At 46.7% G+C, this 51,795-nt stretch overlaps 1 protein-coding gene across 4 annotated transcripts; it reads left to right on the top strand.

The window, feature by feature from the left end:
- Positions 1-13,072: 13,072 nt before the first annotated feature.
- Tmcc2 (transmembrane and coiled-coil domain family 2) lies at positions 13,073-51,486 on the top strand. 4 transcript variants are annotated; one of them, XM_021636405.2, is made up of 5 exons: positions 13,073-13,279; positions 23,063-23,587; positions 46,705-47,645; positions 49,007-49,142; positions 50,061-51,486. In XM_021636405.2, exons 1-5 carry the CDS (start codon positions 13,073-13,075, stop codon positions 50,370-50,372), a joined length of 2,121 nt encoding a protein of 706 aa, XP_021492080.1. In that variant the 3' UTR covers positions 50,373-51,486. The 4 variants fall into 4 exon arrangements, with proteins under 4 accessions (XP_021492080.1, XP_021492081.1, XP_021492082.1 ...); XM_021636406.2 differs by lacking the exon at positions 13,073-13,279 and adding an exon at positions 13,888-14,299; XM_021636407.2 differs by lacking the exon at positions 13,073-13,279 and adding an exon at positions 15,361-15,407.
- The last annotated feature ends 309 nt before the right edge of the window (positions 51,487-51,795 follow it).

The following is a 51,795-nucleotide window of genomic DNA, read 5'->3' as shown; positions in this document are numbered from 1 at the left end:
TCAACAGAGCTAGCATTGTCAACTGAAACCTTTGAAACACTTACGATTTCAGAAATAAGTCTTCCCTTGACTATGTTTGGCACAGCTGAAAATATCAACAAAATTAGTACCAGAGAAGTGGGGTCATTACTGTGACTAAATTTGAACATTATAGAAGTAACTTGTGGGTGGAGCTTGGAAGAGTTTGGGAAGTAGCCTAAGGAAAGTCTAAAATTCTTAATCTCAGTATGGTAGTTCAAATGAGAATGGCCCCCATAGGCTCATATATTTGAATGTTCAGTTCCCATTTGATGGATTGTTTGGGAAGGATAAAGAGGTGTGGTCTTGGTCGAGGAAGTGTGCCACTGAAGGTGGGCTTTGAGATTTCAAAAGTTCAACTAGTCAGTCTCTCTCTCTCTCTTTCTCTCTCTCTCTCTGTCTGCTACTGCCTGCAAATCAGGATATAAGCATTCAGTTACTGCTCCAGCACAATGCCTACCTCCCTGTCACCATGATGATCATGGACTCCCCCTCTGAAACTGTAAACAAGCCCCCCAATCAAATGCTTCCTTTTACAACTTGCCTTGGTCATGGTGTCTCTTCCCAGCAATAGAACAGTAACAATGATACTCAGCTTAACGAAGATTCTGATAGGAACTCCACAAACTGGTAGAAATTTGGACAACAAAGCCTTGCTTATGGGGTTTCATGTAGAGATGAGGACTAGAGGCAATTAACAGTTGCATTCTAGAAAATAACTTATTTGAGGTGATGGGCTAGCTAACCTAGCAGAGAAAATTACAAGGCAGCCCAGCATTTAGACAGCAGCATTGTTTTGATGGTTTCTTTTTGATGATTTAGAGAATCAGAGCAGTGAACAGTGCAGCAAGTTGGAGATGTGATTTAGTTGAAGAGCTGCTTGTGTAGCATGCATGAGGCTTGGGGTTCATTCCTCAGTATGTCATTAAAAAAAACAGCATGGAAGTACTACAGCTACACAGCAGCTTCAAAGACAGAGGATTCATGTGATCATATTAAAAAAAAAGAAAGAAAGAAAGAAAGAAAAAACATAGAAACTTAGAGTTTGGCCATAAAGCCTACATAAAGTTAAGGAATGCATGATTTCTGAAAAAAATTTTAAAAAAATGGTGCCATCAGAAGAAAAGCCACATCAAGAAAGATGCCATGAAGGCATCTCAGGAATTAGCCTGCCCATTATAAAATGGGCAGAAAAAAAAATTATTTAAAACACTTTCTTGGGATGATAGTGCCTCCAGAGCATTCAGCACCAACAGGCCGACCTTGAATGCTGCTGCTTCAGTTCTTTTCATGATGCTCAGCTGGCCAGGCTCTCAAAGGCAAATGCAGCTATGAGATAAGGAGCCCAACTGCAGTTTGATTCAGCAACAGGCTGAGGCATCATCTACATGATGCTGGTTTTGCAGGCATGCAGAATGCAATTATAAGGTCAGGGAGGCTTCTGTGATCCTATAATGGCTTCCTTTCTTTTCAAAGGACGGCTTGAGAGGCTGGCAATAGTGAAAAGGTCAGGATCCCTGCAGGCAGCCCAGAGTGGGTATCGAGAGTGAAGTCTAAGTTGCAAGGGAGTTGGAGATGCCAGAAACATGGGGTGTTCACTATGAAGCTGGAGGCAGCAAGAGGAGCTGACTGGAGAGGTAGCTCAGTTAGAAAAGTACCTGCCCCACATGCATAAAGCCCTAAGTGAGACCTCTGAGAGTGTCAATCAAAATGAATCCTATCCTCCCTTAAAGGATAAAACTGAAGAGAGATTGCTTTAACAGTATTCAACCTTACTGGGTTATTGGGAGGATGGAGTGAGTCATAATATATGACATTGTTTAAAAATAAAGATCCTGTAAAATAATTAGAAGAAAACAATGGAATCAGAGACTGACTTGTCTCATCATCTTAAGTAAATCAGTTGGCTTCTCAGAGCTTTAGGTTTTATTGTTTAGATGGACCAGTGATATAAAGGCAAAATTAAGCTTTCCCAGTGAGAAATCACTCCAAGAACTTCATAGATTAATAAGGAGAACTCTTTAATAAAAACACACATCCTGATCCTGGCTAATGCCTGTGGGATTCTGGTCATGAACAGAAATCTTCCACAGCTTCTATAAATTGAGCTGTAACGTTATGATCTTACACATGCTTTCATCTGTAGGCAGCCTTTTAGGTTTCTGTCCCAAGTTAGATTTTCTGAGCAGTTGGGTGGGTTTTACAGAAACAGACATTGCAGTTTGAGTTATCTTTAGATTATCCTTGCTGGGCTGAGAAACACTGACGCAGCTTTCACTCTTTTTTTTTGGGGGGGGAGCTGTTTTGAGGCAGGGTTTCACTGTACAGCCTTGGCTGTCCTAGACTTGCCTTTGGCCTTGAACTCACAGAGATCCACCTGCATCTACCTCCCTAAGTGCTGGGATTACAGGCATGTACCATCACGCCGCCTATGATGAAGCTTTCTAAAGAAATCTATCCTCTATGTCCAAGTCCTAGGATGGAAGGTGAGGGCCACCACCACCGGCTAAAATGTGTAGCCCAAACTCGTGATCCTCCCAGTACTCTCAAGGCAGAGGCAGGCAATTCTCTGTGAGTTCAAGGCCAGCCTGGTCTATAGAGCAAGTTCCAGGATAGCCAAGGCTACACAGAGAAACCCTGTCTCAAAAAAAATCAAGAAAAGGAAGAGAAACATATCCTCATTGAATCTAAATTCTAATTATCTTAGAAGTACAACTCTCCCTTTCCTTATCTCTTATCTAAGAAGTTCGGTTAGTATGCTGTATGTCAGAGGCAATGCTTCTTAGGCAAATTCTGCTTCTGTGTGACTTAATATTTTCTAAGCAAACTTATTGGTAAATTCTCTAAGACACTTGTTTGTCATTTTAATTCTTTTCTGCAGTAGTACTTAATCCATAGCATTGTTAAGGTTAAATATCATAATGTGCAAAGCAGTTACCTCTTTCCTGTCACATGTCGTGTAGCTCATCCAGGATTATATTTTTCCCAGAGGATAGTATTTCTAAGAATATTTTATTGTTGCTTATGAAATTGTCTACATGAATATTTATTAGGTTGAGGATTAAAGATCTATAAAATTGAACTGCTAGATGCATCCTACTTAATTATACATCAAGTATCATCCCAATGCTGAATATTTCATCACTGGCTTCTCTGGCTGTGAGACTGCAGGGCCCAGGAAAGGGAAGCAATCAATTAAAGAGAATCTGGTACAGTCCCAAACAGAGATCATTTTTATTTGACTGCCAAGTGGAAGAACAAGGTTTTCCAAAAGTTTTTTTTTTTTCTTTTGTTTTGGTTTGTTTAGAATAACTGACCCAAATTGTTTAGAAGCCCTGAATGTAGCCTAGCCATGATTCCATCAGCAGCATCAGTAGACTAGCATTGCTTTTCCCAGTTCCACATGATTATATACTGGCCCTGAAGAGATGGCTCAAGTGGTTCCCAGAATCCATATTGCATGGCTCACAACTGCCTATAACTCCAAATCCAGGAGTCCCATCGCCCTTTGGCCTCTGAAGGCATCTGCATGTGACTGGCACATATAAACTCATATAAATGCATGTACATTTACATAAATTTTAAAAATAAATAAACATAAATGGTTATACCCTTTCTTTACAATGTTACCTAACAGTTCAGTAGAATCCAGCAGTGTTTGTTTGAATGAGGAATGTCTCCCATAGGCTTGTGCTTTTGAACACTTGACTCACACAGTTGGTAGTGCTGTTAGGGGATGTTATAAAGTCTTCAGGAGAAGGGTTTTGCTGGAAGAATCACATCACGGAGGCAGGCTTTGAAGGTCTACAGCACTCATCATCTCCTGCTTGATCCCTCTCTGCTTCTCATGTGTACATGAAGATATGATCTACTCTTTCTACCTGTTGCTATGCCTTTCCACCAAAATGGGCTCTATCCCTCTGGAACCACAAGCTAAAATAAACTATTTCTTCTTGCTTTTGATTGTGGTATTTTATCACAGCAACAAAAAAGTAGCCAATACACCATCTTTATATTATTTCTCTACCTACGTAGAATCACCTTACAGAGTATATAGGTCATATACTCTTTAGGTCACTCCTGTATTGAGAAAGATGGATAAATGAAAACCTAAAAAAAACCCTTCCTTCTTTCTAGAATTCTTTTTTTTTAATAGAGCCTTATTGTATTGCCTAAGCTGGCCTCAAATTCACATTTCTCCTGCCTCAGCTTCCTTGAATGTGTGCATTACTGTGCCAGATTTAGTGGCATTCTGTTCAAACTCAATATTATCATGATGAAGGTTTTCTAGAAGGTCCTGAAGCCTGATTCTCAAAGCCTGACTTTCAACTAGCTATCTAACCAATCTATACTTGAGAAACATATTGCTTGACACAAACAACACAGTCAATATGAATTGATTCAATGTTTTGTTTCATCTCTCTGCCTGCCCCCATTCCTCATAACCTTAGTCCTATGAGGAGATGTTTTGATGGAAAAGAGAGTTTGGGTTCTGAAGCAAAGAGAGATGAGAAGCATGTGGTCATGAGGACAGTCTCAACCCTAAACCTCAAAGTGACAATCTTCACTAAAGCCTGAACATGCCACTTAAATCCATGCTCACCTCTACCTATCTCAGGGTCCTATCAGCCTCCCAGAGCACTGAGCTAGCATAGTCTTAGAACAGGGCTTATGATCCCTACAGGTAAGTTCCAGATCTTATGAGCACACTTTTAAACAAGCTGTGTCAAGATGCCTAAGGATAAGGGAATAAAGGAGGGAAATGGTATTACATTTAAGACAATAGAGAAAAAACACTGCAAGTAAGTTTTCAACAGTCCCATAGTTGAACATACACCATGACTATTTCTTAGTACTCCCTACTGTTATCCATGGTTTACCAAATTTTATCTATGTGGTTGATGTCATTAATTCTTACAATGATCCTGGATAGTTTTAGGCTATTTGAGAAAATTAAGATTTATGTTAAATGATTGGTATAAACACACATAGTTAATAATAATGTTTGTCTGGTTCTCTAAACACACATAGCTAATAATAATGTTTGTCTGGTTCCAAAGCCCTTCTACCTGCTCAACACAATGTTTTATTTTAATGCTGTCACTCTATATTACTTAAAAGTTGCTCTGTAATTTTAATTTTATCTATTTTTATGCCTGCCTTTTTGTTTGTTTGTTTCAGTGTTTGTTTGTTTGTTGTTTTGTTTTAGAGACAGGATCTCACTATGTAGCTCTGGCTGTCCCAGAACTCACTATATAGACCAGGCTGGCCTCAAACTCACAGAGACCTGCCTGCCTCTGCCTCCCAAGTGCTAGTGTTAAAAGTGTGTGTCACTATGCTCACCATATGCCTGCCTATTTGTATGGGCACCATGTGTGTCCCTGAGGCTCATGGAGGCCAGAAGAGGTTGGATCCCCTTCGACTGAAGTTACAGGTGACTATGAGCTGTGGTGTGGATGCTGAAACTTGAACTTGGATCCTCTGCAAGAGGAGCATGCACTGGACCATTTGCCAGCCCCTAAAGATAGCACTCCTTCCCGCCTGCATGCAGCTTTCTCTTTTAACAGCAGGAAACCATACTGTCACACCATTGCCATTGCTACTTATCTCTCTGTTCCTGAACATTTAGATTGTTTCAGTTTTTTTTTTATTACAGTAAATAATGCCACTATGAATAGTTCTGTTGTTGTTCCCATAGCTTATTTTATTCTTTTGCATTATTTCCTGGAGATAAATTCTTTGGAGGTATCATTAGGTGAAGGGTTGCAAGGATCACCATGGCTCTAGCTATAATTATCAACCCATTCTCCACACAGGCCATACTGTGTCATTGCATCTTGAAAAAGAGTACTATCTTTCCTTACCAGCCCCTCTTGAGAGATGTAAGGCAAGCTAGGGTGGAGTCCCTCTGCTGCCTGGGTATGCCCTGGGGCTTTATAAAGCTCTCTGAAGATGGTTTGTGACACAAGCATGCATACTTCAGAATAAGCTCTCACATGGGATGAATCCCAAGAGATTCTGTGATTGTCTTTTTGAAGTCATAAGATCAACAGAAGTTATTCAGTGTTCCCCTTCCAAGAAACTGGCATTTTCTTCTTGCATCAGATAGCATTTCTCCACTTGCATGTCAGAAAAGAGTGTGGTGTCTCTTAGAAATAAAAGCTAGACTTTAGTGCATGCTTTGCCATTCCAAACTGGGTACCAAGGGGTTGGGATAAACTATACCAAAGCAAAGGAAGTCCTGGCAGAGATAGAAATGGCTTCAGGATCTGTAGGGAGATATAAAAATGGCGGAAGGTACTTTTAAAATGGGTGGAGAATGCATATTAGTATCAAATAAGACAAGGGTCCCATTTGAAGTTATGAAAAGGTTTAGACCTGAATCACACAGCACATAGCAGTCTTATGGCAGACATTATACGCCACACATGGCAACCATCCTACAGTCTAGGTGACAGTGCAGTTGGCATTGTGGGAAATTCTGAACAATGAAAGTAAGTAGGACTGGTTTGGCCTTGGACAGCATTTGGTCCTCCTTAGGCTTCAGCTTCTGTGAAATGAAAGCTACACTACTTCCCTACAACTGTTGCTTTACAGACAAAACAACAGTGTGCGCTAGGCATCCTGGCACATAAATTAAGTGGTGGCTTAATTCACAAATGAGTCACTGAATGACCAGCCAGTCTTCCCCTAGCCCAGTGCTTCTTAAACTTCAGTGTGAGTATCACTTGGGTTACTTCTCCAAAAAGCAGATTTTCAGATTCTATCTCCAGAAATTCCAGCTCTGTGGAATAAAAGGATAAAGCCTCAGAATCTACATTAGTAACTAAATTCCAACCATGTTTATGCTACTAGTTCATAGACAATAGTTTGAGCAACATTGTCTTATTAAAACAAAGAAAAAAGTTTTCTATCACAAATAGGCTACAAAAACTTGATGGTATCCAAGAGATCTAAATAGTGAGTGGTTTTATTTTCAAGACACAGCAGGTATTTCTTACCTAATGGAATTAGGAGTGTCCTCCAAGACATCTTATCTGTTAGCCCTTGTGATGGGTGAACGTGTCCTTGATCTGTCACAGCAATCAGTCTCTCTTCTAAACTGTGGTACTCCTATTCAGCACGATGACATTGTATCATTAATCTTATGTTATTGCAATTTGATTTGTGCCCCATTTCCCACAACTGGACTTTTTATCTTTTATTGTTTTATCCTCCACAAGCATCATGGAAATCCTTTGTAGTGATATGCACTTCAAATACTTATTTTAATGATTATAGCTATACACATTGAGCTGTTGACCAACACTCATTGGCAAATCCTTTGCTGTAAAAGTGGCTCAGACATAGTCATGCTGGGTTGAGGCCTAGGCTTTGGAAAAGGTGAGTATGGGTTGTAACCTCACAGGCTGCTTCATCCTGTAGAGCAGAAAGGTTTTCTTACCTCACAGGGCTGTCAGGAGGATTAAATCAGAAAATTTTTATGGGGTTTCTAGCAAAACACCTAACACTGTACTTACACTTAGGTGACAGATACTGGCTCTTGCTAGAACTCCTAAAAGGACCAACAAGTATGCAGAGCTGTTTTCAACATTCTGTACTCAAGCACACAGGTGTGGAACATGCATGGTCAGAGCACAGCTTGCAGGAGTTTGTTCTTCCTTCTACTACGCGAGTGACGGGAATTGAACTCAGGTCATCAGGCTTGGCAACAACTGTCCTTACCCACTGAGCCCTCTTGCTCATTTAGCTTGCTTCATTCAGGTTTACTGACAAAAGCCATGTGACCAGCACAGGCATTTCACAGGCACTGTTCATTTGATTCTACCTTGCTTTTGGAAACAGGATCTCTCACTGAACCTGGAGCTCACTGACTTGGCTAGGCCTGCTGGCTAGCAAGCTGCAGGGCTCCTCCTGTCTCTGCCTCCTCCGCATGTGCTATCATATCTGGCTTTTTATGTGGTTGCCCTCAAGCTTGTGTGGCAAGCACATGAACTGTCTCCTCAGCCCCTTTTTCTTTTGTTATGAGGTCTGGAATTTTAAGCTTTAGGAAGGTGGTTGTCCAGAAATGTGTGTGGATTTTCTTTTGAGATGAGAAAGCCATTTTACCATTCCAGCTTCCACAGAGCACTACAACCAAGATTTATGCTTCACAGGCCTTCTCTGGTCATGTGATTATCATGACTTTTCTACCATTCTTGATGAGCATCCAGCTTCCAAAATAAAGAATATGAAACCCATCCGAATGAGACACATAAACTTTCAGCTTTGTACTGTAGATAGGAAATCCTCCAGCTGTAGGAGTGAGGCAGACACTGGGATCTCAAGGCCACTGTGGATGCCTAGTCCTTTGGAATATAGTCAGTTTACTATAAGAGGGTCTGTGCCATGGAGGAAAATACACAATATGTATAAACTATATATACAGTTTCTGTAGGAATTTCAGCTAAAAGCAAGAAAACAGAGACAGTTCTTGGTGTCTAAGAATAAAGTGGCTTGTGATTAAAACATGAGAGGTTTATTTGATAGATTATAGAGGAATTGTTGTAAATGTACACAGACGTAGAGAATATGACTACGTAATAACATGAATAATGTGAGAAATGCAGTAACATATAAAAGGCTATGGGTAAATTTTAAGGAACCCAGAAAAAAAATGTAAAATTCAATTTAAGCTCAGCGCTTTCTGCAATTGTGGAGTGATAGAACCTTCCCAGCACCCCCTGACTCTCACAAAAGCCAATGAGAACCTTAGGCTTAGGTGGTGGGATTGTGACATCATCAACACGCCATCCAATCTCTTTGATGATTATTTGCATAGTTTACCTCTCCTAATCCAAAAGAACTTGATTTCTTTTTCATGATAGCACTGAGTGGAAGTGTTAATCTCCAACAGAAAAGGAAGAAGAAAGCTGCACTAACAAAGAAATATTTGTAATGCCACTGGCATCAAAATACAGTGAGTAAAATTATAAATAGTCCTGATTGTCCTTGTCCATTCTAAGTTTTCTACTCTACTTGATATGCTAAATCTTAAAATAGCTCTCCAACAACTTGACAACTCCTTATCCATGTTTATATTTTAAACATGGATGTATATTTTAAACATGGATGTTGTTTAAAATATGTTGTTTTAAAATCTATTCCTAGGGAGGAGGAGTTCTAGGTATCGTTGGCTACAATAGTGAGTTTGGAGGCCAGTCAACTACATGAGACTCAGTCTCAAAAAAAAAAAGAAAGAAAGAAAAAAAAGGTTTAGAAAATATTTCTTCTAACTCATAACAGAGTAAAAGATAAAGATAATACCTAACAGTGTTCTGAGATGATCTACAAATCTCTCATTGTTAAAAGAGAAATCTTTTATTTCTCAGATGTAATTGCTTTAATAGAAAAAAGAAAAGCTCATCCACTCTAGACCTATCTGTCCATCTTGACACTTTAGCCCTTATAGAGGAAGTTTCACCAAATTGACCTGGGTATTGACAAGGGTATAGAATTGTGTAACACTCCTCTTTGTCTTTATTTTATATATATTTACTGGGTTAGCAAATATAATACTAGTGAGGACTGACTTTGTTCTTTATTCTAATTGAGATTTCTATTCAAAGAGTATGTTTAGTAGGTCAGCTCTGCCTTTCTCCTACAACATAGGAGCATGGACATATCACTTGCTTCAGTTAGGTTTACTGACATCGGCCATGTGTTCATAGACTCTGTTCACATAACTCTTCATAATAGCAATGTGTACAGTCATACAATCACAGCCATTACTTACAGTTGAGAACATGGGTTAAAGAGGTTCATTGATTTGTTTGCCCAAAACAGAATCAGAATTCTCATATAAAATTTTTGACACAAAACTAGCATTCTTCCCACTACACCATATTTACTTATAATAACTAGATGTGTCAAAACAGAATGGAAAATCCTATTCCCATATGCCAAACATAGCCTCTTGCCTTTGTTTGCCATATCTTAAATATAAATATATAGTTTGTGCTTGTATTTTCTGAAAAAAAGATCATCCTATGATGATCTTTCCAATACTTTAAGCAGAATTTCAATCAGCCAAAGTACTTTCAAGTTGTCTGTAGCTCAAGTACTTACTTGTTTACTATGGCCAATGAAAATCTGCTGCTGGCTTCAAACCAGCAGTTGCAGGTCATTCAGATCACTCCCAAACTTCCTTATATGTGGCATATTTGTCTGTAGTATGTCCCTTTGTAAAATTCAGAAATGGCCGGGATCTATGAATTCCATGGATGACATTTGTGATGAAAGTCATTGCCTTTAACCCTGTGCCAAGCAGTGTTTAAATATCACACATACATACACATATACATACATACATATAAACTCCAAAAGGTAGCTAGCCATTATCCCAGTTTCCAAATAGCTAAGAAACGCAGGCATGGTTTAGGGATGGAGGTGCGGTGTAGTTGTAGAGCACACACTTAGCATGTGCCAGTCTCTGAGTTCAGTCCCCAAGGGCGAACTCTGAAAAGAAGGAAAACAAAGAGGATTTTGTGAGACACACAAAGACTTCCTGTTGATGTGGTTCACACTGTGGACATCATGTGCATGTATGTGATACTATAAATCCAATTTAAGACAGATGCTTATAATCTTGAACCTTGGGAGGCTTAGCCAGGGGGATTACAGGATACTAGCCTGAGCTGTATACAGTGAAGTGCTCCCTCAAACAAACAAATAAAATGAAACTTGGTAGCAAAATGAAGCATAAATCAAAATCATGATGTTCAATTCCTGGAGGGTCTCTCCATTTTTGTTATGTATTTATGTACTTTGTTTTTACATATACGAGTATTTGGCCTGCATGTACAGCTGTGCACTGTGTGTGTCTGGAGAAAGTGTTGTAGATAGTTGTTAGCAGCTGCTTGGGTACAGAGAATCAAACCCAGGGTCTCTGGAAGAGCCCAGTACTCTTAACTGCTGGGCTGTACCCCAGCTGATTCTTGAAGGAGTCTTGAAGAAACCCTCTGCTTTTCTCCAGCTTGGAGCCGGGTGGCCCTGTGTGCTCCATGCTCCTTGCCACCAAGGCTTGCCCCGGGGTTAGGAGACTGCGTTTCTCCCAGCTCAGGCAGAGAGCAGCATGTTTTTCTCCTTTATACCTTGGGAGTCTGCCCCCAGCGGCTGTCTAGTCCTACCCACGATCTGCTCTGGCATTCTGCCATTCCTCACCATTGCAAAGAGGCTTATAGCTTTGCATTCCCAAATTGTGCCTGATACTGTGTAGTGGGGGGAGGGATGGTGTTCTTGCATTCCCAGCCCATTTTAAATTCCTACCTTCTAAAAATGGAGCAGCTTAGTTTAGAAAGTGGTTCCCTGACTGTAGTAAATTCTTAACAACTTTGTCTCTTTTAGGATACACATCAAAATAAGGGATTGGAACGGAAAAAAAGGCTTAACAGAGTTAGGAAATTCACAGACTAGTGGGACTGAAGTGAGGCTAGAATGGCCTGGTGAGTGTGAAAGAGATTTTGGTAAACTGTAAAATCCTTCAGAGAAAGCTCCGTGGTGACTCACAAAAAGAGGATCAGCCTCTTACAGGAGCCCAGGCCAACGTTTCTCATATTTCAGCACACATCAGCGTTAACCAAAGGGCTTGTGAAACAAATCTCTGGGTCCATAACTTTTGATTTAACAGTATCCAGGAATTTGTATTTCTGTCTGGTTCCCGGATGGTGCTGGTCCTGCAGGTACCAGTCTATGCCTTGAGAACTACTGACTGCTGAAGAAGGGAATCCATCAATGCCACAGGGGCAATCGGAATTAACACTACAGTAGAATACTACTACCCTCCATTTCTTGGTAACCCCAACATCTGCTTTCATCTTGCAAATTGTTCAGCTCCAGTACTGGGCAAAAATAGCACTCCTCTTGTGTTCTGCAGTATGTATCATTAATAGCTACCATCAATACCCATTCCTGTTTAAAAGCTGCTTTTGTATAGCAGGAGACTCTCGCGTGTTATGGGGCACCTAATTTCTGAACGGAAAGCCTATGTTCTTATGAGATGTGTATTTAAAACAGAGAAAGGGGCGATGTGGTAGAACACTACCTCTCCTTTGCATTTAAAAGTAGCTATGAAGGTAGGCATAGGTTTGTGACTCGGACCACGAATTCTAGAAGCGACCAGCCTGTCCCTAACTGAAGGAATGCACGTAACATAAGGTGCAAAGTTAGGGGAGTGATGATAAACACCTTACTGTTTACTTACCGCCCAAACATTGCGAGTGGGAAGGGTGATCGTGAAGGCTTAGCTGGGAGAGGTCGCCCCGCAGCCCGCCCTCAGAGCTCCAACATAGCCCGATGTCGCCCTCCAGACCCTCCCGGGGGACGCGCGGTGCAACCAAGCCTACAGCGGTAGCCGCGCGCCGCGGCGCAGCCCTCCGGCCTTCCTATTGGCGGGCGGCGCCATCTGCGCTCGCCTCGCCCTGGCGCCGGCGGGCGGAGGCCCGGGCGGGGTAGGCCGCGCTCGCGGCGGGCTGTGGCTGCAGCCTTGCGCTGCTGCTGGCAAAAAGCGGGGCGCAGGGCGGGAGGAGGCAGACCCATGCCGGGCGGCGGCGGGCAGCGGGGCCCGGTGCCCAGGGCGGCCCTACGGGACCTGCCCGGCCGGCTCCCGCGCGCCCTGCCTGGCCCAGCAGTCCGGCCTGCGAGCGGGGATGCGCGGTGTGGTCCAGCTCCCCGCCGTCCTTCGGGGCCCTGAGGCAGAAAGTTTGGGGGTCGGGAGCTGCCCACCTCCCGCGCCAGTGACTGCCCAAGGTACGCTGCAGTCCGGCTTCGCCCGCGACCTGTCTCCGCTCCCCAGGTCGGAATGAACTATCCCAAGGCTCCCCCTCTTCGCCCCTCCCTCATCGTCCTCTAAAAAGCTATTTTCTTAAATTCAAGAAAGAACTCGTGATCTGCCTACTCCCCTCGTCCATAATTTAAACCCCAGGTCTTTTGAGTGCAAGAGGGGGTGCGGTCTTCCCTCCCCTCCCCAACACAGCACGCTAGAAGGACAGATTCCCCTTGCCGACCCACTTACACCATGAAGAGGTGCAAATCGGACGAGCTGCAGCAACAGCAGGGCGAGGAGGATGGGGCTGGGATGGAAGACGCGGCTTGCCTTCTGCCGGGCGCGGACCTCCGGCCTGGGGAGGCCTCGGGTGCCAACTCCGCTGGCGGGCCAACTTCAGATGCTGGCACTGCGGTAGCACCCACCCTGGGTCTCCGAAGCAAGCCTCCTGATTTAAAGGTGAGCACAGACCAGCCCCAGGCAAGCACAGCCTGCCGCGTTGCTTCTCCCACCCTCGCAGAAGTGTCTTAACAGAATAAAAGTGATGAGGAAGCTCACAGAGGTCAGTGAGGATGTTCGGCTAGGACCGGAGAGGGGAAGTTAGGTACCATTTGTTCCTGTCTATCAGCTTCACTTCAGGCCTCTGTGTTCCCATTATTCAGCAAACGTTCTAACGACTCACTCATCCGAGATTGTTTGAAGAATGTGTGTTGAAATGCTGTTTGCAGACAAAGGGCTGGAGAGATCTAAGATGCTAACTTAAAAAGTTCACAGTACTCTGGCTTCTGTAGGAGGATGGGGAAGAAGATTGCAGCATGGGAAGCCATGCCAATTAGCCTCCGCCAGGTGGGATTTTTCAATCACCTTCCTGAACGAATCTCAGTTTGTCCATCTATGAAAGGGGGGTTTAGCTGTCTTGCCGTTAGGTGGAGCCAGAGGTTAAGCTAGTGCTTAGAGATCCCTGCCTGCTTCCTGAACCAACCCCCAGGGTGGAGAACTGACAGGTGGTAGGGCAGAGCTGGTTGGGGCCTCCGTTCAAGTTGCACACACGCTGAGCCAGCAGCTAGAACAAGAATTGGAAAGGGCGGTTCACACGGAGCTGTTTATTTTCCAGCCCGAGGTCTTCCAGACAATTGATGATCTGTATTGAAAAGATCTCTGTGTCATTTATAGCAGCCAGCAGAGATAAATAATGCCTCTTTGCTGGACTTACCACCGGGACTGCCAGCTCGGGCTCCTCAGGCCAGCTCACAACTGGGCTGAGAGAGATGTCAGCCCCAGGAAGGAACTTGGATGCCTTGGGGATTGATGCCTTGGAAATTTTCTCCGGAGAGGGTGCAGGGTCTGGGATAGGGGAGGAGAAAGGACTTCCGTTAGGTTAAAGCCTGTGTACATATGGCTGTGGGCACCGACAAGCTCACTAGAATAAGCCAATGACATTTCTCCTTTGGCCCGAGCAGCTCAGAGTCAGGAAGCCAGGTGAGTGCATGTGCTCCTTTGTGTGTTTGTGTGTGTCCCTTGGGGAAGAGACAGCCCCCTTACTCCTTGTGTGAACTTTTAAATTTTGTGGAAGTTTTGAAAATAGGACCTCTTTTCACCTTCTGTCTAATGATGGCTCTGTTGGACACCTAGGCTCTCTCCACAAAGCTAATGATTTCATCAGGCCCCAAAAAGTGTCACTCCCTCCCCCCAAGTGACACGTTTTCTGTTTTAAGTAAGATGGCAAGTACAAAGAAGTCCCTTTAGTGCTTCTGAGAGGAACAGGGAGTGATCCTTTGGCCTCTCTCCACTGGTGGCAGTATGGGGCTATAGTTTCTCTATGAATATAAAGCTTCCCAAAGCTCCTTGTTTGTACCCTCCTATGTCATCTTTTTTGATGACACTTATTTTGATCAGGAGAAGGTAGAGCAACAGCTCTGCACTTGACTACGGTATGTTAATAGCTGAACTGCCCAGAAGAAGAATTGAGGACCCTTATTTACACGCGCGCGCGCGCGCGCGCGCTCACGCGCGCACACACACACACACACACACACACACCTCTCCATAGCCCAGCAGTGTGAACCCAAACAAGAACACAGCTCATGAAAGCACAGGGAGGCACACAAGGCACTTGCCTGTTTATCTTTGTCTGTTTCATCACAACATGTTTACTACAGGACAGAGACTTGCCTAACAGATACGACTTGGGGGCCACCAATGGCATGTCACTTAAGTTTTCTGAGGACAGGGACAAGGAATATTGGAGTGTGGCCAAACTTGTTTTCCAGCGCTGGACAAATTTTCCACAGCTGACAGTTTAATTGAAAAATTTCATCATTGTCTCTGGAACTGGGTGGGAGCTGACTTGTTCTAAATTTGATAGTGGTACCAAAAGGGATGTGTTTATTTTTTCATTTGTAATACCCTTTTTCTCATACCTGTGTTTAGTTGATGCAGTTCAGCAGTCCTGGCTTGCTTTTGCTTTCATTTTGAACTTGGAGATAGTCCCTTAGTCCCACTTCTATTTTCTTGTGACAGCTCCAGGCATTGTGACTGATTGTCACGGAGGAAATCATCTTGATTCTTGAGCAACGAGCAAAAGCATGTAAGACTCTGTCTAAAATGCCTCTATGGTAGAAGAGAAAGAGAAAGATTCAGTCTTGGCTGAATGATGCTTCCTTAGCAATGGCCAGCAGTGTCTCTGTCTTCTATGTCTCTGGTCCTTCTAGGAGCATCATACTGTGTGCTGTACATTTCTCAGTTTATTTTGTGTGGAGGGGGAGGTCCTGAGATCCTACCTAGATAGAGTCTTGAGCATGCTAGACAAGCCCTCTATCAATGTAAATTCCTTCTACGGTTGCTTGGAATCTGTGATTATGGAGTGGGTAGGGCCAGGAGTGGGGGGCAGAGAAATAGTTACATGGTAGCAATTTTTAAACCAGTAACTATAACAGAAAAGCAACCTGCAAATGGTCCTGGCCCCACAGGAGGCTTGTGTAAACATTTCTGGGGCTTTGCCAGAACTTCACATAAGCGAACCCTCTAGGGGAGACCTCAGCAGGCATGGATTCCTCTCTAGCCACCCAAGCTCATGTCTCCCCATTCGTTTGTTCTTATGATCCCATCCTTTGCTGTTATCTGAGTCCCTGCTTGTTGAGAAGACATGCGGGGCAGCTTGTCACAGAAACTTCTGGCTTTCCAAAAGTATAACAGAATTAATTCTCCAGCAAGAAGACTGGTTGCAGTGAGAAGCAGTGTGGGGAGGAGCTTAGAACTCTGGGGACAGGTCCTCCTCAGAATACAGTATGTAGCTGATTCCTGGGTGAATGGCTGAGCTCAGTGTGCAGCCCTATCCCAAACACTGGAGAAGCCTGAGGTCGGGGGTTGGAAGGGGGAGGAGGTGGGGAGAGGCATTGCCCACCTCCCACCATTCCAATCCCACTACTCAATACAGGGATGGACCAGTTCCTGAGAGGAAAATCCTGGGGATGCTGTCCAGGGAAAGTTCCCAGAGGTGCTCTATCCCCTGATGAAAGCTGGATTTCCCCATGGAGTTTCCTATCAGTATCACCACTATTCCCTGAAGGAAAGCGGGGAGTTCCACTGTTCCCATCTGGTTGTAAGCGCTTTTCACTCAGGGCTGCTTTTGGGTTGTTTCAGATCATGTTCCTCTCTACATACCATACTGTCTTTTCCCTTCCTACTGAGTGAGGAGCAGGGAAGACAACAGACAGCCAAGGTAAAATCCCAGCTGAACCTAGGTGGCTGGTTCTCCTGTACAGGTGCGCAATGGCACTTCGATGCTCTGCAAATGGCTCATACTCCTTCCCCACCCTTCAGTGCACTGATGAGAGGGTAGGTCTGTGCAGTCAACAGATAACTGGACACTTTCAGAAGGAAAGATGTTCTTATAAACACTGAAATAGGACATGCATATAAAAGTGTCCACAGAGAGACATGTTTATAGTTTAATAAGAGCAAAAGTAGACAGGTCATCTATTCGTTACCCAAGTCAAGAAAATAATATTGATATTCCCAATCCTCTGTGTTTCCATTCTGCTATTTTATTTTTTAAGGACCAGGAGTTGGTTAAAATTTGTGTTATGTGTTTTAAATAAAGGAGAAGTCTAGCCACTTTTGGGAGTTGGTATGAAAGCATGTGTGTGTGTCCTGGGACCTTGGATGATTCAGTAATTGTGGAGTATGGCTATCTGGGATCTTGCTGCATCCTGGAGAACTACTGTTCTTTAGAAATGCTTGGGCTTAAAGATCCCTACAATCTGTGGGACATGGGCCCTGAGGTAGATTTAATCAGGGGAAGTAGGATTGAGGGAGACCTAACCCAGGAAATGGAACTTAGTTCTTCAACAAGGCAATGCCTTCATTTTCAGGTGAGCCTCCAGTCCCTGAGGGATGAAATGCTTTCAGGAAAACCCCTAAGACACCCAGGCTTCAGTGTGCTTGGAGTACATGCAGTGGAGTATAAAACATGGGCTAAGTAGGAAGAAGAGGACCTGGCTTTCGATCAGGATATTAAAGGAAGGGCAGAGCATTAATTAACAAGTGACAGGAGACTTTCTAGCTAGGATAAGATGACAAGAACCAGGACCTCAGTACAGTGTTTACCTGTCCCCTTTCCCTGTCAATGCCAGGACCAGAGAGCTCTGAGAAATGCTGTAGTTGCTAGTTTCCACCCATCTGTACCTTATGAGGACAGAGGATCCTTAGGCTTGGGACTGCCCCCTTCCCCGAGCCTGCAGCCTCATTCAGAGCAGCCCTATGTGTAGGTTTGGGAGGAACTAGGGCTGGCAGGAAAGCATGTGGCAAATGAAGCTCTCTGTTCTCCTGCCACATATTGGGTTCTAGATTCATTCCCAGCTGTCCTAATTGCAATTCAGAGTTTACAGAATGTGCTTCTTCTTCTTCTTCTTCTTCTTCTTCTTCTTCTTCTTCTTCTTCTTCTTTTTCCTCTTCTTCTTCTTCTGTGTCTCCAATTGTGGCTTAGCTGCCAATCACATTAAGAATATCTTCCTGTACAAAGAGTTGAAACATTCAATAGGTTATGAATATGGAGGTTAATTTAAATGATGCTGTGGATAGGGAGAGGCTTGACAGGCTCTTGGGTGTGGTGGGTGGCCTTACTACAATCACTTATGTTTACCTCTTCCACAAGACTTGACATCTCCCTTGGAAATCTCCATCCATTAGGATGGTGTACCTTTGGACCAAGGTCCTGGTTAAACAAGAGTTCATAAAGAAGGGTCCACTCTTCTCTGAAAAACATAGGAGTCTCTCCCTTATGTTAAGAAGTTAAAACAAAGCCAGGCACGGTGGTGCATGCCTGTAATCATAGTACTCAGGGGGGCAGATGCAGGTGGATCTCTGTGAGTTCGAGACCGGCCTGGTGTACAAAGTGAGTCCAGGACAGCAAAGGCTACACAGAGAAACTGTTTTGTTTTTTTTTTTTTTTTTTTAAAAAAAAAAAAAAAGGTTAAAACAACAGACAAGTTGTGGATTTGACTTCTCAAACCAAACTGCCAAAGGTTTTTCCCATTCTAGCCACTTAGCTAAGTGATAGCCGCTGCAGGAAATGAAGCTGACTGCAAGGACCTGAATCCCCAGCAAACCCTCCCTGAGCCATCTGTGAGGACAGTATGTTTATTCTCCTTTCAAGCCAACACATTCTTGGCAATTACTAACATGATAGATGGAGACAGGGGTTTCAGCCATAGCAGGAGGAATCTGGGTTAGACACAGGCAAAAAACTGTTCAACTGAGCATTTTAAAGTTTTAGAAAAGGTAGTTCTGTAAGGATTACATCGTCTTTAGGATTGTTTTGTAGACTTGAGACAAAGAAATAAATTTTAATGGCCATGTTTGCATTGAGGTCTCTGCCAGGTAATAGTAGAGGTAGCTACTGCTTGCCAGTAACTCATCTTGTCAGAGATTCTGCAAACTGGTGGGTGAAAAGTTGGAGAGCCTTGGAGAGAGCTCTAGAAGCAAAGTTGCAAGACAGCACATGATTAACTGAAAAATGAGTGGTACAGATAATGAGCCCTCATGGGTTCAGGATAGAGGGATGCCATGTACACTGGTGTGGCCAGAGAAGGATTTATGGAGTGGGTAGATGGAGAGGGATGGTTACGACACAAAGAAGCAGAGAGAGAGAGGGCACATCACAATGGCAACTTCAATAAGAATCTGCTGTGCTGGGATAGATGAGTTAGTTCTGTCCAGAGACCCCAGTGGATGAGGTGACCTTTCCCAGGTGACCTTCGTTAGCTCTAGCCAGACTGCTCTAAGCAAAAAAGGCACAAGAGTTCAAAAGGGGGTTGGACTGCGACTCAACTACTCCTGGTTTAAGCAAGCCCTGCTTTTTTATTGTTTTGAATGTGAACTGATCCTGGGGAAGAGGAATGAATCCAGAAACCTCCCATTGCCTGTGTTTCCAATAGAAACCCCAAGCAAGCTGGGAATCAGCAGCTGCTGCCTCTTCATCACTCTGTGGTCAGCAGCACCAAGCCTGAGGTGATAGACCCACCCCTGCATCCCTTCTGCAGCCTGCCCCCCCTCGGCTGTTTGGGGGGTGGTGAGGGGTGAGGAGGCAGTGGAGACTTCACAATCCCCTCCGGATCCTGACAGTCTCTGTGGGTTTTCCCAGTGACTCGTTCTCTAGTGCTGGCCCTGTTTCCATAGAGACCCTATAAATAGAGAACACGTTGGCGACCTAGGCTTATAAAGGCTCAGGGTGACCCAGGCGCCCCTGAGTCCTTACAGCCATGTCTGTGGTGGGGCAGAGGGAATATCAGACTGGGTGGAGCAGCTCTCTGGTTAATTGTACCTTCCCATGACCCTCTCAGCATTTCCGGGATTTTGATGAGACCACAGGGACCTGTAGGTATTGGAAACTGCTTTAGGTTTTTTTTTTTTTTAAGCCAAATTGTGCCAAGGACACTGCACCCTGAAGCCTTTTCCTTTTGGCATCTTTAAGCTGTCTTTGCAGAATCTGGAGCAAACTTCCCTTTGTTGGGCCCACACCCAGGGAGGAGAACAGCTGAAGCCTGCTGTTCAAAAACCACAGGGTTCTCAGGAAAGAACGCCATTCTTCCTGAGAGCACAGTGCCCAGGGAGCGTGGGTCCTCCCTACTCTTGAAGGGGAAGGGAACTATGACTCCCTTACTGAACTCTCCAGATATGGTACCTCTTCCTGGAAGCTGCCCTTTCCCTGACTACCCCTTGGCCAACCTGGGGACAGACACACCGTACTCCACATGGGTAGAAAGAGCTTGTGCCCCATTCCCGACTTTTCAGCCTTGAACCTCTCTCTTCCTGATGGTTTTGTCTGGCCATCACAGTGGCTTTTGGCAGCTGGAGGAAAGGAAAAGTCAATGTGGAAGAGCAAGTGACATTTAGAAGCTGGAACCTGTTAGTCAGAGCAGGTGGCGCATTCTGCTGCGTTGGTGGCTAAGTTCCCTCAAGCTAGTCGCCATGGTTTTCCTCACTTCTGAAACTTGGGGCTGGGTATGTATATGCACTGAGGTGTTTTTTTTCCCTCCTCATCATGTTATGTCAAAACCCTTAACCATCTCTCTGACACCCACAGGTGGAAGCAGCTGGCCTGTGTGTCACTCTGCTATTCTTGCTTTTTAGCCCCCACCCCTTACACACCCCACATTGTTCTTCGACTTCTTTTTTCTTCTTTTCCTTTATAACTTTAACAGAGTCTACTGGTGCTGCTGGTGCAAGGATCCTTTATGTGCAGAACAGCTGGGGAGAGGGGAAATGAAGATCTGTGGGTAGAGGCTTACCCACATTCTATGATGAAGCCTGAGCAGACCCCATCCCCAAGAGTTCAGTGGCCCCACCCCTAACTCTGAGGTTTTTTTGCTATGTTTTGATCCTGCCTTAGGTATTTGTCCCAGGAGACATACATCACCACAACTCCTGTAGTTTCATGACAGGTGTGGGTCAGGAAAGGTAAATTAGACTAGAAGTTGGAAGCTCATCTTTGTGGTTTGGATAAGCCACCTAACAATTATGTGTTTCAGTTTTTTCATCTGCAAAATGGATCATGGCTACTATGGTCTGTCAGTTTTTATGCCCTGGAATAAGACTAGTGCCAGGTTAGACTGACAGGAAAAGTTGACAACACCTTGTATGGCTTTAAAGGTAAACTAGACAAGGATTATAGGGGTCAAGATGATATGGATGATGGGTGGTTGAGATTCTCCAACCCCATCCTCCCTCAAAATCCACCAGATCCCAGAGCTGTGTTCCTGGGACCTTAGCTAAAGTCTTTTAGGGGGAAAACTGTCTGCCTGAGTGGGTAGGAAATAGGAGCCTCCGTGTTGGAGAAGCAAGTTAGGAATGGAGTATGGAGTAGAATGTTAAATGTTCAGAGGATGTGGTATATTTAGCAGAAAGAGTTAGGCAAAGACCCTCTCTGGGGCCTCATGGGGAGTCTTGTGTCAACTTGGCCTGGCAGTGTGAGGAAGAGGGTGGGTAACTTAGCTGTAGTCAGGAGACCCAGAATCTAGGTCAGTCTGAGCTTATGTGGTATATGTTACCATCTACTCTGCCTTGGCCATCTTGGTTCTGCCCAGATTCAAGTGGGCTTGGGTACTGCCTCTCTGAGGGAGGGGGCAACTTTGGGAGTACCTGGCATAAAAGACCTGTTTCTAGAGCTGCCCCAAACCTAAGAAGGAATAATTTTCCTGTGTGTGTGCAAGTGTGTGGTTGTTGCTTTTATGAGTATCTGGGGAAACAATGAGATTATGCAGGACAGAATGTGAGATGGACAAATACGGCTTATGACGTGCCAGGCATCAGGGTGGACTGTAGGACTTGAATGAGGTGCCTTCTCTTTTGTGTGAGTGCAGGTCTTGTAGTCACATAGGAGTGTGTGTGCCACTTGCCATAGACAGCAATGGTAAGCAGTGCTGAGTGGACAGCCATCAAAAGCTGGAGACTTGTGCTTTCCTGGTTTCTGCATGGTCTAACCTTTGTTCTTGTGTTTCTAGAAGAATAAAGGGCGGGGCTATTATGTCTAGTTTGGGGGGAATGTTAAAAAATTATTTTAATGATGGAGTTTGCTTTGTGAAGTTAGAGGATGTTGGTACCAAGAAAAGCCTGCTGCAGCTCCTGAGCCCCAGGTAACTTGGCCCTGTTTCCATCTTAGAGGACAAAGTGTAGTGTTTCCCCTTGTCTTCTGAGTCTTACCCATCCTCCCACAGCTCTGGAGTTCTTCAGAGGACATGGCCCACACAGATAAGCTGTCTCCTCTCGGGCAAGCTGCCTGCTGTTACATGGCAGTTGCCCTGGCAGCCCATCCCCCAGCCATTTATCCTGGGCAGTGCTGGGGGTGGGGGAAGCAGCTGGAGTCTCTGGGGCAGTGCTACAGCAGGGCAGCACCAGGCTCCAGGGCTTCAGCTTGGTTCTAGTCTGAGGGGAAATGAAAGCCCCTTATCTGCTGTAGATACTCAGAGAAGTAACGTTTATTTCATTGTCAGCTATGTCAGAACTTAACTGGCTGCAAATGACAGAAAATTGTAATAGAGTCATGTAGACAGAGGTAGGCTTTATAGACTGTTTTCTTGGATGTGTCTATCATCAACTATGTCACCTCATGGTTACAGTGAGGCTACTACATTGCCAGCAACTACTTCCACATTCCAAATGAGAGAATTAGAAAGGACTAGTGCCTTTAACGAGAAAGCGAAGGTGTTTCCAAAAACCATAGCTACAAGCAAATGTGCTGAAGCAGGAAATTCTAGCAGGGTGCATTAATACCTTCCAGTTTGGCTGGTGAGAAAGGGGGAAAGGTGCTGGGTGTACAGTTAGCAGAGCCTGCTTTGGCGGTAGGTATAACCTGAGTATTTGGCCCTGCTTGTTCCGAGGATTGTCACAATGAGGCCTCTGTGGGAATGGATGTTTGGTGGCCTCTGCCCCAGTCAGTACAGCTTGAAAGACAGTTTGACATGGAAGAAGGAAGATGACGGGGCCGGGGGTGCCTCATGTGCCACTAAGCCGCAGGCTAGCCTGAGAACACCCTGCTTAGAAATCTGAACTTGCTTTTGGAACCAAAGGGCAGACGACCTTGTAGGCATGGCAGGCACCCATAGGAACCCAGGCATTCAGATGTCTGTGCTGGCCACTCCGCCCTCGTAAGAGCGACCCACCCTCAGCCCCCACTCACAGAGTATCCAGGAGCTTTTCCAGGGCTTTTCCATTAACCTGGGCTTCTCATCTCTCCCCCTAAAGAAAATCCAGCAGCTCTCCGAGGGCTCCATGTTTGGCCACGGCCTGAAGCACCTGTTTCACAGCCGCCGCAGGTCACGGGAGAGGGAGCACCAAGTGTCTCAGGAGGCCCAGCAACAGCAGCAACAGCAGGGCCTATCCGATCAGGACTCCCCAGATGAGAAGGAACGCTCCCCGGAGATGCACCGCGTCTCCTATGCTGTGTCCCTGCACGACCTGCCTGCCCGACCTACTGCTTTCAACCGGGTGTTACAGCAGATCCGTTCCAGGCCCTCCATCAAGCGGGGTGCCAGCCTGCACAGCAGCGGTGGGAGCAGTGGCCGTCGTGCCAAGAGCAGCTCCTTGGAGCCACAGCGTGGCAGTCCACACCTGCTTCGGAAGGGACCCCAGGACAGCAGCCTGGCCGCCATCCTGCACCAGCACCAGGGCCGACCGCGTTCCTCCTCTACTACTGACACTGCCTTGCTCCTGGCTGATGGTAGCAATACATACCTCCTGGCTGAGGAGGCCGAGGGCATCGGGGACAAGGTAAGTCCAGGTGGAAGGAGGGCCACAGGGATGCTTTGCCTGGCACTGCTGATACCTGCTACCCATTATCTCTCCTGGCTGAGGAGTCAGGATATGACCAAGCCCAACACCAGAGCCCAACACCTACAGGACTGATTTTTGTTTGTTTAGGAGATTGTTTTTTTGTTTTTTTTCAAAAATGGTCATTTGCCCAGGCTGATAGTAATTTTGGTTTGTTATCCTTAAACATGTTTTGAGGAGACCCAGACAGACCTGGCTATTATTCTTACTAGCAGCATTAACTAGACGCTTAATCTCTTCACCTTTCTGTATCACCATTTGAAAATGGGGGTGAGGAGTGAAAGTAAGGTGTTAGCATAGTTAACTTCCTGGACTGGAACCTGGCAGGATATCTTTACTGTGATTATTACCAGCTAGAAAAGAAGGGGAGGGATCAGGAAGTGTTATTTGGCACTTCATGAATGTATCCAGCTCATTTGTAACAATATTTAGTGAGTGCTTATTGGATGTCACAGGAGTGAACAAACCAGTGTTGCTGTTCACATGCTGCCCAGTGTCTAGAAACACTAGTGAACGAGTAGAAGGCTCTGATGAATGTTCTGGGAGTTTGGAAACAGAGGAGGCAGTGTGAGTAGAGAGGAATTGGTCAGAGACTTTCTGGAAGAAAATCTATTGAACTAAGTCTTGAAGGAGGCAGGGAGGGTCGGTATGCAGCAAAGCAAGGGAGCTGCTGTCAAGTGCTTCTTGTTTGTGGAGACTCATGGAAGCAGAGGCCAGAGCTCAGAGGGTCATGCTGTGTACAGTCTGGAAATCAAGTGCAGCTATGGGAGGCTGTTAGGCACGAAGTGAGCTCAGAGAGTACATTAGAAGAGCAGGCAGTAGATTAGGAGGGGGAGAGAAAAGGAGCCAAGGAAACTGAAGTTATTGCAGCAATTGCAACCTTGAGAATGGAAAGGAGAGGAATTCAGAACATATTGGGGAGTCAGCATCAGTGGTATTAGACAAGGACCAGGCTATGGAAAACAAAGGAAATGAAGGAGGAAAGGAGCCTCTGGTTTCTGGTGTAGCTTTGTGGTACTCTCTCTGGTTGAGGAGTCAGAAGAGAAGAAGGGGGGGGTCTAGGAAAGGGGCTGTCCTATTGCAGGTCCTGGCAGTGGGCCTGGGGGCGTGGGCTGACAGGTGAAATCAGCAGTGAGGCTGAAGTCACTGGTGTGGATGAGATAGATCCTCAAGGGGACATTTTGAATGAAGAGAAGATTAAGGCCAGATCCCACTGATGTAGATGAAACAGGCAGCCAGCTCTGACACGCTGCTTCTCCCACGTCCATTTCTTCCCTCTGTACCCCAGGCCTCAGCAGTGTCTCTCTGCAGGCTCCCACACACCTAGGTACCCCTCCAAGGCTCTGGCGCTATAGTTCATTTTCCCTGTCATGGTCTCCATCAGCAGAAAGAAGGAAAGCTGAAGGGTTGATGGCAGATATACTAAAGGTAAAAGATGGTAGAGGGTTTGAGATTAGAAAGCTATCATGAAATCTTATCTTACAGAAAAGGAAGTGAGGAAAGCTGGAGATGTGGAGAAGAGGAGATGGGGCATTGAGGGAGTTGAAGAGTGAGTATATTTGAGAGAGATAAAGTGGAGATGCAGACAGAGATTCTATTGGGGTTTGAGAACTGGGAACTTAGTTAGATGTGATTGTACCCACTGATAATCCCAGCATGAGGGAGGCTAAGGCAGGAGGATCACCAGTTCAAGATCAACCAGAAGCCAGGTGTGGCTGCGCACACCTTTAATCCCTGCTCTTGGGAGGCGGAGGCAGGTGGATCTCTGAGTTTGAGGCTAGCCTGGTCTGCAAATAAGTTCTAGGACAGCCAGGGCTACATAAAGAGAAATCCTGTGTCTGAAAAAGAAAACAAAAAAATCAACCTGAGTTACACAGTTATTCCCAATAAAACAAAGACTAGGGATATATTTCAGCAGTAGAATGTGTTAGCATGTACCGGGCCCTAGGCTTGATTCTTAATAGAAGAAAAAAAAAGGATTTGGTATCTTAGGAAATAGGAAATAAGGCCCAGGTAAGGAAGGAATGGAGAGAGCTTTAATTTGATGTGTCAGGAGCTGAGAAGTTAGGTGGCCCACTTGGTAGAAGGGAAGTTAGGAACTTTGCTTTTCTTCCTGCTCAGGGAATGATAGCAGAGAAGTCAGCCTGATGTGTGGAGGGCAGAAGGAGGAAAATTGCTGTAGCAGGGACCTCAAAGCTGAGGGCTGGCCTGTCTGTGAGAGCCAGAGGAAACAGACGGGTCTACTTGTAGAGCACAGGTGCTGTAGGGGAAAGGCTGCCCTGGGAAGAGGGCAGGGAGAGCCTGTGGATGGACAGCACCTGTCTGTGGAAGATGGAGGACAGAGAAGATGGGCGCAGTGGAAAGAAGAGAGTATGAGAAATGGTGGGCGACTGTGGAGTCCTGTTTGGTTAGTGAGCTCTCTAGCATCAAGGTTCCAAGGACATCTGCTGTGACGTTATTTCTGCTATAGATTGTCACCAGCACAACCTCAACTGAGCCCCACACAAGAACCAGAGCTTTCTTATATCTACCATGACTTCTTATGCATCTTGCCTTTTGGAATTATTTGGAAGTTGATGCATATATCCATCATTGCCTGCCTTTACTAGATGGACAGTGGCTTAGGTTTGCCTTGATGCTCTTCCAGTGTAAACAATTATTTTTGTGAATTTATTAAAATAGTTCCTTAAGCCAGATAAGCCATGTTAATGAGAACCCAAGTTTTGGGATAAAAGAAATATATCCAAAGAGGGGGTATGACTTGTTAAAACCCAGAGCTCGGAACCTGTAGAACAGTGGGTTTCCTAATCCCAAGTCTGGTGCTCTTCCCACCATACCAGGCTGCTCTGCATGTGTAGCTGGTAATCAGTGATGGGGCCCAGCTACCAACTCGTCGGCCCAAGGTTTTGCTTTGGCAGAGTGCTGACACCAGAGATGACTTTGAAACTGTTTCTGACATGAGCTGTAGGGTCATTTTATATGTTCTACATGTCACACTGATTGTATATTTCTTCAAGAAAAGGGACTTTCCACAGATGGTTCTGGACCACCTGTCCAGAGCAGAGCCTCACTGGTAGCCGTAAGTCAGCAGATACCCTCTCTTTTCTTGAGCATTTCCACTTGCCCTCCCCACTTTCCCGTTTATTTGACAGCATTTATTGAGTATCTTCTAAGTGCCAGGTACTATTATAGACATTAAGGATACTTCAGTGAATGAAAGAAAAGTTCCTGCAGTGCCAGAACACCCATCCTCACGGGAGGAGATAACCACCAAATGACTACACCATCTATTTGCTAGTAAGAGTGCTGAGAGGCAAAATAGAAGCAGAGCATGAAGGCAGAGAATGTGGGTGGGCATGCTATTCCAATGGGTTGGTTGGAAAAGCCTCTCTGACAGTGTAATGGGTGGAACTGTGTGGATGTGGAGTAGAGACAGAAAAGTAGAGAATACAGAATCAAATCAGGGTCAGGCTGGGCTGGGAGCTGGAAAGGGACAGGGAACACTGCAGATTACATTGGGGTCAATATACCAGGAAAAGGACTTTTTAATTATTTTTTCTTTTTCCACAAGTGATAGAAGTTGCTAGAAAATGTGATACAAGATTACCATGTGCTGCCCTGTGAGAACTAACCCTGTGTGACAGGGTTGAGCCAAGGGTCTGGTAGGAAGCTGGTGTGTACTCCAGAGGAGCTGTTGGTTGGAGTGGGGTGTTTGTTGAAAGGATGTTGGCTGAACTCTCCATTTGCTTCGGATGTCAAGGCCAGGGGTTTCTGATGCATTGGGTATGGGGCATGACATAATGGAGAAGTCAAAGATGGCTCATGGATTGGGGCCTGGCTGCAGGACAAAAGAAATCTCGGTGAACTGAACAGCAAGGGAGATGGCAAACTGAACATCCTTTGGTAGCATACAGGCAGAGCTAGGTTTTGGCTGTGCTAAGTTTGAGACAGCTATTAAACACCCCTATAGAAATGCCAAATAAGCAGTAGGCTGAGCAAGTCTGGAGTCCTGGGGAGAGATCCAACCTGGAGGCATAAATTTGGGAGGTGTCAGCATATAGATGGCATTTAAGATGATGGGACTGCATTTGCAAGCCTGGCTTCTGCTTGGAGAAGTGTGCAGTAAGAGGCAGGTCTGGATGCACTTGGCTGAAAGGGTGTGGCCTCTTGAACCCAAGAACTGCTGGGGCCCACCAGCTGGAACCAGGTTGTTTAGCCCTTAATGAGAAAGCTCTGTATGTACAGCAACAGCCGGGCCCACCTCTCATGGGTGAGTCAGTAAATATGTTTTAAAATTTTATTTAGAAAAATCTTGTTACATGAGGGGCTTGACTCTGGTGTGTGTGGGGGGGTGATCCTTGGGACCTCCAGTTAATTAGGGTTCCCCTAGAGTTCTCTAGTTGCCTAGGAAGACAGGGAATAGGTGGGTAGTAAGTACCTTCAGAAACTGGTGATAATAGCTGCTTTGGAATGCAAGGACCAGGGTAGTTGGGGCAGGTTGCCAGCTGGACAGTTTTCTGGGGGCTTTTCCATTCCACTGTTTATCGTGACACTGTGTCTGGATGATGTGTGTGAAAGGGATTCCTTCTTGCGGTATATGGAAGGCTAAACCCAAAGCCTTGGGTAACCTCACTGGGGGATGGCTAGGGAAATGGTTGGTCATTATTAGTTGCCATGTAGATACTGGGAATTGAACCAGGGTCCTCTGGAAAAGCAGCCAGTGCTCTTAACCGCTGTGCCATCTCTCCAGCTCATTCTTTTTTATTCTTTTTTTTTTTTTTAAGATTTAACTTTCTTTTTTTATTAGTTTGTTTGTTTTTAGATAGGGTCTCACTGTGTAGCCATGGATGGCCTGGAGACTGCTATGTAGACTAGGTTAGCCTTGAGCTCATAGAGATCCACCTGCCTCTGCCTCCCAAGTCCTAGAACTAAAAGGTGTGTGCCACCATGCCCTTTGTTCTTCTTTGGAACTTTCAGCTTTGGTACTGTTTGCCTGGTTCATCCACCTTCATAACAAACTATGCAGGTGGCAGAGCAGTTGCCATTGCTTCCATTTTGTAAGTGAAGACTGAGTCCTTCAGGAGGGGAGGGGCTGCCTGCTCAGGGCTAGCCTGTTCCAGCTAGGTCCTGGCAAAGAAGTACTGTTTCTTCCTAAGGTGTAGACTTTCCAGACCTGGACCTGGACCTCTAAAGATTGGGTGTAGTCCTGCGGGTCTTGAGGAGAGATAAGTGTCTCCCTGTCTTTGGAAGAGGGATCTTCTAGCCACCTTAAAGCTTGAAACACCATCATCTGACTCTCCAGACCCAGAGGCCATTGGCTGACATGGTAAGCTTGTGGTTCCACTCTGGTTGGTCTGGGTATGAATAGGAAGTATTCTTCTCGTTAGTAAACACAGCCCACATGCTCTCTTGCAGGCTCCCTGGTGAGTACTAGCATCTATTTTTAATTCATAAGCCTCCCCTACTCCCCACACCCCTCACCATTGTTTTCAACTCACCAGCTGGCTTTTAGACCAGAGCACCCTGGCTTGAATTCCCAAAACATCCTGGAGGCAGCTAGGGTTCCTGACTAGCCCTGCAGAGGTTCACACACCACCCATTCAGAGAAATCAGGGGGGCTGGAACCCTATTTGAAGGAGCAGGGTGTAACGGAAGACAGATCGGGCCCCACGGGACAGTAAGTTTGTCCTGATGGTGGGAGCTGAGCTGTCATTTGTTCCTCCAGACCCAGCTAGCTAAGCTCTGCCTTTAGTTATTTCCCTATTAAAAACAATGGCATTTCCCCTTTACCCCACCCTTCTGCTTTCCATTATGTGTGTGATAACGAGAAAGGTCAGTATACTAGGTCTTATATATGTCAAGAAGGGGAAAATCATTTGTCAATGTACTGGGGCATCAATGATGAACAGACAATGAAGATAACATTGTATGTGGCCCTGACTTTAGGGAAGGGCCCTGGGGCATAGAGAAGGAGCCACTAACTAGGTTAGGCTGCTTGGCTCCTCTGAGAGCAAAGGAGACATGTTCCCTACTCCCTTTCTCCCTCCCTCTCTTTCCTTTCCTTTCCTTTCCTTTTTCTCTTTTCAACAGCAGCTCCTGGAAAATGTGGGTTCAGAGGCTTCCATTCTCTTTGCTTCCTCTCTTCATGTCCAGTTGGGCATCCCTCAGAGCCTTTCCTCTCCTGTCTCTATACTCCCCACCCAGCTTTGCCCATCCTGGACTAGTGCAAGGTATCCCATGCTAGCAAGAGGAGAATGACACAGGAGCCAGTTGTGTGGCTAGCTTCTGACTTTGGCCTAGTCCTGCCTTCCCTCCTGTCCTGTGTGACTGAAGAGCCAAGGCCAGGGTCTGTGCAGCCCTGACAGACTCCTATAGCCAATGAACTCTGCACCTGGGATTAGGGTGGGGAGAAGGGGCAGATGAAGTGAGGAGGTGAGGGCTAAGAGTGTCCTGCCTGGATAGTTTGCTGTAACTTATCTCTAGTACCAGAAGGTGGAGGGGGAAGCAGTGAGGTGTAGCTCATCTCCCAGTCCAGGGCAGATTGAGGACATCCTGTGCCCTTTCCACCAGATTTATCCAAAAACAAATTTTCCCTGCCCCATGTAAATAAGTTCCCTGTTTACTTCCAGGCTGAAAAGGGGCCCACCCTTCGACCCACCTCTTGCCAAAAAGACTGAAGTTTTGGCAGATACCCAGGGGCCCTGGTTTATTTATGTCTAGCAATCCACTGGCTCAGTGGTAGGCGGGGCTGACTGCTGAGAGAGGTTTCCAAACATAACCCTTAAGCTACAGCCTGCTCATCTGTGAGACCCCTGCTCTCCTAGGCCTGGCTACACAGGGGCTGTAGTAGCTTGTTCTAGGATCAGACCAGTTCAGCTAATTCACACAAATATAGCCATTTCTCATAGAGAATTGCCACCTTCAAGTGGCATGGCCACTCACCCTGGCTACCCAGGTTTCTAAGGACAGCTACTGTCTCCATGCTCTTCTCCTCCATCCCTTCTCCTCTTTACCCTCTTTCTTTCTCTATATGGAAGTTTCCCTTGCTTAGAGGAAGCACCAGAGGCAGCTGTCCTACTCCTTGGAGGACACTCCTGAGACTGTACCATGCTTCCAGGCACCCACCAAGCCAAGGCTGGGCGGCTCTAATTTGCCATAAACCATTGCTCTCAGTGAACCTTGAGCTCCCTGCTACTCTTTTTGTACCTGGGGAGCCACGATCTTACTTTAGTGTGATGTTATTTGTCATGTTCAGGTGAAACCCTTCACCTTGTTAGGGTTCTGTTCAGACATAAGAGGGGCCAAAGAATGAAGACAGCCCTTAATGAATGAAGACTACCCTTGATGCCAGATGTCATAAGCAGCATTTCTTTCAGAACCAAAGCTGAAACTATTTACCCTAGTACACTTGCAGGCAGCCTTCCTTTGCCTTCTCCCTGCCTCCACTGATGTTGTCTCCAGGTGGAAATACTCCACTCTTCTGATTAGCTCTGGATTCTGGAGTGTACTATTGCCCAAGATACTGTGTGTGAGTCAGACAACTCTACTGTTATCTAACCCCTCGTGGCTAAGCTCAGGCCAGGGCCTGTGGGAGATGAGCTCTTTGTCTGCAGTCCACAGGGCTGAGATGATGCCAGCCTCCAGCCTAGACACAGGTAGGACACTACAGCCAAGGCTCCATTCTCTACCTCTCTCTGAGCCTTGGCTCCCTCAGCCATGCTGTGCTCTGCCCAAGAAGGTGTGCTCTGGGTTGGGGTGTCAGCTCCCAGCCAGGGCTCGTACCAGTCAGCGGTAAGTAGAGCTCTGTCGTCGGGCTCCAGACTATGTGGAGCCAGCCCTGGGATATGGGCATGGGTCATGGGAGTTGGCAAACATCTCCTAGCTACTGAGAATACTCTTTCCTGCATCTGCCACATCCCTGAGATGAGAAACGTGACCCTGGTCCCTCGGTGCCAGGTGAGGCAATGGAAATACAGTACCATTAACCTGATCCCTGCATCTGTGTCTTGCTCTAGATGCAGTTTGTACTTTCTGTCTTTATCCCTGCAGGGCAGAGGGTTCTAGAATAAAAACAGTTACAGAATACATGCCATTGCAGCCCTTTGAGGATTCTCAGAGAACCAGGGGCTTTCCTGAGCTCCAGTGGAAAGGCCAGGGTAATGCCTTCTCCCACCTCTCATTTTCCTCCAGGGACAGATGCCAGAATTTCACAAACAGTTGGTCAGACATACATCTTAGTTGCCCTTGCTCTTCTGGAGATTCTCTCTGCACCCTCCCCCCAAGTCTAGTTTCCTGTATATTTTTTTCCTCTTCCTTAAGACTTCTCTTGATACCCCTACCCCCACCCTGGAGCTAGCTTGCTATCCATAGCTAGTGAATAATTCAGCATGTTCAGCAAAACCTAAATCAGATCCATAGTGATACTGTGATCAGGAGGCCCCCTTGGGGCAGCTGGAAAGGCGAACCCTGCCCTGGAAAGACAAGTGCCTTGTAATATTAACTTCATTATATAAGGTTTCTTTGCCTCCTGAGAAGGCAACTTCAAATGTTACCTGGGCCCTGTTCCTGCCTACTTCTTGGAGGACTCTCTGGCCTTGTAGTCATGCCTCTGGGACATGCAGGTACCAACAGTCAGTCAAACAGCATGCTACGGTTTGCAGAGTGCTTTTGTGCATATTTCTTGTTTAATCATATCAGCTCCTGGTAAGCTCAGAGCCCTTTAGTCAGTGGGAACCTACAGGAATTGTGTTTCAATTCCTTGCTTTAGGAAAGGAAAAATGTTCTCAATTATTTGTGGCAAATGGGGTCAGGTAGAGGGTACTTCGTGTCCTAAAATTTGTGCAGAATGGCATTTGTGAGATGCCATTTTCTCTGGGTCACTTTCCTCAGGACCTGTACCCTGTAAGCCCTCCTCTGCAGAGCAGAGTACCATAAAGAAGTGAATGTGGTTTGCCTAAACATGAGCCAGGTGTATGGTTGTTTATAGTGACCAGATTCCCATGCCCAGGAATGACAACCCTGCCCCACCACCCCAGAATATCTGAGAGATTAGATCAACAGAGGCCCCAAAAGGTAGAGAGCTGCCTCCTTCCTTCCTGAAAGTGGCTGAAAGGTCTCATGGTGTATGCGTGCCAATGCCGTACTGTGGCATTCCCTTGGTAGGTCTTCTGTCTGCATCTCCAGCCCCAGGGGCTGTGTCTCTCCGTGTGCTCCTATGGTACATGCCTGCTTTGATTGCTGCAGCTCACAGTGAACGATACCAACCATTCTCTTGTCTTCCCAGGGGAAAGCAGTACCTAATGGTGACCTGGTTAGGTCTGAAAGTAAGTGTGGGGTAATGCCCTGGCCCCTGTTTCCCGGAGAGGCATGGTGAGCCTCAGGGAAGCTGCCAGCTTCTCTAGAAGGCGCCCTCCCTGGGGCTTTGCTCGCACAACACCTGCTGCTCAGGAATTTTTTTTAAAGGCCTTATCTTGTCTTAGCAGTTCAGCATTGTTCTCAGGCTTCTCACTTTGTAGAATGTATATATGCTGCTGATTGAGTTTTTAATTTTGTGTTCGGTAGTACAAGGGAATTAAAACCAGGGCTTCGTGCATGCTAAGCAAGTAGTCTACCACTGAACTATTCCCTATTTTTATTATTTTTTTAAAGATTTATTTATTTAATATGTATACAATGTTGTGTTTGTTTGTACACCTGCATGCCAGAAGAGGGCACCAGATTTCATTATAGATGGTTGTGAGTCACCATGTGTTTGCTGGGAATTAAACTCATGACCTCTCTGGAAGAGCAGCCAGTGCTCTTAATCTCTGAGCCATCTCTCCAGCCCCTATATTTTTAAGAGGAAAAAAATGTAAATAGTTTGTTTTTGTTTTTGTTTTTGTTTTTTTTCAGAAGGGGATAATAATAAAAAGGCAGAGGAAAATAAAGAGTTCAAAGAAATAAGGGCCTCATAACAAAATTAAGTGAAGAGGAAGTATGATATGTAAGGAGAAGCTAAATGAGGAAGAAGCCAGTGTGGTAGAGAGGAATGTGGACCTAGGACCTGGGCTCCTTCCAGCTTCTGCCTCGAGGACAATGTGAGCCCATGAATTGCCCCCAGACATAGCTCTGTGTGGAGAAGGTGAGGCCAGACATCTCCAGCTACAGCTCAGTAGCCTAGGCCTGTAGACCAGTGGTGACCACCTGCTTCTGCTATGGTGTTGCCTCTTCCTCAGCCAGATCATGGAGGAAGTAACCAAGAGGGATGGCCAAGACTAGGAAGTACATGCAGTATTCACCCAGCAGAAATTTTCTTTGCAACGGGAACTTTGCTTGGTGGCTCGTGTCCTTTCAGAGGCAACTTGAATGCTCGTGGCAGCTCTCCATGTGTCTTCCTGCCAATCTCTCAACTTCACTTCAGATGACAGCTACTTTTCTGTCCCAGGCTAAGTCTTCAAGGTACTGTCTGGAATACTGTGGTGTATTTACAGTACACATTCACATGTGGTGAGGGGGCCTCATTTCTAATAACCTAATTCAGTAAGGCCTATGGTGGTGGGTCAGGCTCTGTGTGCCACTGGCAGCTAGCAAGGCTGAGACACAGCTTACATGTGTGTAAGCTTGTGCAGCTTTTCAGACTCAGCTTCAGATCTCTCCATGCTCATGCCTCATTCTGGTTCCTTGGCCTCATCCTGCAGGCTCCTGTGGCTACACCTGACTCCCCTGTGGCTGGGAAGAAATATGGCTAGTGCCTGTCCAGGCTACATAGCCTGTGGGTAGCAGGATAAGGATATCAGCGGTTCTGACTCCCAAGCACTCTGCCAGGCTACTGGAGAGTTTATTCAGCATCCCTGGGGCTCATTCTGCCCATATCTTCTGAACAGATACTCACCTTTGACCCCTGCCCTTTCATATTCCTCCTGCCATACCTGTGGGTACTTTCAACCAAAGTTCTGGAGCAACTATGGAACCAAGCTTGAAACATGAGGTCCTGAAATGTCCTCCGCTGCTCACCATCACAGATTCAGGGCCTCTGCTCATGGATAAAGACAAGGACAGCCTCAGAGAGGGAAGAAGCCTCTGCCTGCTAACTTGCCAGGCAGACCTGGCCCTAATTACTATTTGTTCTGTTTCTTTTAGAGATTACTGATTCATCCCTTGACCCCTTCCCTCCCTCTTCCTGCCTGTCATTGTGATGGGATGCTCTAGGAGTGGAGCTGAAATGACCAGTGAGGGGGCAGTTTTCCCCATGGTCATCTTAAGGATATGTGGTCTAGCAAAAAACTTTTTCTGTGGTTATGAACTTGCTGGAAGTGTGGGAGGTGTGCCACTCATAGACAGCTCCATAATCAAAAAGAACTTGTGGGGTGGGAAAGAACCCCAGGTCTTAGCCCCTCCTGACTTCTGGTCTTCTGTGGCTACTGCCACTACCACTATCTCCTCTTCTTCCTGTTTTGTTTATAAGAAAAGATTATGGGCCAGTACGATGATTCAGTGGGTCAAATAAAGGTACCTGCTGCCAAGCTTAATAACCTGAGTTATGGAGGGAGAGAACAAACACCAGCAAGATATCCTCTGTCCTCCATATGTGTGCTGTGGCATATGCATACATACACTGCATCTCAAAATAAACGAACAAATAAGCAAAAATGTAATTTTTAAAAAGAAAAATGAAAGAAAAGTTTAGAAAGAGACAGATGAGGGAGTGCCTTGGAGGATGTGGGATTTTCCCAGACAATCATGGGAAGCCCAAGACCTTAAGACAAGAAGGTATGCTGTGCTGGTGTGCACACTGAGCTCCGCACAATACCCCCAGCTGTCTGCATCCCAGGCAGCTCAGGCTAAACTCTTACACCTCTACTCATGTGGGTAAAGGTGCTCTGGCGTCACTCATATATGTGCACACGTATACTGTCCTGGTCATTTTCCATACTCTGATCCTTACCAGTGGGCAGATGAGGCTTCCCTCCTGATGACAAAAGCATAAATTCACAAGTAGGTGCACAGTGAGAAATACCAAGCAATTTCCAACTTCATATTGCACATTAAAGTTGTGAGTGTAAAGTGGATTGGCCAATACATATATGTATGTGACAACTAATGAAATTTGCAAGGAGGGTTTGGAGAGATATGGGAAGGTTTGCAGAGAGGAAAGGGAAGAGGGAAATTGTATTAAAATCACAGGAAAAAAATAAAAGAGTAATTTTTTTAAAAATCTTATCTTAGGGCTGGAGAGGTGGCTCAGATGTACTTTGCTCTTTCAAAGGACCTGAACTTGGGTCCCAGCACCCATATCAAGTGGTTCAAAAACTACCTGGAACTCCATTGTTCACATACATGGACCAACACTTACACACACATGTACATAATTTAGGATTTTTTTTTAATTTAAAAATCTTAATTTCATGAGGCTCTAAAGGAGGGGGCAGAGAAGGGCTGTCTTGGGGATAATAATCTCAAGCCATACTTGCTGCTACCGAGGATGGCTCTGCCACAGAGGACTTCCATTAGGTAGTCAGCCGCTGTCCTATACTGCCATTGTCAAGGGAGATCAGCCTCATGCTGGCCACAGGAAGGGGCCCAGATAAGCAGAAGCTCTTCTCCTTTCCTTCCTTTAGGTTAGTAGTGACAGCAAGACTTTATATTAATAACTGTTATGCAAAGGGAACAGTACTTGTCAAAGTGTAAACAGGGAGAAGGTTTTCCCTGACCCTAGAGGTCAGAGATGGCCCCCAGACATGGAGACCTGTGTAATGTGCCTTGTCAGCCTCCTCAAAACCTAAGTCATCAACTGGCACATGTTTGTATATTTTTCAAGACCCTGGGTGAGAGGTTCTGGTCTTGGTGATTTTGGCTGCAAACCTTGGCACTGGCTCCTAGAGATAGTACCAGGCCCTTATCTCTTGGAACCTTCTTGAACTTGGGACTGCCCCATCAGCATGATTCACATTGACCCTCAGTATTTAAACCCTAATTGAGCTTCTTGGGGCTCAGATGCCTGCAGAGTCTTTGAATAACTTTCCAAAGTATTCTGCCTTGGGAAGTTGCTGGTAGAGAGAGGCTCTGCGGGCTGTTTCATTGACAGCCAGGGCTCTGCGGGCTGTTTCATCAGCTTCCTTACCTATTGCTGTCCTCCACGGTGGCCCTCTGGCCCCCTCTGCTGACCAATAGGATTTCCTACTGGGATGTACAGATGAAGTTCAAGGAGAAAGAGACTGCTGTGAGTTTTGTGTTATATCCTGGGTGGTGTCTGCCTTGGCAGTGCTGGGACACAGAAAGCACGGTATAGGAAGAAGCTGGGAGGTAGCCACAGTGGTGTCCAGACATAATGTGTTCCTGGGACACAGTATCAGAACAGAAGAATTCCCTTATTGAGGCTGGCTTGACTCCTCCGGGCAGTTGTTGGGGGAATCTGGGCTGGAAGTAGCCATGCCTTAAGTCATTGATCAGGGGAAAAGGAGAAGAATTCTGGGAGACTCTCTTCCATTATGAGCTGAAGTTGGGGGTTGGTACTGCGGAACTGCTGTGAGAGGGCTTCTGATCACCGGGTACATTTTTGGCACGGAAATGGGAGGAACTGGTCAGTGACTGTCTGTTGGGTGAACAGTTACTTGTCCTATATTTCAGTGTGGCTTCTGCCCCCTACACACAGCCAAGCCAGTCACACTAGGACATCCTCCTACACACTGGGCTGGGGAGAGGTCCCTAATCACCACGGATCCTCGTGCCAGATGGGAAAGAGCAGCCATGTGCCCTGGGGGAGGAGGAAATCTAGAGCAATCCGCCCCTAATCCCTGGCTGGGCCTCACTCAGACTGGAGATGGCAGCTTCAGAGCCTGGCAGTTCTGGCACACCTGCTCGCAGACCCTGGCTCCCAACAGCCAGCCCAATGCTGCCCAGGGACTGTGAGTCTGGGACTCTGGCACTGTCCTCAGACAGCTGGGGCCTTAAAGCTCCTGGCACCTCGTCGCCAGCACGGCTTTGGGAAACAGTATCCACACAGGTGAGGCTCTGGGTAGGGGGAGAAGAGACTTTCATGTGGGAGATGGAATGGAGTTGTAGAATGAAGGAGAGAGCCATTTCTAGAGCTTGTCAAGCAGCAAGATCCCTCTCAGGGTTTCCCAGAACCAACCTCTCTCCTGCCCATTTATAGAAAGCTCTGGATATAGGTGAGCTGGCATGAAATTACGTGGCAAAGTGTGCTTCTAGTCATGGTTGCTCTGTATTCAGAAACAGTGGCCAGGAGAAAGAAATGAAGAGGTCTGGGAGCATTGACCCCCATGAACCACAGAGAGTTTAGGACCATAGTTTGGCTACTAGAGAATTCAGAGGATGGAGAAGGAGCTCTAAAGTGAAAGACCAGCTCCAAGGTCTCAGCCAAGAGTCCATGCCTCTACAGTAAAGGAAGGAGAACAGTAGGCATTTATGTGGACCAAAGAGCATTGTTCTCAGGAGGGCCAGGACTGAAGGGAGGATGTAGTTGTGATTGCAAGCCAAGGAATAGCCCTAACAGAAAGGGTCAGGAACCATAGGGAAGGTGGGATGAGGCCCACCACCAGCACTAGAGAGCAGTGTAGTCCTTAGGGACAGAGCAAGCTCATGGGTTGCAGGAGGCATGTTGATGAAAGGCAGCTAGCTACACATTGCCTTGAGATGGATGGGTGCTGCATGAAGGATGAACGTGTTACCTCATCCATGTGTAGTCCGTACCCAGAAATCCCCTTGTAGAAGTGAGAGAGGACTTACAAGCCACTGGGGGCACACTTCGTCTCCAGTAGCCAGAGCCCTTGCTATGGGGAGCTTTCCACCTCACTCTCCATATCTGATATGCTCTTTGGGTAGCCTATTAAGTATCTAACATCTGACCTCCTGCCCTCTGGAGAAAGGACTCTTAGGCTTCTTAGGTATTTCCTCCACAGTACCCCCTTGCCCACCTGCGAGTGCTTGGGTCAGTATGATGACCCATCCAAAGCTGGATTAAACATTTCCATGTGCCCCATCTGTTTCCACCAGGAAGAGAGAACCACCAGTCTAACCAGGTAAATCCTGATGCATTGGAGCAGGAACAGCCCCTGACTTCAGGACCTGGGGCTGGAGTAGTCTTGCCTTCTGCCCTCTCTCAGTTTTGCCCTAAGGCCAAACTACCTCTTTGAGGCTGGAGCCTTTTAGCTGGCCATAGGATTTCCTTTCCATCTTGGTCTGGATTTAACCTCCTTACCCTCTGGGACTTATTTTAAAAAATAAATCAGTGTTCCCCATCCCAAGAGAGTTGCTAGAATCCAAGGGGATAGCAGTGAGCTGGTCAACGCATCTCTGCTGAGTCACTGTTGAGTCACTAGTCCCGACAGCCTTCCCCCACCCTCCACCTGCACATTCACCAGGCATCTTCAGGAGCAGCTCCCTGCATGGACCCTCCTGTCTGGCCAAGGACATAGACAGATCAGAGTAAATACTCCACTTAAGAGGAAACACAGGAGCCCAAAAGGTCTGTTTGTTTCTTTCCTCCTCTTCCTCCTCCTCCTGCTCCTCCTTTTTTATCTCCTCCTAAGAGTGACATTACTGTTGTCTTTCCAACTAGACATGTCAGCCCACTGTGTATCCTTGGCTACCCATCCCAAGGTAGGAGAAGGTCATAGGTCCACTTTGGAACACAAGCAGGAAGAATGAACTCCTCACATTATTTCTATGCCCCATGTGTATACTTTGCTAAAAAAAAGAAAATAAAAGAAAGAAAGAAAGAAAATAAGAATTCACTTAGATATGCTGCCCTGCTGAAAGCATCGCTCAAGCTAGCACTTTCTGCTCTGATAGTGTCTACCATTTGCCTGCCATCTTCCAGGATTCCAACTGCTGGGCTATCATGCAGTGTGGAGGGCAAGTGTCCCATGGCCAGGTTAATGCAAGGATGCTGAACTCAGGCCCAGGAGGAGGTGAGAACCCCAGAGGGTGATGGGAGCCAAGGCTGGGGAAGCCCTGAGCCAGCAGTCCCTGTGATTTGGCAGTGTACCTAATCCATTTTCGGTTTGTGTTGCTGAAGGTGGGTAGGGAGACAGGTCTGTGGCACTACCAAAGCTATTGCAAACAGGGTACCCAACTACTCATGGACTGTGGGGAGATCTCCCTGAAGCCAAGACAGAAATAGGAAAAACTGGCCCAGAGACCCAGGAAGCCCTCCAGCTCTGCCTTAGCCAGAATTTTCATCAGTATGTCTTAAACTTCAGTCTGTAGCTGAGGCCCTAGCTAGTAAGCTCTCTGAGTGGGACCATGCCAGGGGCTCCCAATTGCATGGCATGTGTGGGATCCCCCTCCTTGTCAGATCTCTCTGTAGAGTCTGCTCAGCCTATTCAAGGGTGTTCATCCCATGTTGGGTATTCACAGAGTGGATCCGTCTTTCTCAGTCAGGCAGATAGGATGAGTAGACCATGCCATGGGGGTGCCTGCTCTAGATGTGCTGGCAGCTGAAGGAACAAACTGAGTAAGGTTCTGCACCATTTGGAGAGAGGAGCTGCCTTGCAGCCAGGCTCTGCTCCAAGTTGGGGGCCTGGACTTTCCACCTGCTGGTGACAGGCACTCAGTCACTGTGTTGTTTCTTTCTCACCTGCCTAGTCCAGGAGAGAGGGGATTCTTCTCTGCTGACTAGGAGGCAGTGAGAAGGTCAAGATTACCCTCTTGTGGACTACTCTGAAATGGATAGGATCCTGCCCTTCCATGCTCATGCTGTACAATTTTTACCTCCTCCTAGTTCCAGATTATCTTTGTAATCCTCAAGAAGCCCCCATGCCCATTAGGTACTCATTCCCCATTCCTTCCGTCCCCCAGTCCCTGGCAACCACTAATCTGTCATCTCTGTAGACATAGCACTCTGGAAATCTCACATAGTGGAGCCATTCAGCATGTAGCCTCTACTTAGCAAACTGGTTTTTAGATTCATCTATGTTCTGGCATTATCAGAATTTCATTCCTTGTTATGGCCAAACAGTGTTCCACTATATGAACTCATTTCGCCAACCCATTCATTGCTTTAAGTGGCCATCTCTGAGTTGTGACTACCCTTTTGGGTATTGTGAAGTGTGCCACTGTGAACTTTTACACAGTGTCTGTTTGAATACCATTTTCAATTTCTTTGTATGTTGTCTTAATAAGCTTCAGCTGTCAACTTGACACAGCCCAGAGTCCTTTGGAAAGGGAACCTCAATTGAGGAATTGCCTACATTAGATTGGCCTGTGGTCATGTCTTTGAGGGTTTGTTTGTTTGTTTGTGGTTATTTTGAGACAGGATTTCTCTGTGTAGCCATGGATATCTTGGAACTTGCTTATAGACAAGGATGGCTTCAAACTCAGAGATCTGCCTGCCTCTTCCTCCCAGAGTGATGGGATTACAGGTGCGTGCCAGTGTGCCCGGCCGAAGGTTTTTTTTTTTTTTTTAATTCTTTATTATTACACTTTATTCACTTTGTATCCCCTGTGGTTCCCTCCCTCCTCCTGTCCCAATCCCTCCCTTCCTCCACCCTCTGCATGCATGCCCCTCCCTAACCACTGATAGGGGAGGTCTTCTTTTCCTTCCTTCTGACCCTAGTCAATTAGGTCTCATCAGGAGTGGCTGCATTGTCTTCTTCTGTGGCCTGGTAATGCTGCTTTCCCCTCAGGGGGAGGTAATTAAAGAGCAGGCCAATCAGTTCATGTCAGAGACAGTCCCTGTTCCTATTACAATGGAACCCACTTGGATATTGAACTGCCATGGGCTATATCTGTGCAGGGGTCTTAGGTTATTTCTATGCATAGTCCTTGGTTGGAGTATCAGTCTCAGGAAAGACCCCTGTGCTCAGATATTTTGGTTCTGTTGCTCTCCTTGTGGAGTTCCTGTCCTCTCCAGATCTTACTGTTTCCCACTTCTTTCATAAGAGTCCTTGCACTCTGCCCAAAGGTTGCCCATAAGTCTCAGCATCTGCATTGATAGTCTGCAGGGCAAAGGTATTTTCTTAATTGCTAATTGATGTAGGAACACTCAGCCCATTGTGGGCAGTGCTTATCCCTAGGCAGGTGGGCCTTGGCTGTACAAGTAAGCTGGCTGAGCACAAGCCAAAGTCTCCTGCAGTTTGCAAGCAGCATTCATTCCCTCATTGGTTTCTACTTCAAGCTTCTGCCTTGACCTCCCTCTATGAGGGACTGCAACCTGTGAGATGAAATAAACCCTTTCTTCCTCAAGTTGCTTTTGGTCATTGTGTTTATCATAACAACAGAAACCAAACCAGAACAGGTGCATACCTCAGAGTTGAACTGGACAATTGTGAGATAATTCTATATTTAACTTTGTGAGAAACCAACTCTTCTCCTCCATTGGCTACACCATCTCACCTTCTTACCAGCAAAACATGAGGGTTCCAGTTTCTACACTGATTTGCTTTGTTGAGAATGTTGTAACTGGGTAGATGAGACGACTCGGCAGCAGTAAGGCACATGCAGCCAAGCCTTACAGCCCAAGTTCTATGCCAATGGGACAAACTCACATAGGAGAGAACTGACTCCAAAAGTTGTCCTCTGACTTCCACACATGTGCCCCTACAAAATAAATAAATGTAACTTTAAAAACGAGAAATTTAGCCTGGCAATGGTGATGTACACACATCTTTAGTCCCAGCACTCAGGAGGCAGAGGCAGGCAGATCTCTGTGAGTTCGAGGCTAGCCTGGTCTATAGAGCGAGTTCCAGGGCAGCCAAGACTACACAGAGAAACCCTGTAGAAACCCAAAACAATAACAACAACAAACCCAAACAAACATCAAATTTACTTTAAATAATATAGCCTTCCTATTGAATATTCAGTGTCTTGATTTGTATTTATTTTTAGAAGCATAAATGATTGTATATATTACATCTGTAGCCATTAACACAATTGATTATTGTATGTCCACAATGTATTAACTACTTCAGAACAGTGAGATAAATTCCTGTTTTCAGAAATTTGCAGTTTGAGGGAAAAAAAAAAACCCTAAGCCTTTGCTTTATGTATAAATTATCAGTTGTTTTCATTATATATAGCAAAATTTGTGAATAATTTTCTACATAAGGTAATGTATATTACAGGGAGTTTTTAATTTAGAATTTCCTATATAAATCTATTTCGATTCCTCATTCCCTTCCCTAGCTCCCCTACCACTTTTCCCTCTCTCCTTTTTTAAGTTCATTTAGTGCTGCATGGCTGCAAGGCCATCTACGGGAACACGGGGGCCTTTCAAGGTCCACATCCCTGAAGAAACCTTAAACTCCTTTACTCAGCAAATAGTCTCTCAGTTAGCGGTGGGATTTCACGAACCCCTCCCTCATCCATGCTGGGATTTTGGCATCATCTTGTCAGCACAGGTCTTGTGCATGCAATCACAGCCTCTGAGTTCATGTGTGCCCTGGCCCTGTCTCCAGCAAATAATATTTTCCTGAAGACATCCACTACCTGTGGCCCTTACTTCTGTCCCCTCTTCCAGGATTCTCTGAGCCTTTGAGGGAGGGGAGTGGTATAGATGTCCCGCTTAGAGATGAGCATCCCACAGCCTCTTATTGGCTGCGGTCTCTGTGTTAATCTCCATGTACTGCACAAAGAAGCTTCTCTGATAAGGAATCAGAAATGCACTAGTTCTCACTCAGGTCTGGCCTGGGTCTTCAGTTTCCAGTGAAGCTGCTGGGAGATCTGTATTTATTTTTAAGCAACTGCCATATGACTCTTACTTTGTATCTCATTTTGTCCTCTGAGAATCCCCTGAAATAATCACCTGGAGAAAAGCAAGTTTTAGGTAATGGTACATACAGAGAAACATAGCCTTTATCTGTCTAAGCCAGGGTTCCAAACTGGTTTCAGACTGTAAACTAGGGCCTGTTTCATTGCCCCACACAGACTTGTATCCTATCCTATTGCTATTTTTTATAGATTTATTTTATTTTATTTTCTGTGTGTGAGTGTTTACCTATGTGTGTGTGTATACACTCATACCTGGTGCACCCAGAGGTCAGAAGAGGACATAAGAATCCCTAGAAGAGCTCCCACCTTCTTTGGAAGGAAATGGTGTAGATACTATGAGACTGGGACACACCAGCAGGTGGCAGGCATTGGGGACTTATGGGAACTGGAGCTCAGGCTGAAGCTGGTGGTGAGTGTTCACGGGCTACTTTTTGTGCTGTGGCCACTACAAAGACTCCTCTGGGATCTGTACCTTCTTGTAAAGCCCTCAGGCAAGATGGGCAGGGCTGGATAGAACTTTTCTTTTGTGTGTATACACCTTTTTCAGTGTATATATTTCTTTTATGTGTGTGTGCACACACACATACTCACACACAGAGTGTAGACAGAGATCAGAGGACAACTTAGGGAGTTAGTTTGATCCTTCCCATGTGGCCATCAAGTCATCAGGCTTGGTAGCAAGGGCCTTTTTCCAATGCTGAGCCATTTTACCTATCCCCACAATTCCCTTCTTTTACTTGTTCACTTGGCGTGAAAAACCCTCCCAGTCTCACTATAGGAAATGCCAATTTAATTGCTTGAGAGTGAGGCCAGGTGTGATTGGGGACCACTGATAGAAATCCTGCTTCCTGAGAGAGTGACAGAGATCCTCATGAGACCATTCAAGGCAAAAATGTCTCAAGCTGATGAGCTGCAGTGCTCTCCAAGAAGGGAGGTCCAGGCACTGGAACTTAGTGCCAAATAGGATTCTAATCCTACATCTTTCACTTACTAGTGTAGTCTGGGCCAGCCTCTTCTGTAGAATGGGAATGCAGTGCTGCCTGGCTCTTGGGTTGTTCCCAGGCTTGAATAAATGAGCGTATAAAGCCTGGGTAGCCACACCCATCACAGAACAACAGGGGAAGCAGTGCACTGCTGCCTCTTTATTCTGCTGTGAAAGATATTAAAGAGGAAATTTGGGAGGTGAAAAAAGACCGTAGGGGCCAACGGGCAATGATGCCACTTCTCTGGCAACCTATTGAGGTGAGTCCACAGAGGATGGTCTGTGCCTGGACATGTGTCAGCATGAACCAGACATTTTACAACCACCTGCCAACATACAGTTCTCCAGGGAGGATGCCCAGGTTGGGGTCTGGGCTGAAGGACAGAGAAGTGGGGGCAGATAGCCTCAAGGTTCTGTACCTTCAGGTCTCAATAAATTCTTGCCTTTCCAGGGGTGGTTGTGCATTCCTCTACCCAGCACATGGGAGACAGTGGATCTTGTTTGGGAAACCCCATTTCAAAAAACTAGACCAAACAAATAATGTCTAACCTCAAAAAAAAAAAAAAAGTCTAGCCTCATTCTTGGGCACTTTATAGCAGCCACTTTGACTTTTCTGTGTAAGACAGACAGATGCCAAGTGGTGGGGGAAAGAACTGCATCCCCAGAGAGAAAGCCGGCAGGCAGGCAATATACTGCCTGTCTCTTACAAGCCTTAAGTAAAGCATTCCTCCTGGCTTGGCTTTGGGAATACTTTCCCAGCATTCCACATCCACTCTCATCTGTTCTGTCCACTGTCCCCATTCACAAAGAGTGAACGACAGCCTATAGACTGCCAAACACATTGCCATCAATGCTTGTTGCCTGCATATTGTTTGTCCAGGAGGAGGTTAAGGGCATTGGACATCTTTGGTAAGGCCTTTGAGAGTAAAGGCCATGATTATATAGAGAACTGTCTCTGTACAATTCTGTCGATATTGAAGGACTATGCTTTGATAAACTCTTAAATTTAGCCCAGCTTGATTGTAAGCATCATCTCCAAGGAGAGAAATCTGCCTAGATTCAGGTCTGTCATTTATCGTGTGCCTATGAGACACCATCCATGTAACCCTCCCATGGAACTTGAGAGATAAACAGATAAAGACACAGAGGCTCAGAAAAACCAAGTGGGAGTGACGGGTGCAGGAGAGTTAAGACCAACAAGGTCAAACAGCCCTAGGGATGGATTACTAAGGGGAGACATTGGGTTTGAAAGGCCAGCATCTGAGGAGAATCCTGAGGCAGAAACACCTCCTGGGAGGGTGAGAGGACATAAACGTTCACTCAAAGCTAAGCCAGAAGAAAAGCGCTTTCTTCAGGAGGTTGCACTCTTAGCATCCTTAGGGGATGACTTGAGAATGCCTAAAAGGAGCCCCCTCCCTGCCTCCTGAGTTTGCCAGCCCTGTTGTTATGGGTGATGTTTTCCAATACCTTTTGCCTATAATTAGAGTTAGCTCTGCTGTTTCCCATTCCAGTGTGTGTGACTAGGCTGCTTTCTTGTTCGGTTTCTTCCACAACATGGAGTTCACCTCACCCTTGTCCCCCAGTGACCTGACCCAGCATCACTTCCATTGTGTAGTGACAAGCTACAAGGACTCAGCTTTTAGACAGTGGCCTGGGGTTAGTGGGTTCCTGGCCTGCCCACACATGTATCTTGGAGTCAGTATCTTCTCTGCCCTTTCCTTCTGCTCTCTGCCTCACCCCTTTTTCAGACCCCTCCTCTGTTTCTCTGAGTTTTTGCCACACTGATGTACTTAGAAAGACTGGGAGGGGTCAAGAATTCCTACTGTCATGAATCAGAGGAGATTTTTGATGCCCTTGGAGAGCAGTAAGGTAACAGAAGGGCCTAGGAGGGGAGTTGACAGGGTGAGAGACCGATGCAGCTCTGATAGTGAAAACAGGGTCATACTCATAGGGCTGGAAGGCATGAGCCCACATGTAGGCTGTCACAGCTCTGAAGGAGGGGAGTGCTCAAGGCAGGAGCCTAATTAAGAGACTGGATCCAGGGAGACTACTCAGCTCAGCTCTGGTTTCAGGGTCAGAGGTTCTGTCTCTTCGTAGCTGTGTGTCCCCAAGTCACTTGCTAGAACACCCTGATCTGCCTATGCCTAGACTTCATTTCAGAAAACAAACAACCTCCGTGAGGGCCATGCTGGCATGCAGCTGTGGGGGCCTGCTGTAGAACTTTCAGCTCTTGCACCGAAGTTCTCCTTCATCCTGCATCTATCCTGGAGGTGGAGAAGCCACACCCAGGGGTGTCCTGTGCTGTGAAGACAACCCTGCTGTGCCCCTTCCCACAGTCTCATGATTTATTCGTGCTTTCCTCCTCCAGGGTGACAAGGGAGATCTTGTGGCCCTGAGCCTCCCCTCTGGCCCTGGCCACGGTGACACTGATGGGCCCATCAGCCTGGACGTGCCAGATGGAGCGCCCGACCCCCAGCGGACTAAGGCTGCCATTGAGCACCTGCACCAAAAGATCCTGAAGATCACCGAGCAGATCAAGATCGAGCAGGAGGCCCGGGACGATAATGTGGCAGAGTACCTGAAGCTGGCCAACAACGCCGACAAGCAGCAGGTGTCACGCATCAAGCAGGTGTTTGAAAAGAAGAACCAGAAGTCAGCCCAGACCATTGCCCAGCTGCACAAGAAGCTGGAGCACTACCGCCGGCGCCTGAAGGAGATAGAGCAGAATGGGCCCTCGCGGCAGCCCAAGGATGTGCTCCGCGATATGCAGCAAGGGCTGAAGGATGTGGGCGCCAACGTGCGCGCTGGCATCAGTGGCTTTGGGGGTGGAGTGGTGGAGGGTGTCAAGGGCAGTCTTTCCGGCCTCTCGCAAGCCACCCACACTGCAGTAGTGTCCAAACCCCGGGAGTTTGCCAGTCTCATTCGCAACAAGTTCGGCAGCGCCGACAACATTGCCCACCTGAAGGATCCCATGGAAGACGGGCCCCCTGAAGAGGCAGCACGGGCCCTGAGTGGCAGTGCCACATTAGTGTCCAGCCCTAAGTACGGCAGTGACGATGAATGCTCCAGTGCCAGTGCCAGCTCAGCTGGGGCAGGCAGCAACTCTGGGGCTGGGCCAGGAGGTGCACTGGGGAGCCCTAGATCCAACACTCTTTATGGTGCCCCAGGAAACCTGGACACTCTGCTGGAGGAGCTGCGGGAGATAAAGGAAGGCCAGTCACACCTGGAGGATTCCATGGAGGACCTGAAGACTCAGCTGCAGAGGGACTACACCTACATGACCCAGTGCCTGCAGGAAGAGCGCTACAGGTGAGTGCCTCGTGGCTTCATAGCTGTGGGTGGGCCCAGTGGGAAGTGAGGAAACTGCTTGGAGCTTTGGAGGCCACTGGAGAAGCATCCAGAAGGATCCAGCAATGCCAAAAGGAACCTCTAAGAGCTTTCTCCAGATCAGAAGAGGGGTCACGAGACCTCTGGAAGGAAGGTTCTGTTGGTCTCAGGATGCTTTCGGGTGTGTTACGTGCTTAATTCACAAAGAAGAAACTGAGGCAAGGGCCCATGCCATAGCTATGCTCAGTTGAGAGACACTTATTCAGAACTGTGGAGGCAGCTTCTTGGGTTCAAATCCCAGATCTTACTTATAATACCTCAAGCAAGCAGCTAGCACTCTGCACCTGGTTTCCCTGCTTGAAGTGAGGGTAACTGACTTCATGGGATGGTTACAATGGATGAGTCAGCTAGGTTTGATGGGGCACTTCTTTAATCCCAGCACTCAGGAGGCAGACACAGTCAGATCTCTGTGAGTTGAGGCCAGCCTGGTCTATATAACAAGTTCTAGGGCAGCCAGGGCTATGTTGTAAAGCCATTAAAAAAATGCCTGTAATCCCAGTAGTCAGGGAGGCTCTGCCTGTCTGTCAGCAGGCAGATCTTTGTGAGTTCGAGGCCAGCCTGGTCTACAAAATGAGCCCAGGACAGCCAAGGCTACACAGAGAAACCCTGTCTCAAAAAACCAAAAACCAAAACAAAACAAAAAAAATTTTTTGAACGAGTCAACCTGTAAATACAAAATGGAGACAAATGTGTGACATGGCCAGTTGGAATGCTTCAGAGACTCCTGAGGTCAAGAATGGGCTGCAGTCCGGTCCTTCTCCTGGCTTCCTCCCTCTCTGGGATTTGGGGGATCATTTCTCTCTAGATGATGGTTTGTAAACTTGAGGGGAATCCCACCTAAGAACTAACGACCCTCACTTTATAGTCATGTTTTGATACTTGGTGCTTTTCAGGGAGAGATCACATCCTCCATACCCATGGTCCTTGCTACCCAAAGCGCATCTTAGCCAGGGTTTAGGAGGCCAGGTTGAAGTCACTTAATCCTTTACTCCTCATCATGAGCCATGAGATCCCAGACGGGTTCCTTAGGCTCTGTCTCATTCCCCCATCCATGAATAGAGATAACCTACCTTGTACTGCCTCATGAGGCAGTGTGTGAGCCCTCTGCAGCAGTGCCAGTCAGTGCTTAGCACAGGGCTGGCACGGAAGAGTGCTGTGCTGCCACGGGATTAAGATAAGAGCAGGACTGGGCGCACGGGTGGGCTGCATGTCACCTTGGTCCTGGGGAGCAGAGACATGGTGCTACTTCTTTTTTTTTTTTTTTTTTTTCTTTTTTAAACCAGGTATGAGAGGTTGGAGGAGCAGCTGAATGACCTTACTGAGCTTCACCAGAATGAGATGACCAACCTTAAGCAGGAGCTTGCCAGCATGGAGGAAAAGGTGGCCTACCAGTCCTACGAGAGGGCCCGAGATATTCAGGTATGGCCCAGGGCCACCCTGGGGAGGTCCTGATAATGTTGATAGTGCCAGCAGAAACTGTGCTATCTATGGGCACAGGGTGCAGATGACAGTATTGGGGTGGACATGTCAAATGGGACATGAGGCTCATCCATAGGGCCCTTAGGTATAGGATGTAGGAGAGGGCGGTGTCAGTGGGGTAGAGATCAGAGCAGAGTAAGTCTTTGGCCGAGTGTATGCCCTCTGCAAAGGCAAACCAGTGGGCAAAGGCCACTTACTTTTGCCATATCTTTGGTGTCAGATTTACAAATGGATGATTGTTATTTTGGGATATTCCCCTGCCTCATTGTGAAGTTGGGATCAACAAGCAAGACTTCCATTTCCTTACACCCTCCTCAAATAGTCATCAGTCCCCCAATTGCAGATGACCAACCTGTACCCTTCTTGGTCTTGAACAGTGGCCACAAGTTGCCACCTTCTTGATTCAATAGCATATTGGTCTATTTTTTGCTGTAGCAAGATTCATGAGGTTACATAATTTGTACAGAGAAAAGGTCCACCCAGATCTCCCTTCAGGAGATCCAGAAGTATGGTGTCATTCTCCTCTTAGAGCTGGTAAGGACCTCATAGCTATAGCCTCCCCAAGTCAGGAAGTTTGTAGAGGAGTCACATAGTGACCGGAAAGCCAGAGAGATTTGGGGGCAGACTTTCTCTCACAGGGCCTAACTCAGATGCCTGCAGTATCCCTAGTGACCTAGTTATTTTTTTTTTCACTAGCAACACACACATACATACACACCATTACCATGCTAGAAACCAAGCTTCCAAGCCCCCAGCTCACAAACCCCTGGAAACCACACTGAAGCCCTGTTGGAGTGAGAACAGATCCAGGATCTCAGCCACCCTGAGTTCCCACAGGCCACCCTCTATCCCCTGCAGGAGGCTGTGGAGTCCTGCCTGACCCGTGTCACCAAGCTGGAGCTGCAGCAGCAGCAGCAGCAGGTGGTACAGTTAGAAGGTGTGGAGAATGCCAACGCGCGGGCTCTGCTGGGCAAGTTCATCAATGTGATCCTGGCACTCATGGCCGTGCTGCTGGTGTTTGTGTCCACCATTGCCAACTTCATCACACCCCTCATGAAGACACGCCTCCGTATCACCAGCACCGCCCTCGTGCTCCTTGTCCTCTTCCTGCTCTGGAAACACTGGGACTCGCTCACCTACCTCCTGGAGCACGTGCTGCTGCCCAGCTGAGCAGCTGCCGGCCCACCATGTGCTCTCCGGATTCTACTGGCCACATCTCCAGGAGGGTCGGGAACTCCGAGTCCCTTGGATTTTGTCATGTGTCCTGTTTGGCCCCCAGCTGTCCCTTCTCTGCACTGCTTCTGTCTGACACCATCTCCCTTTCAGCCTGAGGGCTGCTGAGAGGGTGGGGTGGGCTGGGCTGGAGTAGCGACACTCACAGCCAAGTGGAGCAAGGGCACCAGGGCTGCATTATTTGAATTATTTACAGTCACATGGGACTTTTCTGAACTGACCGGAGGATGTCCTAGTCATGAAGGCCACTAAGATAGAAGGCCAGTCTGGATTTCTCTAAGGAAGAGCCCACCCTGGAGGCAGCCATAGTTGTCCTCCTCTGGAGATGGATAAAAGCCAGTGGGAGGCTTGGGGCCAGATGGCAGGCTTGGCACAGCCACTGGGAGCTCAGCTTCCCCTTCTCCTGCTCCTCTTCCCACCAAGCTGGTTTGAGACTGGTTTCTAGAGGCTGGGTGGGGTGTGGCTTTGAATTTGTGTTTTCTCTCATCATCTTTCTGCCTGTCACTGGGTGTGCTGTTTTCTGAAAAATGGGCCTCAAGGGTCCTGAGCCTTCAGCCCAAACCCTTAGGCCTCTGAGATCAAGTTGAGGTCTATTTATTTATTTGTTTACTTATTTATTTGTTTCTACCTTTCCCTCACTTCCTCCCAGCTGGGCTCCAGGGAGAGGACCCTGCTCATCCTCCCCCTGAAGCCAGGGCTTGTTCTCAGTTCATCACGCTCCAGACTGTGTATCATCTGGTGTTCTCGGCTGGAAAAAGGGGTGTGCGGTCCCAAGCAGCCCCACCAGATGGCAGGAGGACCATGGCCTATGTTATATACATCTATTTATTTTATGTGTGTCTTTGGGGAAGAGGATGTTTGTTGACTTATTTCTTTAAGGCTTTGGAGTGTTATGTTCAGTTCTGTACAGCCCAGCCTCCCCATGGGCCCTTCCAAGCACAGCGGGGATTTCTCTGAATAGGAGAGAGGAATCCATGAAGCAGGAGAAGCAGTGCCTGCCAGCTGTGGTGGACCTTCCTGAGAAATAAATATCCTCTACGTTTTCAAACCATCCTGTCTGGTGTTGGCTGATTAAGATCTGTGAAAAGCACAGGATCACAGGATCTCTCCCCACACTCAAGCATTTTGGGTAGCACAGTTTGGGCCTCATGTATTGGTCCGTTGTCATCTTCCATATTGAATGAGGCATATCCACCCTCCCACTTTGCTCTGAGCAACTTAAATGATAGGACTACCATCACATCCAGCTTTGCTGGAGCAGTTCCCGCGAGGGAAGTGAAGCTCTCATAGCTGGTATTACCAGTTGTGGCCACAAGGGGTCAGCAGAGTCCGTACTCTGAAACCTCTCTCAAGAGGCAGT

The sequence above is a fragment of the Meriones unguiculatus genome, chromosome 11 (assembly GCF_030254825.1).
Source record: "Meriones unguiculatus strain TT.TT164.6M chromosome 11, Bangor_MerUng_6.1, whole genome shotgun sequence".
NCBI classification, from domain to species: Eukaryota; Metazoa; Chordata; class Mammalia; order Rodentia; family Muridae; genus Meriones; species Meriones unguiculatus.
Note: the sequence above shows the minus strand (reverse complement) of the source record. Positions and strands in the feature narration are given on the sequence as shown.

Excerpts from the sequence above, each read along its gene's own strand:
- Tmcc2 (XM_021636405.2), top strand. The coding sequence starts at position 13,073 with ATGAAGAGGTGCAAATCGGACGAGCTGCAGCAACAGCAGGGCGAGGAG. Across the intron at positions 13,280-23,062 it reads GCAAGCCTCCTGATTTAAAG|AAAATCCAGCAGCTCTCCGA; the intron begins GTGAGCACAGAC and ends CTCCCCCTAAAG. Across the intron at positions 23,588-46,704 it reads CCGAGGGCATCGGGGACAAG|GGTGACAAGGGAGATCTTGT; the intron begins GTAAGTCCAGGT and ends TTCCTCCTCCAG.